The sequence below is a fragment of the Lycium barbarum genome, chromosome 12, assembly GCF_019175385.1.
Source record: "Lycium barbarum isolate Lr01 chromosome 12, ASM1917538v2, whole genome shotgun sequence".
Taxonomy (NCBI): domain Eukaryota; kingdom Viridiplantae; phylum Streptophyta; class Magnoliopsida; order Solanales; family Solanaceae; genus Lycium; species Lycium barbarum.
This window is the reverse complement of record NC_083348.1, coordinates 8,268,900-8,329,847: the sequence shown is the minus strand read 5'-3', so window position 1 is coordinate 8,329,847 and position 60,948 is coordinate 8,268,900. Positions and strand designations below refer to the sequence as shown.

At 36.1% G+C, this 60,948-nt stretch overlaps 1 protein-coding gene across 2 annotated transcripts; it reads right to left on the bottom strand.

Moving 5' to 3' along the window:
* Positions 1 to 7,553: 7,553 nt before the first annotated feature.
* Positions 7,554 to 18,436, bottom strand: LOC132621718 (photosystem II stability/assembly factor HCF136, chloroplastic). Of its 2 annotated transcripts, XM_060336077.1 has the most exons (9): positions 17,865 to 18,371; positions 14,883 to 15,118; positions 12,462 to 12,592; positions 10,963 to 11,095; positions 10,679 to 10,801; positions 9,214 to 9,288; positions 8,359 to 8,474; positions 7,900 to 7,984; positions 7,554 to 7,813 (listed from the first exon to the last, which is right to left on the bottom strand). In XM_060336077.1, exons 1-8 carry the CDS (start codon positions 18,184 to 18,186, stop codon positions 7,918 to 7,920), a joined length of 1,203 nt encoding a protein of 400 aa, XP_060192060.1. In that variant the 5' UTR covers positions 18,187 to 18,371; the 3' UTR covers positions 7,554 to 7,813; positions 7,900 to 7,917. The 2 variants fall into 2 exon arrangements, with proteins under 2 accessions (XP_060192060.1, XP_060192061.1); XM_060336078.1 differs by lacking the exons at positions 7,554 to 7,813; positions 7,900 to 7,984; positions 8,359 to 8,474; ... (2 more) ...; positions 10,963 to 11,095; positions 12,462 to 12,592 and adding an exon at positions 12,716 to 13,428 and having other exon boundaries at positions 17,865 to 18,436.
* Positions 18,437 to 60,948: the final 42,512 nt, after the last annotated feature.

Sequence of the window (60,948 nt, the reverse complement as noted above, 5' to 3'; positions counted from 1 at the left end):
ATTTTCAAAACATGCAGAGTGTGTACAGAAACATATGTCACATCAAATCCGGCCCCTGCCAAGGGACTCGGCAGACAGAACGTGGCCACCCTCCCGACGCTGGTGCCACAACACAGAAGAATCAGAACAGGGGCATAACCCCGTAACATAATATGTCATATCAGATGACCATAGCAAATCATATCAGAACAAGCGTACATGGCACAGCATACTCCACAAACCCATGTACGCGTATACCTGCCCCCTCACATCGAGGCACGGCGAACAATGCAAAGGATCACGCTTGACAACATATCCTGGCCCGAGCTCAGTGGGGGAAACATTGAGGCATCCACGAACGGAGTAGTGAGAAACTAAATGCACTAAAAATACCATATATATATTTCCAGAGACTCAATGAGGCATATCGAATGTCAAATCAAATCAATGAAATCGGACGGAAACATAGTAAGTAAATTTAGATGTCATAACGGGTTACGGAGGCATAATCTATCCGAGATCGTTTTCAAGATTCAAAACAATTTATAAGACTTAATGAAATATTTAAAATAGTTTTTATTTAGTAGATAAAGGAGTAGTTAGAGTATCTCTAACGAAAACGCTCGAAGACAAGTCATAGACACATAAAGGGTAAAATTGGAAATAGTGGGCCCACCTCGGAACCAATGAAGCGGTGGGCTCAAATTACGTTTTTTTAAGCTTATGGGGTCACCTACAAGGGTTCTAGGACATTCCATAACTTCCTAAGCAATTTGGGAAAAAATTTCATAATTTTTCATCAAAGCATACTTAAGGAATTCAATTCTATTGAATGAAAAAGCGACGATTTCAAACGCGGATTCCGATGGACAGAATATTCCCCGAGGCGTAAATCCAAGCCTAGTACATCTAGGTCATGCCAAGAGAAGAATCGGGATAACTTTACATACCTTTGTTGCCCTTTACGCTTGCCAAAACTCAAATCCCGTTTCGTCCAAAACCTACAAATGGTCACATTTACCAATTTACTATTCATAAGACTTAAAATTTCAACCTTAATCAATTCTTGTCTATAAAAATTTGAGCAGCATCTCCCCTATATATATATCATCCCCGAGGTTAAAACTCGGCTAAAACAACAACAACCATACCAACAACAATATATACAACATCAATAATCGACTAGGAACGCATTCTAGCGTAAATAGTCTTATTTTCCAAATAATGTGACAATTCCAAATCCAACTTTGCACTTACAACCCGATATCAATATTTTCATATTCACATACTAATATAAGACCATTCAAACATAAACCAAAAGTATTCCAAGCTATATATTCAATATTCAACAATTCCATCAACTTCCATATTCAATCCAAAATTCTTATATATGCAACAAAACCATTCCAACACATTTTCTACTTACTAATTCATCTCCAACAACAATCTACACTTTAACAACTTCATTATCTTAATATCATAAAATCACATTAATGTGTCATAATTCTCTACATTCCATTTTCATGTCAACTTCACTCATATAATCTTCCTTTGCATTGTGAGGATCACAATAACACAACTAACATGTTAAACAAAATAAATCCAACATTATCTCAACAACATATACCACACGGCCAACATGGCTTCTTTCCAATTTCATCCAATTTTCATTCAACTTCCATAATTTCATAAAAACTACATTAAAATCACATAATTTCCTATAACCATTTTCAACAATTTTCCATACCAACTTGAACCATTTCCTTCCATTTCCATTACAAGGCTTCAACAACACAATTAACATAACAAATAAAATTGGTTCATCCTTCTACACACATACATACCCACTTTGCAAACTTCCATATTTCCATAATTTCCACTCATTTCTACATACTACAACATAAACAAACCTTCATAACATAAGAAAAAGGAATTGATTCTTACCTTTTTCTACAAATTTCTTCACTTGAACAAGTTGTCAACTTGAAGAAATAAGTGCTCCTTCTTCCAAAACAACTACACCAAGTTGTAAAGGACCCTTAATTGAGTAGGAAAACCACAAGCTAATAATTTTTGGAGGAAGATTTTGAGGACCTAATTTTCCAAGGTCTTGGCCGTGTGGGCCTTCAAGTTTTTGCTCTTCTTTTTCTCTCAATTTTGTTCTTGAAGATTCTTGAAAATGAAAGAATTGTGGTCTAATGTCTCATTTAATACATGGATTAATGAATTACCATGGGCTTGGGCCATATGGCCGGCCACCCCTCTTTTGGGCCTAAATTTTCTCCCCTTTTATCTTTTTTTGGGCCAACCTGGTTGGTCACGAGTTGGGCCTAGCCCACTGACCTTTCGACTTTAAAACGTCCATATCTCCTTGTACTGACGTCACTTGGGAACCCACGACCTATGGTTGGAAAGATAATTCAATTATCTACAACTTCTATTTCTTGGTATTTTTCCAAATTCCAAACATATAATACCGTTTTTGCCCCCCAAAGTCAGGTCACCCGAAAACGTTTTCTTAAAAATATTCGTTTGGAGGACTTCCACTTTGATTTGGCCCAAGGGTCCTTCTTGAGTTGTGTTTAACTTCACATATGTGATTCATATAATTTGTCACATGTCCCAAAAAAAAAAAAAAAATCTTGACGTGTGGGCCCCACCTCAGCTTACAAATAATCCGACGTTCAAAAATACGGGATGTAACAATATATCTCACTGACCAGGTGGCCAGACAACTGTAAAATCTCACTGGCCAAGTAGCCAGGCAATATGTCTCACTGACCCCTAGGCCAAGCAATCTGTTTCACTGACCCGTAGGCCAAGCATATCTGTCTCACTGACCCGTAGGTCAGGCATATCTGTCTCACTGTCCCGTAGGTCAGGCAAAAGAAAATGTCTCACTGACCAAGTGGCCAAGCTAAAGAAAATATAAGTATATCACGCATATGCTGAAAATACTAATATTGTAACATGCCTCTTATGTCTCTCTATAAATTCAAGGACATAGGGAGTGGATATGGCCCCTCGGAAAGAACAACATAACACTCGGAAACTATGCAATAATATGACAAGCTTAACATATCTAGTCATAAGGTTCATTACATTCTTACCATATATGGAATCATGCCAAGAAAAGAAGGAAAAACCTTAACATACCTTTTGGGTCTCCTTAACTACTCAATGCTTATCCTTCCGAGCACTAAGGGTAAGTCATTGAAACGCTTACAAGGTCAAATTAGATTAATTGGTAAGCTAAAGAAAATCGGACAACATTTCCCTTATATCTTCTACCTCCTCCAATCTTCAAAACAACTCCCAAAGCACAATAGAACATCAACAATTCCATAATCAAAATATTACATTCAAGCTATACTCAATTCAATCCCAAAACTTCTTTTCATAATCAATCCATAACAACTACTTCATACAACCCCTTATACACTTGTATACGACAATTCCTTAACATCATTATTATCCCTCATAACAAGATTAGGCTCAAAACATGCTAATAGTTATAACTCAAGTTAAATCACAACTCAAAATATCATCAAATGCATATTTGAACTTTTCCTCCCATTTCTTCTCCGTAAATCTTAACATAATTACCAAACAAACTCATAAACATTCAAAATTCAAGAACACTTCAATTCCATGGTTGATCCACCTTAAAAATACTCACCCAAACATCTTTAAGAAGAGGAGACAAGTGTAGACCTCACTTGGAATCCTTAGCCTCTTTAATCTTCACTTTGATCCTTGGTTTAGACTTGGAAATATATTAGAATATGTTTGGAGAGGTTTCTAGACTTGTAGGAATATATGTGCATGTTGTGGAAGGGTCTAGAGTTGGGAAATGACCCAAAAATGACTGGCGCGTCGCTGCTCACTGTAGCTGGCGCGTTCGCGCACTGTAGCTGCGTGTCTCTGCTCCGCCGGCCTAACTTGTAACATCCATAACTCTCTACTCCGATGTCATATCGATGAGCAGTTTGTTGTGTTGGAAACTAGACTTCATGAACTTCATTTTAGGCTTTTACTTTACCTCAAAACTCTTCATATACTAAAAGATATACTTCTCTAAAGTTGACCCAAAATTTCTGTCCAAAATTCTGTCAAAGTTTTCCAAATTTTTGACAAACTTATTTTTGTTCGATTTAGTTGATCCTAGAACCTTTGGACACTTGATTAACACTTGTTAAGAGTATTCCTTAATCTTATAAGGGTTCCATGACCTCTCCAAGCTTACGTTAGTTCACTCACGACGCAAACGACGCGAAATTTTCGAGGTGTAACATTCTCCCCCCCTTTAAAAACATTCGTCCTCGAATGTTGAAGTAGAACTCATTTTGACATTGATGTCAATATTCTCACCTGCATCTGCTGGCATTTACCTTACTTACTGGTAGTCTTACTCACGTATTCGAAACCGAACTCTATTCGACTTACGCAACTTGTGATCCTCCTCGCGGTTCCCTGGAGGCGATACACCTTAAGTTAATAAATCGTAACCATAATTTGCAGACTTGTGACGCTACATTGATTTGTTGAAGCGACAATCCCCTCCTGTTCATTTTGGGGTTTAAACTTTTATACTTATGGCCCATTCAATCTCTCCTTATATTCTGCTGGCGATTTCTGAGAACTTATCTAGTAACCTCATCATTCATATGATTAGTGATCAACTTGATGTTTAGCTTCTCTTTCCTTTTTATCTCTATGAGCCTTACGCTCTATTTCTCAGTTGATTAACAGTTGTACATGGAGCTCTTCTGCTGAAATGTTACTCCATTTCTTGTCTGCATACCGTTCAATTGTGTCAGTACTGATTGATTCTGCTCAACTAGTTAGTATTCTCCTTAACTCTCTTGGGTTGCCTTACACTGTTTCTTTGTCATTCCCCAGTCTTACTGCAGTAGTATTCGATAATTCCTTACACTGGAGCACCTCAATTTCTGACGATTAATCTTTCTTGGATTCCTTGGTTTCTTTATATGAGCCGTAACATGGTTTCTTCTTACCATATACAGTCCTTCCTCGTGCAATTACTAGCTAATCATCCCTACGTACATGTAGATTCTATATTCATGGTTTCCCGATTCCTTTGGTATTTCTTGATTACTGTTATTTTACTACCAATGGGTGTATTCTCGAGTTTGCTGAATTTCTTGCCCAAGTAATTCTTGAATATCATCATCCTTTTCTTATGGTTAAAATTTATGCACGTACTCACAATTATCCCTTTTTCCTTATCACCTGTCTGTCTACTGGTTCACGCCTTATCATCCTCGTTATCCCTTTGACCTCTGTCGTTTACACCCTTGTATGCTCGCTTACCCAGTACTTACCATATACCTTTATTCTCTTTTAGTCTCATCTTCTTTATCCCCTTTTTATATGTCAGAAACTTTGACTCCTTTGACCTTTATGTATCCTTCATATGTTTCACTAATACTCTATACCTTCATCTTCTTAGAGTTTAACTTATTCTTTTCCCCCTTAAGGATAACCTCAGAAACTGGTAATATCGTATCCCTTACTTTCCTGTAGCAACTGAATTGATCCTTGCGGTATTTTATCCTCCAGCTAATTTAACATCGAGACTTCCTTCCACCCACACACTTTACTTGATTATCTCTTTCTTCTATATTCTCTTATAAGGCTTTTTATACTCGGTCTGGGCTATTGGTAATTCTTGTACTTGCATCAAGAATATCTCGAATCTCTTCTTCAATGATCCTCTTCTTTCAATTTACCCTTGAAGTTGCTAATCCTTAGTCCGGCTGATAAATTAGGGATAAATTTGGAAATTTTCCGAAATGTGAACCAGGCTCCTTACCATGCAGTGAAGTCAAATCATTTCACTCTTCCCTTTGTCTGCAGTTTCCAATCATAGATGTCTAGCAAAATCATTATCTTGCTCATGCTATGCGGTCTCATTGCCACCAGCTTTGTTCCAATCAGGCGCATCATCCCTTTATTACTTCCTTTGAGATTCTTCTTAGACTCTTGGCCTTCGCTTGATTCTTACCTGATAAATCTTCCTTATAGTCTGGCATCCTCTATTTGTTGTTTGAGTTTACCAGTCGCACATATACTCATTTCCTCTATTTACCTTTTTTCGATTAAAGATTTTTGTTTGTTCCTTCTTCTATACTGACCTTATCTTTTCGTCAACCTAATCTGGTTTCTCCTTTTAATACCATCGTAAGTCGATGCACTATGGCATCTATTTTCCACGACTCGTTCTTTTATTTGCCCAGCTCATACCGTTCTGTAGTTCTTCTTTACTAAGTGGCTATACCATAGTCTGGCGTCATAGTTATTCCAATATCTTGTCGATCCTTGTCCCTTTCTTATCTTCCCTTTCGATACCATAGCTTGTTCCTATTTATACATATTCCTTGTACACTCATCCTATTTCCTTTATGATCGAATTTCTGTACTCCTTATCAAGACTCTCGTTCCATGCTATTAATGTTTTGCCTCTTGGCCAGACTCATTAGCTTATGAACCTTCCTCTTGTCCTTGATGGTTATTCAACTTCCTTTAACCAATTCATTAGTGCACTTCTCTTACTTTCGCTCTTAGGATCTTTCTTGACTTCCCTTGCTCATAAAGTGCTCTTCCCCCATCCGCCATTATATAGCATTGGCCCTGGAATTTGTAGAATATTCCATTAGAAGTACGAATCCTTTCTACTCCTAAAATCGTCTCATGGGTGGGGGAGGGGGGAGGGGGGGGGGGGGGGGGGCTTTTCCGCTTTCAAGGTGAACGTATCAATATGGCTTCATAATTATCCTTTCGGATGTGCCTTAAGAGTCAGAAATCCCTTGACATCTTTCATACAACCTGCTTATCCTTTCTCAGGTTATATCCATACCCATCGTTATTATACTCCAATCCTGCTTATCAAGATCTGTTTCTGGGATCTTCGCATTCGTCCTGTATCACATATTGCCATACTCTATCCTTCCTGCTTACATACTTTAAAAATTTATCCAAATGGCTCTTCGCCTCTACCGCCGCCTTAACCCTTTTCTCGAAAACTTTAGTTGACCCTTACTAGCAACATACTTCCCTTGCTTATACTTCTCTTCTTTCTTATGATATCATAGTCTTCTTCTTACTCTTATGTACACATATTCTTCTTCTCCCTGATATTGTTGCATCGTGATTACCCAATTTTAAAATTTGGAGAAAACAATATCAATCTTCCCTGTAGCACCTGCTATCTTAACTTCAATACCCAGCTCAATCAATACCTTTAGCATATCGCAAGATCGATCTACGCACAATATTTAATGTGGCCACACATGCATTATCGTTTACATCGCTTATTAGTACCTCACTTACGAAATATCCCAATGTTGTATCAGAACATTTCCTCGATTACAACCAATAAAGCCGGTGGATCTGCAGTGCACCCTCATATATGTAATCTTGCACAACATTCTTCTTAGCAAATAAGTATGAAGAGTGCACATTGTTTGTCAAGAATTACGTTACATTTTACAGCCTACATCCTGTTGGAATAGTAATTGAGAAAGCATTCTTTGGGAGATAATCTAAACAAATGCAAAGCCAAGATACGTCTCATCTTATCAAAGTTTAATTTGTTTGAAAGTATAGTATATCTTAACACAATTCAAAACGTCATCTTCATGATAACGTGCGAGTCTAATATATTTTCAGTAGATAATTTAAAACCTCAAGCCCTATGAACACTTCCCTTTGATATTGTGATAATCAGCAATTAAATTGAACAAGTGTATATAGATTAAATTACAGTTGTTCAGCTTCAAGTATTTGCTTCCAAAACTGCTTCTTCACTAGCCTGCACAAACACAACGACCATCAGATGAATAATAAGTTTGAACTTATTAGTAAAGAAAATTGCTAGTGAGTTGAACCCCAACCTACCTTGTTTTATGACTGTATCTATCCAAGATACTTTAGTAAGACACCATCATTGCCCAGTACAAACCCCTGGTTGTCATTGATAAACCTGCATCACATTGTTTCACAAAGATTGACTCAAAGCAAATCAGACCTTTCTCCTCAAATTTCATTGTGCCGTCTAACTTTGGTTTTCATGTGAAATCAAATAACAGGAAATCAAGGCGCATGCTTTATAATACAAGGAGTGGGACAGTATGGAGTTATCTATAATAGTTTACTCACATTAGCATTACACTGTTTCTTCATTATAGACAGCAAACTAAGTATGTCAGCTTAAAGAATGACGGTTGGCATATATAGGTTAGAAAGGGATAGAAAATTATGAGGACCTAGCAGAAAGGAGGAGGACGATGCAGAATTCAAAATGCTAGCAGAATTGAAAAGGTAAAAATTAAGTAGATCTAAATCTTGTGAGCTTACTTCACTGAATAAAGATTTGCAGCAATATTATCAGCTGCTTTGTCACGAATCCATGTCTTGCCACCATTGGTGGTCTTCAATAAAATCCCACTGCCACCAGCAGCCCAGGCCTCATCCTGAATAGCAAACACATTTGGATCGTCCAATACATTAACAGCAGAAAAATGATCCAATATAAAATGTAGGAACTAATTTAAGTCCCAATTGAGGAAATGTAGTTCATTGAAAATCTTTTCTCTTGGCTAGTATGTATCTTATGATAACCATTAACCAGTAACAAAATCAGGTAAGTCAATCAGAAATCATAATCTGACTTATTATAAAAATGATTCTGAAATTACTAGTTTTTCACTTAACTTAGTATCTGTTGGAATGGCAAATTATCCTTTGTCTTATCCCTGCTGCAACAATAAATTTCCAGCTTAATCATCTCTTACCAAGTACTATCAACATGATACCCCCCTTTGGCGCTAATATCCTTCCTCTTCTTCAAGTTAGAACTTTATTTTTGCATATCAGTAACCCATACATATTTTACACATCCAAGAGTAACTTACATTTGGAACAAAGTATACTGGATGAGATACAGTGATCATAGTCATTACATGCATAACAACATTGCTTAAAAAGTCAGCTCAGCTCGTGTAAGTGATCATAATGAGTAACAGCATCATGCTCCACAACCATTCCCCAAACGAACAGGAGAAAATAATAAAACTGATGATTCAAGATATATCAGGGGAATGGTTCTTTTTGGGGCATTTAAATGTCAGCATCATTAAGCGATACATCACAATTCCCCAAAACTCACTCATGTAGTACACAATGTTTGATTCAGGGAAACCATGCATATACCTGTGAGCGGTAGCCAACATCTAGAATGCCAAAACCACGGCTTTGTACTGAAACTTCTTCAAAGTCCTCTGTTATCTGGAGATCAAGGACAACGTTGAGTTTCACTACCAGAATAGCTATAGATGACAAAAGCTCATACTCTAGAACCAAGTAAAAGGACCTTAACCTGTATAATCTAAAAACTGGTAAGTTTATGATGTGCCAAGAGATAAGTGTGTGCACCGATTTTGGGTTGATTTAATATCTCAAGCAACCTGGTCTACTCTATTCTGCCATTATAGACTTTGAGCCCTGGTGTTCATTCAACCCATTAGGCTACTTTATTGCTTAGGAACCAGCATTTTAATTCTAGCCTCAAGAAAACCAGTCAACCTCAGATCATGTGCCAGGGTTATTCATATATGATATGCCCTCATTAATAAATAGAAGAATATAGTACCTTAAATGAGGTAGTTGGTTGTATGTATCTTAAATCAGCTGTAGTCTGCTAAGGCACACCAGCTTTGTGTCATTGGGTTTTTGGATTTTACCAGTTTACAAGAACCGTCTCCATCTTATTTTTTATTGTTTTTGGATAAAAGAACCGTCTTCATCTTGAATATGAAACACTCAAAATCTTTTCTAAGTACATATTTTTTTTTTTTTTTTGAAACTGGTAACTTTCTAAGTACATATTAAACTGTCCTAAGATCAGCTGAAAGAGTGGAAAACCTAGTACTCGATATATGTAGAAGAACCAAAATGTCTTCCATCATTAGATGGTTATCTATATCTATTAATTTGCTTAACAAAGATACTTGACCAGTCTCCCAAAATGCATGTAATCTGTAATTTTTAATAAAGATATTACAAACTCCAGGAGTCCTGCTCCAGGCAACTAATTCAATGGAGATACCATGACAAGTTTGATACATAGGGAAAAGGAATAGCTTGCGCTACTCAATAGATTTGAATCTGACATTCATGTTGACTTGGGAATACCTTCAAGTACTTTGTTCAAAAATAAGAGAAAATTACTATCAAGGATCAATCGTGGTAGCGTAAGATAATGGGTTCTTTCATTATTTTAAAATGAGAATAAGTTTAAGAACATGTAGGTAATGTACAGGATTTGATACCAACATAAACTTATGAGAAATCAGAAGATCCTAAATATAGTCTTTTTACAGAAACCCGATATTGCATCTTCAGAAAGGATTTTTTTTTTTTTTTGGCAAGTTTGAAGAAAGGATTCTATCTAAGGAAGTTGATTACTTCAATTGAGATATCAAGGCAATTGAAAACGCAAATAATGTGTAACAAGATATGCTACATTTCATCCAGTCCCAACAAGAAAGATTTATTTCATGCTAGTTTTGATTTACATACTACGTTTTTTTTTTTTTTCTTCCAGTTAATGCCATAATATGTACTTGTATTTCCAGACAGTCTGTACCACTTGAAAGTATGATTGTAATTTACTAACCCCCGTGCCCTTGCTAAGGTATAGCCCTCCACCACGCACAAGTAGCCAAAGACCACCATCAGACCTCCAGCCCATGCTTTGGATTCTTCTAGCCACGGCTCTGTTATGTGGTTGCCAGTATGCCTGTAATGTATTGTGCATAAAACTACATGAATATAAATATACAATTATTTGTTTTAAAGTAAAAAGGACAAAAATTCAGCACCACCGTTGATGCTAAATACGGCAAATGGACTTGTTAATTAACACAAACGTGAAAAAAATATGTGCTAAAGAAACAGTACCTGCCCTGGCTCCCAGGTCAGGTAGAAGTTGCCACGGCTTGAAACTGCTACATAACGTCCATCAGGAGAGCGATTAACAGTACTGAAAGTGCCTGTATAGTAACTAGCACCACTAATGCCACTAGAAACTGTTCTGCAATTTCATTAAGGATGGCTGTCATTTCTCCATATAAAGAAAAAAAAAAAAAAAAAAGCTTTGCAATACTTCACTCAAGCAGGGTATACAATAGCTGACATTATGAATATGAATACATTCTCTACCAAGCTCTTCTATACAAAGCTTAGAGGTCAATATGAGAAGGTGTCTTGGAGGAAGCTGGTTTGCAACAATATGGGGCTACCAAGATGGATTTTTATCATGCAACTAGCTGCTCATACGAGGCATACCACTAGGGACAGACTGTAAAAATGGGGAATTACTACAGAACAGGTGTGCCCTTTGTGTAAACAGAAGGATGAAAGTATTGATCATCTGTTTTTTGAATGTGAGGTATCAGCCTATGTGTGGAAAAAGCTACTGCAAAGGCTCAATATACACAGATGTCCAATGCAATGGGGTGAAGAGTTAGATTGGGCAGAAAAGATGGCTACAGGGAGAAGTCAACAGGCTCAGGTATATAGAAGGATGTTAGCTGGAGCTGTTTATCCCATTTGGAAAGTGAGAAACCTGAGGGTATTCAGAAGCAGCACCTCAAGATCCTGATTAAATGCATTATCCAGGAAATCCATTTCAAGACTAGTACTAAAACAAGAGTTGCTAAGTGGGTGAGAAACTGAATTCTTATCCTGTGTAAACAATCAAATAGCATGCATTAGATGTGTTTCTGTGGTTTTAAGCTAGAACTGACTACTGGGACAGTTGTCCAGTAGCATGTTCACCCCTGTACTTTTAACGTTCACTTTTGGCATAATACAATTATTTTCCAAAAGAAAAAAAAAGAAAAAAAAAGCTTTGCAAGTAAATTGATCATGAACCCTGGTCTTAACAACTTTTAGCAATCACGTATGACCTAAGCCAGCATCAAAATCGATTAGGTGCTAAAGCCAAGAGCATAAAACTTTGTCCCAAAATGTAGATTTTGTCGTCAAAAACAATTTGGCTAGCATCATCTTGTTTAGTAAACTGTCAGTAGTTAAAGCACCACTAGTAAACTATCAGTAGTTAAGCAATTTTCCTGAAAAAGTAGAAAGCATAACTTGAGAGTAGAGCACATTCAAGAGTGACCCAGATAATAGGTTTTACCAAGTACAAATTACCTTAACAAAGAGTGGAAATCCAGCTTTTCGGTTACTTAGCGTTTGGGTTTTCTTTTTCCTTTCATTAATGAAACTCAAACCAAAATATATCCGTTCATTAGTTTCTCTCATTTTATTGCAGAAGTAGCACGCCAACCTCAAATCAAGATTCGACATTCCATCCTTGTGCATCATAGCTAACCAGTGAAACATGTCAACAAATAGCATTTCACACTTCTGAAGTGCACCTTCTCAGAGATTACCTATTAAGGGTAGCGGAGACAGTTTCTTGTATAGCAGCTCTCCAGTTGTATCCTTTGTTTGATGTAACATATATTGCACCTTCGTCAGTTACCATTTCTGCACTTTCTTCTCCAGTTGCCTTGATATAAACCTGTATATCAAGATGATTTTCTTTCCTTAAGATTAGTAGCAAGAACAGATAGAAGAGATATAGTTAGACAGTGTGCCTTGGGATATGGTAGAGTTAAATTGCCATTATTGAAACAAAGGTATAGACGAACACGAATTAATTACCAAAACTAAAGGGGACAGAGGATTTAGAATGCCGCACAATCAACATAGCATGAAGACCAAAACACATTGATAATTCTCTTTCTTTAAGCTCAATGTCAAATTAACATAAGCAGAAATCGGAGATTTCACTGCAATCACTATTAATCGTAGTTGCTATCTTGCTTAACGGCTAATGTCTCAGATCCTAAAAGGCAAGCTTTATATTTATTGGGAGTTGCAGCTAGCAATGCGGTTCTTGGACTTGTATTTCCCCATTATTTCATCTATTGTTGGAACATGACATTGATTGTCTGACCGCTTAATATCCCCATAAATGGCCATCTCAATCTTGTCAAGGTCTTTGTCGCTGAAGCTGATGTCACAAGAATATCCTTTCAAATGTCTTGTGCCCACTGCAACCTTGTCTGCTTTAGATCTATTCACCCTTGTTTGAAGAATTTGACAGTTCTCTAACACTGAATCACCACCTTTAGAGAAGGGAACAATGTGATCATACTCAAAGCAGAGGCAACCTTGGCAGCTGTGGAATCGCTTGCCAACAATATTGCCAGCTGCATCTTTTCTCCACCTCTCGGGATCTCGACCTGGAACCTTCTCGGCTTTGGACCAGCATTTCTTTCTAGCCTCCAAGTCAAAACTTCTAGGCCTTCCATCCTTGTTGCCACTTGTAACACCGCCATTATTAATGCTGATCTGATGCAAAATTGAAGGTTATCTCTTTCTTGCTTCTTGACTTCCACTCTCCCAGCCCAGGGGGAGGGAGTTGAGAGGAAGAAGTGATAGTTCTCTATTCTAATGGAGAACAGGCATGTTTAAATAGGATCCTATATTTTCCTGTGTTACTTCAACTTTGCAACCTTGTTCTGTATTTCAAAAATGCTTTACTAAACAACCATATTAAGAGATCAGTGTGAAGGATATTTATGTTAGCAAACAAGAATGTCTTCTGGGGCATGCTTCAATTTTGATGGTAGAAGTTAAGAAAGGAACTGCTCTAGTTTTTGGAAATTTATTCTGAATCATTTACAAGACAAACTATAAAAAATGAGAAGTCACATCAACACCAGTCCTTTCTAAATCCAGCATTTTTGGGTAACATTGACCTCAGGACAAAGCATCATACCTCAGTTTTGGTAGTCTTTCAAGGAAATAGTAGCAACAGTTGACTGTTATGAAGGAAAGTGATAGTATTCTGCCACAGTTGAAGTGCGCTAGCAAAGGAGTTCTTAAGCAACAAGCAGAGGAAGAGGGTGGGAGAGGAGGGAGAGAGAGAGACGGAGGATAAAAAGACAGAAACGCTCAGCTAAACTTAATAAAGGATATAAGGTGCAGATGAATGCAAATTGTCTTCAATTTTACCTTATAATTCATTTCACTAAGAGTAAACATTGAACTTGCTAACAGATGCCAAAGCAGCAGTTAAGAGGGGATTTTTAACCCACAGAAACAACTTGCTAGGGTGGTCTATTCTGTGGAAATGCTTCAGCACAATATAAGGCACCACTCGACATCTATCCTGCTAGTCAGATTTGTCTTAATTCTAATATTTGATAAATTATCCACTCAGCCTAAATTTGACTTTTTGAACCTGCTTCCATTATTAGATTAAGTTTACATCCTGCAATGTAGGTATTTTGTTTACTGAGCATGTACGAGTTACTACATGAAAGATAACCGGTGACTGTCAACAACTCCAAATGGCTAGTAATTGTCATGTGTGCTACCTCAAACAGTACTTACTCTCCAAGCTTTACATAGAATAGTATTTTGAGAAAAAGTTTTTGCAAAACAAAAAAGTGTATATAGTCGTACTTTTTTGTAGAAGTTTCTGAGTGTTCCCAAAAAGTTCTTTTAAAAATTGTGCCTTGAGGAAGTTTTCAAGCAAAGTTTGTAAGAGAGAATTTTTTGAGAAAAAACTTTCTAGAAAAGCTTAATCACCCATATTTAATCGAAAAACTTTCCACAAACATCAAAATATTTATATGAAGCGCTAAATCATGTGTGCACAGTGACTCATCCAAAACAAAGTTTTCTACTAAGGTTTTAAACTTCGGAGGTATCAATTTACCCACAAAGTATAAGGGGCTGTAAGATCCGAGCTCAAATTCAGAAACGTACCAAGAAAAATTGAAGAATATTATGCTTACCATGTCACCGGGAAGTTGAGAACTCAAAGGTATCCGCTTCCAGTTTTCACCAGCATCGGAAGTATGCAACAAGATTGCTGGTTTTCCAATAATCCACCCTTCCTTGCCTTTAAAACTGATAGAATTAAACCGATAATTGAAATCTTCCTCTTCGGCAGAGGCTATAGATCTTGGTGCCCAAGTGGTTCCTCCATCCTTTGTTTCCAAAATAGTTTGCCTGGTCCCCAGTAGAAAACCTGCCAACCATTGTTCCACTAATAAGCACAAATCTTAAACTCAAGGCGCAAAACACACGGCAGTGCAGTAAACAAATATCTTCAAAGAACTATTTCACGTCATAATTCAACTGAATTAAGAAAAAAATCTTAAACATAAAGCACAACACCACGAGGTTGTGCTTGATGATATCTTATCACTTTTAACCAAACTAAGTACAAACCTGACACCCAGCACACAGCACCATAAGGCTATCAACGATGCTTAGATTATTTGCCATCAATGTTTGACTGAATTAGTACAATTTTCAAACATAACGCATCAGATCCTAAGGCTTTTAAGTATTCTTCTATCTTCAAAGGGATGTTTTAAACTTCAGCATTCTTCTATCCTAAAAAGGATTACTTAAACTCTCACGATCAGTTAGCTAAATTAAGCCTGACTCTTTAACGTACATCCACAGCATTCTAGGGCTTTCAGCATACTTAGGTCAAACTTAATGCAACTTTTAAAGAAGAACCCTCATCCAGTTGTTGTTATAAAATATAATGTATAACCCATAAGGATTTGAGTAACGCTTATTTATCTTCAGAGATGAATATTTTAGCCCATCATTCTTCAACAAAATTAAGCAGAATTCTTAAACGCATCACGACATCATAAGCTGTGAAGTATAATCACATCCTCCTTTTTCTAATTGGTGCAAGCTCACATCTTTGTTTTATTAAGCACAATTCTAAAATTAATGCATCATTCATAAGGTGTTGATTGTACTCTTATCTTCAAGGAATAATTATATTAGTCATCCCTTCAAATTGAGTGCATAAGTCTCATCAATGTTTGACTTAAGGGTGCATCTGTTGGGAAACATTGTCCTAGTGTATTCGGTTCCAATGAACTGTGGGACCAAGGGAAACATTTCCTCAAAAAGGAAAAAATTACTTTTAGACACCTAGGAATAAAGTAATTCTCCTCCACAAATATCCCGATGGTTACTACAGATGACTTGCTTCAATTAATCCTTAGACATTATTTTGTCAACCTTAAAACACAATCGCTGTACGCTTTACTACTCTTGTACGAGTACCCTACTTCACGATGGTTACTACATATGACTTGCTTCAATTAATCCTTAGACATTATTTTGTCAACCTTAAAACACAATGGCTGTACCCTTTACTACTCTTGTACGAGTACCCTACTTCACCTATGTTAGGCTAACCCAACCCAAAGACACTCTTAACAGGGGTTATACTGTCTGATTTGACCAAACACGCATGCTTTTTTCCCCAAAAGGCACATACCACTAAGAGTGTCCCTAACTTTTCCCTTTGTTCTCACACCTAATAATCTCCCTCTAAACTTATACTACATGATTCATCACCAAGATTGATGGGTTTATGTGGAGACTCACTATATATCACCCACATCATCCAAGTATTTATGGCCACCAAAGCCCACATGCTTCTTCTTATGTGTGCGTCTCCAAATTACAAGCAAAGGCTGTGAACGGATTATAGACAAGTAATTACAGGTAGTTAATCGTGTTGGGTGTGCGAATAAAATAACACATTGGTAGCTAAAAAGAAAAATGAGCAACTTATAAGGTGTTGGATATATGTAAGGCCTTTTGGGGAAAACCGTGCGGGCTTGACCCAAAGCGGACAATATCACATCATGTTAAGAGTATCTTTGAGCCAATTAGCCCAACAGCTAGTATCAGAGCCAATGGTTTGGCGGGATGAGTATGAAGATGGCGGAGTGTGGCGTGGGGCCTGGCTTAGTGCCTTTGCCCATCTATTGGCTGATTTACAACAGTTACCCATAGCTTTGAAGACGTATACATAGCCTTTGGGCTTCGATGACCGTAAATACTTTGACGATGTGGGTGGCACAAAGACAAATTGAATCTCTAACCCGTGATGAGTCATGTGGAACTTGGTTCGAGGAGAGATTGTTGGGTGTGCGAACAAAATACCACATTGGTAGCTGAAAAGAAAAAAGAGTTACTTATAAGGTGTTGGATACTCTTAATAATGTGAGGCCTTTTGGGGAAAACCGTGCGGGTTTGGCCCAAAGAAGACAATATCACATCATGTTAAGAATATCTTTGGCCGTTTTGGCCCAACAAATCGGTCATTCCATGTCATCATTCCATTGGACTTGTTGGATCTTCATGGGGTGCAACATTAGATTTACTTTCCGTCATCTAGATACTCATCTAGTCGAACCATCATCTCCGATATCAACTTAAAGATACTCTAGATAACTCGTAGAATTTTTCCCGAAGAACTCAGATTTTTAAGAGTTTCCCTACAAGGTATACATAGTTTTCTTTATTATTAACCTCCAATGCCGAATGTTGTTTACCCACCCAACATCCTAATTTTATACTCCCTCCTTTTGAATTTGTTTGTCTGGTTTTGACTTAGTATGGAGTTTAGAAAAGTAAAAAAGACATTTGAATCTTGTGGTCTTAATTAAATTAAAGATATGTAGAATGTACCAAAATGCCCTTTAATCCTGTGATATTAAACATGTCATATGGAAAGTTGAAATTAACGAGTTGGCAAAAAAGAAAAGAGACATTTTTTTTTAAATAGACTAAAAATGAAAGTAGGGAGTATCCAACTAAACATTGAATAATGTTTGCAAGGTAAAGCATTTTGTGGTTTCCTCCATACTAAACACAATCTAATCAATTAAGCAAAATACTTAAAGTTAATGAAGCTTGTAAAGTAGTCATATGTTGAAGGAATAACATACCGTGCGTGGGGTCGTCGGGAACGAAGGCGATGTCGAGAAGGACAACACCAGGGTCAATAGGAAGATAAACTCTTTCCCATTCAGAGAGAGGGACGTCGTCAGCTTTAGCAGGGAGAGGAGGAGAGAGTAATGTTGTTACTGCAATGGCAGCAGCAGTGTCAGCTATTAACTGCCTGCGGTTAATATTAGCTGCTTTGCAGGGAGCCAAACGAGAAGGTGGAAAGTTGTGGGGAAGAAGAAGGCGGGGAGGAGTGGCAGTAGTTGTTGTAGGCTTGAAAATGGAGTTGGAGAAATCAGCAAGAGGCTGCAGAGATGGTGCCATTGTGTGTGTTTGTTGGAATGTTGCACCACTCCCTTAACTCTCTTCTTATCTCAATGGGAATTGAATGGAATGAAAGAAAGAGAGTTTCGGTTGCCTTCGCGGGATGTTAATACTACGAGTGGTCATAAATTCGTTATCTAAGGCCCCACCTTCTCTTCAAGAACATTCTCCATCTTCTATATTAAGACCGAATAATAATAGTGAATAAACACGAACAGCTAGGGGTGTGGCTCAGATGGTAGAGCGCTCGCTTAGCGTGCGAGAGGTACGGGGATCGATATCCGCATCTCCATTATGCTTTTGTCGTACTGAACTCTACTTTATCTTATTAATTATTTATTTTGACACTCACTAAATATTTTTTAATTAGATAAAATTCAAAATGAGCTTCATTGGTAATAAATCATTAACCATCTGTGATTTAGAAGTATATGCTCTAAATATACCAAATTCGCATTTGCTAGTTCAATTGTTGTTTTTTTAGGTTAATCTGGTTTACGATTTAATCCAAACTCATGTTATCTTTTCAACGTTTACTTTCTCATATCAATGGAAGACAATATCTAAATCCATTATTAGCCTATTGGCCTTTTTAAAAAATTTCTAATATTTTAATTACCGCGCGAAGCGCGGAAAATTTTACTAGTTATTAATAAGAGACGGATTTTTTTCTCATTGAAAGATAGCGGGTGACTAAATATGTGTCGAGCAAAAATACAATCAACTTATCAAAAGAAAATGAAAACATTTTGGGAAGGTGCTCAAAATGAAACCAAATGATTAAAAGCTGAACAAAGACTAGTATAAGCTTTTGAAACTTTTTTATGTGAAGAATAATTAAGAGGCCACAAGCCCAATTTAGGCAAAAAAAAAAAGGTGCGGCAATTGGCGCGAATGCCCCTCTTTTGGGCTGGTCTTTAGATTTTGCCCCTCAAAATGGTGGTCTTTAATTATTGTCCTTCCGAGCAAAAACAACATAGTAAAAAGACATTACTATCCCTAATCGTTACATATAAAACACAAATATCGTTATTTTCAAATCCTTCCCTTCTTTCATATCGTTAACCCAGCCCAACTTCGTTTCCAATTTTTCACATTATTCAAATCGTTGTTTCAAGCCAAATTCTCTCAATTGATTTTTGCTGCTACAACATCCGTAAAAGGTACAAATCTTAATTCAACTCAATTTAACGATTTTATTGAGTTTAGATTGTTAATATTTGAAAAAGATCACCTTCTACGACCTGATTATTAAGAAACAGATGACATATAGCTCATATTGAACATTGCGCATGATAAAATTAATCAGCAAAATAGAATTGATTGGATTTAATGCTTTGTTCTGATTTTAATTACTTTATACCTTAATTAAATTAGTATACATGCTTATTTACTTGAAATTGTAATTATAGTATATTCAATTTAAATCAGGCAATGCTTATCGATTTAAACTTGAATTAAGGCAAACTGTGTACAAATTTAGAACAAGTATGCCGGAGGAGGCAAAAGTTCAATTTACAAAAGAGTAGAGTATGCCGTTACCGGCAATGTTCTGAACCAATTTCATAACAAGTATGCCGGAGAAGGCAAAAGTTCTGATTTATATAGCAGTATAAATTAGTCCAGTTGGGTCAATCCTCTAATTGGAATAACTGTTGCAGGCATTTGATTTAAATTGGATGAAGGTAGAGGAGGTTTTCATTTTTTTTTTATTCTTTTTAACCAAAAACAGTCACTTCATTATCATCAGCAAAACAAAAAGTGCTTATGCCGGATGAGGCAAAAGTTCAATTCACAAAAGAGTAGAGTATGTCGTTACCGGCAATGTTCTGAACCAATCTCATAACAAGTATGCCGGAGAAGGCAAAAGTTCTGGTTTATATAGAAGTATAAATTAGTCCAGTTGGGTCAATCCTCTAATTGAAATAACTGTTGCAGGCATTTGATTTAAAATGGATGAAGGTAGAGGAGGTTTTCATTTTTTTTTATTTTTTTAACCAAAACCAGTTACTGCATTATCATCAGCAAAACAAAAAGTGCTTATGCCGGATGAGGCAAAAATTCAATTTACAAAAGAGTAGAGTATGCCGTTACCGGCAATGTTCTGAACCAATTTCATAACAAGTATGCCGGAGAAGGCAAAAGTTCTGGTTTATATAGAAGTATAAATTAGTCCAGTTGCGACAATACTCTAATTGGAATAACTGTTGCAGGCATTTGATTTAAATTGGATGAAGGTAGAAGAGGTTTTCATTTTTTTTTAAACCAAAAACAGTTACTGCATTATGTTAAGCAAAACAAAAAGTACTTATACCGGAGGAGGCAAAAGTACAATTTACAAAATAGTAGAGTATGCCGTTACAGGCAAAGTTCTGAACAAACTTCTGAACAAGTATGCCGGAGAAGGCAATACTTCTGTTTAGAAGCCATTAAAGTAAAATTCTACAAACCTAAAGAAACTTACACTTCATTAACATACATTTAAATATATATATGTCCACAAAACATAAAATCCTAACTTCATAAGTACCAAACTACCATCATCAGTTCTAATTTCATGTGTACCCATTCCAAATTGCCCCATCGTCAATTTGGCCAGTGTGCTGGAATAACCTCTGCCTTACAAATCATAATTCTCTTCGCAGATCATCATTTTCTCTACTTAGAGCACCGTAAAGAGCCCTCAGAAAATCTATGTCTCTTTTGATATCAGCAATTTCATGAGTAATTTGCAAATTTGCAATATTAGGATGGATTTGGTTATGAAGATGGGCATGTTCATGTGCTTGCCCGTGGCCACCATTAACATGTACAATATGTTGATTTTGGTTCATTTTGTATGTGATTATATCTGGTTTTCAGAAGTAAAGTGTTTTTTTTCCTTCTTCCAAAAGTTTTGTTGGTTTATATAGAAGTATAAATTAGTCCATTTTAAATTGGAATAACTGTTGCATGGATTTGATTTAAATTGGATAAAGACAGAGGAGGTTTTTCAGTTTCATGAAAATAACTATTGCAATTTCATTGGAATAACTGTTGCAGAAACAGTTACTCCGTTTTTTAAGAATGCTGGTAGCGGCAGAACTTTTGTTTACAAAATGGTAGAGTATGTCGTTTCAGGCATACTTCATGACTTTACATACAAAGCCTGCTGGGAAGGGCAGAACTTAAATTTTCAAAACTAACAACTTAAATACATTTCATTTTGTTTTTTTCTCAAGTGAATCTCTCTTTATGCAGGAAGTTTAACAAAATAATGACACCAAGATGCATCTACGTAGCCTTCAACGGCAAATGGGATGCCGCCTACAATTATGTTAATCATGAAACCAAGCTAATACTTGTCAATGATGGTGTAAATTTTCAACAATTCACTCAACAGATATTTGCGGGGCATACACAAGATACTCAGCAAAAAGAGGCCAACATATGGTTTGACACCAGTGAGAAAACATCCAAAGGGATGCGTGTAACAAATGACATTGATCTTCACACTTGCTTGTACCAGCTCAACAACAATGACAACTTCAGAAATTCCCGTTTCATATTAGAGTTCAATTCAGCTGATGCGGAGAACAACCCATTACAAGAACATCATAATGACTCCATCCTAATGACAGAAGGACAAACCATAGAGGAAATTGACAGACAACTCTGCATTGCTTATGAAGAAGACATCTCTGAAGTTGGATTGGATGACGAACAACACAACCCTATTGGACATAACCTTGGGATTCCACATGAGCAGAGCGAGATAGTAACTCCTAACCAGACACCTCAGCAGCTACAATGGCCACCGCCAAACATTGAGCAAATTGTAAACAATGACCTTTCTCAGCATCCAACTTCAATGAATGTTGTATCACTTACTCCGAGCATGACAGTTGAAGAGACACAAACACAGCCATGCAACAAAACAAAAACACTAAAGAGGAAGAGGATACAAAATGATACACAAATTTTGACACCTAGTGCATCGATTGATCAAATAGAAGTTGGCATTTTATTCAAAGACAAAGATACTGTGAAAAAGTGCATGAATAACATTGCAATTACTCGTCATCAACAGTACAAGGTAGAAAAGTCATGCACGCAATAGTATTACATCAGATGTGTTGACCCAACCTGCATTTGGCGTTTCCACAGTTCAAGGTTCAGCGGATCAGAACTTTTCAAAGTAGTTAACTTTGAAAAGAGACATAGTTGTTCAATAAATTTCATCACCTCTGACATGAGGAATGCAACTTCAAAAGTCATAGCGGAATACATTATAGACTTAGTACGCCATACACTACAAGAGATAACACCCAAATTTGTCATTGAAGAAATGAGAAGCAGATATGGCTTGCACATTGGTTACCACAAAGCATGGCGTTCCCTCTAACACGCTTATAATGTCATAAGAGGAAGCCCAGAAAATAACTACACACTTCTACCGCAATATCTTCACATGATGAAATTAAGAAATCCTGGAACAGTTGCTAACATCAAATGGACCGCTGAAAATAAGTTTAAGTATGCTTTTTTCGCTTATGGAGCATCAATTGAGGGTTGGAAACACTGCAGACCAGTAATGATGGTGGATGCAACCTTCTTGAAATCAAAATACTGCGGTGTGCTCATGATAGCAGTAGCAAAAGACGGAAACAACAACATATTTCCTCTCGCATTTGGTATTGCAGACTTTGAGAATAATGAATCCTACAGGTGGTTCTTCAGACACGTGAAAAAGGTGTTTGGCACGCGCAAAGACCTATCAATTCTTTCCGATCGCCACTCATCAATTGCAACTGCAATCAAAGAAATGTATCCAGATACCCAGCATGGAATATGCATCTACCACATGGAGAAGAACTTGCAGAATTATTTCCCATCCGAAGTGATCCTATCACTGTTCTACAATGCAGCAACTACCTACAAACAAGCAGAGTTTCGTACCTATATGTCACAGATACAACAAATCGACCCAAAAGCTGCAAAATACATAGAAGAATAACCACCGGAAAGATGGGCACGTTCATTGCACACCAACAGGCGTTACAACATGCTCACAACAAACAATGTCGAGACAATGAATTCTGTATTGAGGAAAGCAAGGGAGTTTCCAATAATGGCATGTATTGATTACATCCAGAACAAGCTGCAAAATTGGTTTTACCAGAGAAAATTGGACGCAACAGGACCGTCCCATGACCTGACATATTGGGCTGAAAAGATTCTGCTGGAAAAGATAAGTAGAGGCTTCACAATGAAAGTAAGTACATTTTACCAACACACACTTCAATATTAGTTTGGTGAGCAATGCATAGTTTAATTTTAACCAAACACAAAAGTTATGCTGGATAAAGGAAGAACTATGACCCTATTTTTATACTTCGTTCTGCCGGAAGGGGCAGACTCCTATTTTAACTAGCATGGAATTATGCCGGTAAGGGCATAACTATGACACTGTTTTTATGCTCACAATGAAAGTAAGTAGATTTTATCAACACACACTTCAATCTTAGTTTTATGAGAAATGTATAGTTTAAAATTAACCAAACACAAAAGTTATGTTGGACAAAGGAACAACTATGACCCTATTTTATACTAAGTTCTGCCGGAAGGGGCAAACTCTTATTTTCACTGTACAGGAAGTATGCCGGAAAGGGCATAACTCTCACATAATCTGAAAATTGCCACAAAAAATATCACTCATTTATATTGTCAATTTCCACAGGTAGAAAACATAACTCCCGTCAAATTTGTTGTGAAAGATGAAGGATATCAATACAATGTAGACCTGAAGAATATGACTTGTGAGTGCTTGGAGTTTCAAACTGATGAGTTACCGTGCACACATGCCATGGCAGTTATAGACAAAAAGAAGTTTGCCAAAATTTACATACTGTGCGGACTGGTTCAAGAAACAAGCCTGCCAAGAGACATACAAAAGTGAAATACTATCAGTTGGAAATCAAGACTCATGGATTATTCCACAAAACATTATGGATATTAAAATAACGCCGCCTGATGTTAAAATAAGACCTGGAAGAAAACAAACAAAAAGATATTGCCCAAGAAGAGAATCGACAAAGTACACATACAGATGTGGTAGATGCAAGTTCTTTGGACACACTAGGGCAACCTGTAACCACAGTCCAGCTCTCAATCCATATTCAAGAACATACAGGAAGAGGAAATTGCCATCCTAACATCACACTCTTATGCATGGTTTATATGAATTTATCTTATGATTCTTGACGCATAATGCACACTCTGCCTGAAAGAAATGGCAAAACTTTGGTATTACTAAGACTATGACTTCAAGCATCTTATCACACATTTATTCTTCTGTCCATTCTTTCTTTTATTATTTTCTTTTATTAAGTTGTTATCTTCTTGTTGCCAATAATAAAAGACTACATAATAGCAAGAGATAAATGTCCCTACATGAAATCTACAATTCTCTACCATAAAACATTGAGGAAAAAGAAAAAAAATCATCAACTTTAATTATCCAATTTTATAATTTATGCCTCCTGTGGCAGGTATAACAGTTTTTGCCGGGAAAACAAAATTGGTATCTCAAAGACTACATCCTGGTAAGTTTAATAGATGTATGCCTTGGGACATAACAATATTGTTTCTGTCTGATGTTTTCAAATTTTACATTTATGCCGGAACCGACAGGTCTTCCGCTTACAAAATAAATAAGTATGCCGTTAGGGGTATACTTTTGTGCTTTGTTATTTATACAATATTTTAAAATGCTGAAAAATTGGATAAAACATTCAACACAATACAATTAACACTAAGTAAAATATTTCATTCATTAATACTAAAATTTCATTCATACAAATTTTGGAGTGGAAAAAAAAAAAAACAACAACAACATAGACTAAAAATAAAAATTCATTCATACTAAAATAACAATTATGGGGTCTCAACTAATCCTAATAAAATGCGTTCTGACTGGTGAAAAATTTAAAAGGTTTTGTCTTTGTTGCTGGTTGTGGCACGTTTTCTGAACTTAATTTCTGCCGGAAAGTGTAGAACTTCTGTTCATAAAATGACAAACTATGCCAACCCCGGCAAACTCCTATTACATAACCACCATAAAGTTGTGATGCAAAGGGCATAACTTTGGTTTTGAACAAAATAACAGCTTTCCGTCACAAATAATCCCCAATAAATGCATTTTGGCTGGTCAATAACTTCAAAGGGTTTGTCTTTGTTGCTGGTTTTGGCAAGTTTTCTAAACTTAAATTATGCAGGAATGGGCAGAACTTCTATTTACATAATGAGAAACTATGCCGACCCCGGCAAAATTCTATTACATAACAACCATGAAGTTGTGATGGAAAGGGCATAACTTGGATTTTCAACAAAATAACAGCTTTTATGAACAGAGAAGTTGAGATTAAAAATGAACACCATCAAATTACAAAGGGACTTAAAGTTGAAATTTATAACACAAACAAACTATACAATCTTATAACATTTACAAAAAACACAAGGACGCACGAAAAAAAATTACATAGTGCAAAAATAACTAAAACAAACTATTTTTTTTCCTTTCTTCACAGATCTAGCTCAACTAAAACAAACTATTTTTTTGCTTTCTTCACAGATCTTGCTCTCTTTTTCATCTCATACTCACACTCCATATCGTTATGCTCATGATAATCACTTCCAGCTGTATCTGGTGGCGTGTCATAACCCTTTTTCAGCTTATCTTTGCCATGACAAACCAAATTGATTGACCACTCTTTCATGTAGTTCATCAAACCAGAACCATCCCAATCAACATGATTTTGACCATTAATCAGCATATCAGCAAACTTGATCAAAAAACGACCACAATTATAATCTCTGAAAGTCATAAAAGAGAGATGTTTTAGAACAACAGAAAAGTAAAAACAATAAAAAAAATAAAAATCAACAAAAAACAATGGAAAAAGCTAAAAAAGATAAGAATGAAACGTACGATCCTTGCTTTGGACAGGCAGCCCAGGTATATGTCAGATTACTGAAGTTATTGTATGATGGCCTGAATAATTGAAAATCATTGACCATCAACAACTTAGGGATCATACCACAGGAGGCCTCGACAATGCGAACCAAACGATCATCATTATGATTGAGTGAGTTATAAACTACCAATTTACGCTCATCAATCATGAAAACAGCAAGTACATAGTGAAAATTGCTTTAGGATCATCATATCCTGGGCGAATAGGAATTAATACTCTGTCGACATTCTCCCATGATATACCACATTTTCCTCTTTGCCCATACACAATATTACTCAGCAAAAATGCATCATCACTGCCGCTAGCAAACCGTGGTAATTAACCGGGTCTTCGTAGTATCTATTGATGTCAAATTGCACAAGCTGATCAAACATCATATCTACGGTTGTGTACTTAACAGCATTGGCAGCTAGAGGATGATACATCATTTTCTTCCTCAAATAATATAGCATCACATCAATATGTTGTGTTAAGGAAAAAAAAATAGCGACTCAGCAATAAAGAAAAAAAAGAAGAAGCAAGAAGCAATAACTAATAGAAAAATAAGAAAAGAAAAAGTAAAAGACAATCACGAACCTCATCATTAAGCGCATAGAGATCATGGTACAGCTCCAAAAAAAACATCCTATATTTTGGCTCAACATCACCCAACTTATAAACTTCACTGAGTTGGTTCAACTTTCCAGGATACATTACCTCATCTTCTGCCCTGATTAAAGAAAAGGGAACAAAAATTACAAAAATACAAGCAGAAGTTTGGTTCACAGAAAGGAAATTTTATGAATAAGGTTTGCCGGAAGAGGCAAACCTTATGCTTGGAAAAGGAAAAAGTATGCCGGAAGGGGCAAGATTTAGGTTTCAAAAAGTAAAATTATGCCAGAGTGGGCAGAAAATAACTTTCCAAAAGAGATGAGTATGCCGGAGGAGGCAGAACATGAGTTTGCAATAAAATGTGAAAGTATGCTGGAAGGAGCAAGAGCTAAGTTTCAAAAAGTAAAAGTATACCGGTTTAGGCAGAAATATAACTTTGCGAAAAAAGGTAGTATGCCGGAGTAGGCAGAACAAGAGTTTGCAATAAAAGGGGGGATTATGCCAGGAGGGGCAAAAATACAGAGATTGTACTTAAAAGACTGAAAAAGAAAAAAACATAAACCCAAAATAAGGAAGAAAAATGCAAGAAAGCACACAATAACTAAAAACTTACCCAGTAGGTCGAAAGCTACTTGGTGGAAGACTTCGAGGATTGATAAATTTTTTCCAAAAGGTCACGACAAGTTTGCTTTTGAAGTAATGGAATGGGCACATCCTTCTGTACAGTTCATTCCAGTCACTTTCGTCCTTCCGTGACCCAAAAGGAAGATTGTTTCGTCCAGAATATAGCATCCATCGGGGTGCCGGGGTATCACCCACTACTTTCCTTTTCCTCTGGCGCCTTGTCTTCAAGGAAGATAGCACTTCCGCCACTTCAATAACAGGTTCTTCTTCAGCAATAGGAGGGGTTTGACTAACAGTACTCTCTTTGACAGCGGAAGAAGCGACATTTACAATATCTTCAAAGGACACATATCGAAAATTGTCCTCCATTCCTTGAGAGTTCTCACCCTTTCCATCAACAACAGCAGACTCCCTTGGAGTACCTACTTGAACCGGGTCTGCATTGGCTGGTTCACTCCTTAATGGCTCAACCGCTTTAATAGGCTCGGACATAACACCAATATGAGGAACAACAACGCGTTCATCACCCTCGTTAGAAACTTGAGCTTCAGGTGTTTCACGTCTTATTTGCTCAAGATTTTCAAGTGTTGTTTGCTCAAGATTTTGAGCCATATCTCCTTTTGGTGGAGATACGATGGATTCTTCGCAATTGGCATCACGAAACTGTTCACCACCCAATTGTTCCTCCACAACAACCTACATAAAGTAACAAATTAAGAAACACAACATCTATCATCAAAGCAAAAATATTAAAATAAAAAATTAACAAATTCTGTAAGTGGTAAAAGATTGAAAATTATGTCGAAACAAGCAGAAGTTAGGTTCACAAAAAGGAAAACTTATGAACAAGTTTTGAAAAATATGCCGGAAGGGGCAAACCTTATGCTTGAAAAAGGGAAACGTATGCCGGAAGGGGCAAGATTTAAGTTTCAAAAAGCAAAAGTATGCCGGAGTGGGCAGAAAATAACTTTCCAAAAGAGATGAGTATGCCGGAGGAGGCAGAACATGAGTTTGCATAGAAAATGTGAAAGTATGCCGGAAGGGGCAAGAGCTAAGTTAAAAAACTAAAAGTATGCAAGTGTAGGCAGAAATATAACTTTGCAAAAAAGGTAGTATGCCGGAGTAGGCAGAACATGAGTTTGCAATAAAAAGGGGGATTATGCCAGGAGGGGCAAAACTATCATTTGCATAAGCAAAACAAAAAAGAGCACACAAAGTGTCAACTACCAAAAAAGTGTGCCAGGAAACTTAGGTTTAGAAAACAACAAAGTATAAATGTAAATTTACCGAAGGCAATTCAGCCTCAACATTTTTGGTTGCATTTCCTTCAGCTTGAGATACAATGGATTCATCATGATGAGGCGACACCAACATATCGCCCTCTTCTATCCTATCATCTCTGGCAGGAGATAAATCTCGTTCAAGATGATTAGAAACCACCACAGCGTCATCTTGAATTTGCTCAAGATTTTCAGGCATATGTCCTTTCGGTGGAGATACGTTGGATTCTTCACGATTGGCGTCACGAAACTGTTCACCGCCCAATTGTTACTCCACAACAACCTACATAAAGTAACAAATTAAGAAACACAACATCCATCATCGAAGCAAAAATATTAAAATAAAAAATTAACAAATTCTGCAAGTGGTAAAAGATTGAAAATTATGTCGAAACAAGCAGAAGTTAAGTTCATAAAAAGGAAAACTTATGAACAAGTTTTGAAAAATATGCCGGAAGGGGCAAACCTTATGCTTGAAAAAGGGAAAAGTATACCGGAAGGTGCAAGATTTAAGTTTCAAAAAGTAAAAGTATGCCGGAGTGGGCAGAAAATAACTTTCCAAAAGAGATGAGTATGCCGGAGGAGGCAGAACATGAGTTTGCATATAAAATGTGAAAGTATGCCGAAAGGGGCAAGAACTAAGTTCAAAAACTAAAAGTATGCCAGTGTAGGCAGAAATATAACTTTGCAAAAAAGGTAGTATGCCGGAGTAGGCAGAACATGAGTTTGCAATAAAAAGGGGGATTATGCCAGGAGGGGCAAAACTATCATTTGCATAAGCAAAACAAAAAAGAGCACACAAAGTGTCAACTACCAAAAAAGTGTGCCAGGCAACTTAGGTTTAGAAAACAACAAAGTATAAATGTAAATTTACCGAAGGCAATTCAGCCTCAACATTTTCGGTTGCATTTAGAGATTCAACTTGTTCAACATCTGTCTCCATGGGACATGTCACATTTGCTTGGCATTCTCCAAAAACATCTTCAAATGCCACATTTAGAGAAGCATTTGCATCTTGTAATGTTTTGCGTAATTTTCTTCTTTTGTAAAACTGGATTTTGCCTCCCAACTCTGTCTCATCAACAGTTCTTTCACTAGAAACGGCTTGCACATCTTCCATCTGAATTTCTTGATTACTTTCAGCCTCAACATTAGACAAATCAACACCGTTGCCCCCCTCGTCTTTGGTGGCAGTTTCAGCATCCCAAAATGCCTGTTCAATATCAGAAATATCTTCACCAACATGAGACTGCACCGATCTTCTTCGTTGCCCAACGGAAGATTGCTCAACATTTTTACGAGACCTGGCTTGTTTAGTTTTCCTTTTAGCAGCAGCACTTTTACGAACAGATCTTGTGCTCTTGTGCCTACCCTTTTCAACATGACGAGGAGAATCAACATGTCGACGAACATTTTCAGCATCAGAAGCAGTTTGGGATTCAAAATTTAACCCTGCTTTTTGCAAAGCAGAAATCAGCTGATCCATCCGGGCCTTCTCCTTCTATTGATTATTCAAAATCCTATCCAATTTAACATCACAAACATTTTCCAGGAACTGTGAAAATAAACAAATACAGCAAAGTGTTAAACTCAAGAGAAAAAAAAAGAACAAAACTTTTAGAGGAAAAACAGAGAGGACCCATGAGAAATACCTCAATGCGACGCTCTAGAGAAGAGCTTTCAGTGGATTTGCCAGCAATATTGGCATCTTCAGATTCATTTCCATCACCACTTGAATTGTCCGGAGATTCATCAACCACCCCTTTACCTCGCTATTGAAATAAAATCCATACAACAATAAATAATAATTACATCAAAATAGAAAAAGAAAACCACATTAAAAGTTGACACGAAAAGTAAAGGGCAATAAACGCCATTACCTTTCCTCTCATGTAATCTTCGGATACAAGCAATTTCTTGACATCATTGAAATGTGGAGATTTATTACTGACATACGACAACATCAGAGGTTCACAACAATCGCCAATAATTTTAACATATTGTCTGCGATAGTCATTGAACCTAGACCAAACCCAAACGCTAAAGCCATAAACAAAACCAACAACACCATAATCAATGTTATGTTTGTTTATCCCTTGCTTATATGTTGATTTGAAACACCTCAGGAGTTCAGCAAAACACAAAGACCCCCAATTAAACTGCTCAAACAATTCACTGTCCTCTATGTATACAATATGCTGCCACAATACATTCTTATCAATTCTACCGCCCAATAAAACACGACCAAGAATGTATACCTCTGCTAGCATCACCGCATCAAGGTCATCTTCAAAATCTACATTTTCAGCACTCATCACATTCTTCAAATCCCTCATTTCCAAATTCCTTTTACCATCTTCAACACCAAAATATCTTCTCAAAAGACGTCTGCCATTGGTTTTGTTATATTTAGCATAGAAAAATCTAGGAGGTTCAGTAATTGATAACCCAGTGACTCTCTTAAATGATTGGTCTGTAAATGTCACAAGTTTAACTTGTATATTAAAATGCATTTCATTTGTTTCAGAACACTGAACTTCCGACAACAACATAAAATTCACCAAGATACCCGACATTTTTATATTATGTAATTCCATAAATTTCCCAAAAGGACGATTCTTCAAAATTACCAACTGTTCTTTTGTAAGAAATTTCTCAACAAATTTAACAAACTTTTCATCTCCTCGCCATACAGCACTGATGCGTATGTCTGTCCATTCTTCCGGAGGAATATAATAGTCAACAACTTGTCCAAATTGACGTCTCATGATTTAGCACACTGACATGAGCAAAACATAAAATTCAATCATGAAAAAAAAGTAAAAAAAACACATAAAAAACATTACCAACAAAAATACATTACCACAATGCATTACCAAAAACGTAAAAGAAAAAAAAACAGAAAACCCTATTCAAATAAAATACAGACACAAACAATTGAAAGAAATAACTTATCAACAAGTAATAAAATAGTAACTAATAACTTACAGATGAAATTGAAACCCCACTAAGATAAATCAATGAAAAAACTGATAAAGATGATATAGAAAACGTGACAAAGCAACTGCCTTCTTCAGCTTTAAAGTGAACAAATGAAAATAAAAAGTAAATTACAGGAAGAGCGGGCAAATATATATTGAACAAAAAAAAAAAAACTGCACACGTGCTAACCACGTGACAAAACTTATGCCGAAAGCGGCATAATGTAAGTGTGTTAGGAATAAAAGTTTGTCGTTGTAGGCATAACTGTGTGGCTTTATATAGAAGTTCAAATTAGTTGATTTTAAATTGGAATAACTGTTGAAACGATTGGATTTCAATTGAATGAGGATACAGGAAGTTTTGCAGTTTTTTCTAAAAAAAAGAAAAACCAAAATAGTTAGTGAAATTTGAATTGAAGTAACTGTTGCAATTATTGACAAAAATACAAAGAGTTTTTCAGTTTTTTTTTTTTTTAAAAAAGAATTAATACATTTTCAATTGGAAGTAAATGTAACAATACCTATTAGAGATATTGGGAATAAAAGTCACTTTTTCATTATCTTTTTTTATTTCTAGTGAAAAAAAAAAACTTTTACTACGAATTTAGAAGTATGCCGGAAGGGGCAGAACTTCTGTTCCCAACGGGCAAACTTATGCCGGAGGCGGCAAGATTATTTGGCTTGACTTTTGCAAATTAAGCTCTTTGGATTTCAATCGAATGAGGATACAACAAGTTTTGCAGTTTTTTTTTAAACCAAAAACAGTTACTCAAAATTTAAATTGGAGTAACTGTCGCAACTATTGACAAAAATACAAAGAATTTTTCAGTTTTTCTTTCCATTTTTATTTTTTTAAAAAAACAAAACAATTAATACATTAATTGGAAGTAACTGTCGCACTTATTCGAGATGTTTTGGAACAAGAGTCACTTTTTAATTATCTTTTTTATTTTTAGGAAAAACAGTTACTTCCAACTTAGAAGTATGCCGGAAGGGGCAGAACATCTGTTCACAAAAATGGCAAAAGTATGCCGGTTAAGGCAGACTATAATAGAGCACAGTTTGAAAAAGTGAAACTTCATTATATGTACAGAAATGAAAGACCAATTTACATATACATCATTTGAAAAAGGGGGAAACACAATAACATAACACTTGCCGTAAATAACAACAAAAAAATCAATTCACTTTCCTAACTCTTCTGCAGTACAGTATATATCTTCAACAACAGAACTCAACCGTTTCTCAACTGGAGTACTGCTTGGTGTAAGCAAATACCAATTAGGATAACCATCATCTTCTTTGTTTCTATCTTCGCATCTCGGACGTTTTCTACTATCTTCAACAGCAGCTGCTACTTCATTTACATTTTGTGATGCTTCATTAGAAGAAAACACATAATCTCTGCATTGAAAAGCATTATTAATTGCAGCAATTTCTTTAACGTGGTCTTCATTTTCTTTCACAAATTCCTTTTCAAACTGAGAAAGAGTTTGAGTTTTATCAGACAGTTGACTTGATGAAGAAACAACAGCATCACAGAGCATATCGAGCATGGGAGACGTCTCATTTTTTGTAGACCTTGCTTTACAAAGCATATTCTCCATACATTCCTGCAAATTTTTTTCAAGATGTGCATCTAACTTCACCTCATCATTCACTGAATAACCCAAATCAGGTTGTCTTTTACCAGATGCACAAGCTTTACAAGATTTGTTTTCGCTATGCAGTCGAACTAAACTTTCAACACAATGCATCACATAATCAAATTTACTTTCCAAATTGTCAAGTCTACTTTCTAAACAAGTTCTTTTAGCACTTTCAGAAGCTGCTATACATGACTTTGTTTCATCATGTACACGAACTAAGCTATCCACAACATTAATCGCACCAACAAATTTTTTATCCAATTCTTCGAAACGGCTATCCAAAGACTACAAAACAACGAAAAAAAAATTTAAACAAAGAAGAAAAGAAAATGAGAATAAACAAAAACAACGAATGCAGCATGCAAAGTATACATATCATATTAACAAACTCAAAAATAAAAAATAAAAAGCCATACCTTTACTTGATTGACAATTGTAGATCGTTCATCATCAAGTTGCTTCTTCACACTAGACAAAACACCCTGTATAACAGATCAATAAAACAACACATTACTTTTGATGTCACTAAATTAATGTTGAACAAGTATGCCGGACCCGGCAGAACTGAAGTCTGAAAATGAAAACAGTTTGCCGGTAGGGGCAAAATTCAAATATGAAAGGAGAAATGTATGCTGGAAGGGGCAGATTTTAAGTTTGCAAAACCAAAAAATATGCCTCAACGGGCATAAACTTTCATTTCCAAAACCAAAACAGAGAAGACTGCAAAATGTGTTACCTACTAAAATTAGTCTCAAAATGAGAACAGTATGTCGGTAGGGGCAGAACTGAAATATGAAAGGAGAAATGTATGCCGGAAGGGGCAGATTCTACGTTTGCAAAACCAAAAAGTATGCCTCAAGGGGCATAAACTTTAATTTCCATAACCAAAATAGAAAAGACTACAAAAATGTCTCCTACTAAAATACTCTACCACAAGGCCTCTAACTCAGAATTCAGTTGAACAACCAAAAACACAAAAGGCAAAGTACAACTTACATCAACTATCTGAGAAGTAACTTGAGATGGCAAAACCGCACGGGAAGAACAAGGGCCTGAATCATCAGGAAATTTAAGTGCAACTGGATAATCCAGCATCTCTTGTTCCGTACCAACAACAACAACATGGACAATAAATTTCTTGAATCTCTATAACACAATATAAACACATCAATTAGACAAAAACACAAAAAATAACAAGAGGGAAAAAGAACCAAGAAAAAGAAACATCAACAAAAGGGAAACACATACTTTTTCAGCATGGAAGCAATTATCAGTAATAACTTTATAATCAACTTGCTTTGAAGGACCCCAAGACAACATACGAGGAGACTTCAGACCATGAAAACTTGAAAACCCTCGAAAGATAGGGAAAACCTCCAACAGTCACACATTTAAAGCGTAAGGGAAACCACTAATCATATAACGTGTAGATGGCATGCTCTTGAAAGTCTTCACATAACCATGAATCGACCGTACCAACCAATTAAAACTAAGAGAACCCCAAGGATAAGACACTCGAAGACTGTCATCATCAATTATCTTCATTAGATGACCTTTAACAACACATTTCTCGTTACGACCCAACAAAACCCTCTCCATTATATAGACCACAGCAAGTCTAACAGGATCACTAGATCTTTCCCAAAAACCACCAGTACGATTACTTGACTTGATTTGTAAGAAACTCTTGAGATCACACAACCTTATTCTATCCTGATCTGGAAAATAAAGTCTCAACAATCTATTTGGTCTGCTAGACACAACACTAAAATCACCAACACAAGAATCCAAACCAGTAATAAAACGGAAAGACTCGGAATCAAATACACAAACGCGATCAAATATCTTAAACTTTAACGCACTATCATTACTAGATGAAAGTTGTGATAAGATCAAGCAATGGAAAATACTATCACTCAGGTGGACATCAACCAAATCCATAAACTGTCCAAACACACCATTTTTTAACAAGTCCAATTGAGAGATACTCAAAAAGGACAAAATCAAACTCCGAAAATGAAAATCACCACTCCACATGCCACCTCCTTCAACCCAGTGTTCAAACTTAACTAAGGGATGTTCCTCCTATAAAAGAAAAATTAATGTCAACAGAAACCAAGAATTTACATAAGAATAAACAAAAAATGAAAATGAAAATAATTAAAATATACCATAATAAAAAATCAGCCCTTAGACTGGTACACAAATACCTGCATAATAGAAGAAAGAACCAAAACACATAAGATTGCATAAAAAGCCAACATTATTAACAAAACAACACCAAAAACACATAAGATTGCATAAAAATCAAAATTATTAACAAGACAATACCAAAAAACCAAGACACACAAAAATTAACTTAATTCATGAAGTTATGCCGGAACAGACATAACTTTATGCCGGAACCGGCATAACTTCAGTTTCAAAAACCAAGAACTCTGTCGGACTCGATATATGTTGCCTCAGACAAACACATTCTTCACAAAAACCAGATTATTAAACAAAAACAACAGCAACAATATAAAACAGCTATTCACAGGCAAAACTTCAAAGATTCAACAAAGAGAAAACCAAAACGCATATCAAAATCAACTAAAACATATTACGACATTCAAAAAACCAAAATATATACATGGGGAACGAAACTAAAGTTCAAAAAATCATACAGACACTTTAACAAAACACTATAATTTTAAATAAAAAAGGATCAATTAAATATAAAAAACGACGAAGACAAAGATATCAATTCAACAAACAACAATTTAACATAAAAACAAATATTGAAACGAGCAAAAGATCCAAATTCGTACCTAAATTTTAGAACAGATAAGACAGACATAAAACAGAGGAGGAACGAAGAAGCAAAAAAAGAAAACAAAAAGGGCAAATGACGAAATAGAAAGGGTTTAAATGGGGTAAGGGTAATTTCGTCAAAAAACTTTCATTAAATAGGCGACAGTGGCAAAAATTAAAGAAGGCATAAATGAGGGGCAAAATATAAAGACCAGCCCAAAAGAAGGGCACTCCGCTAAAAAAGAAGCCCATCAGGCATTACTGGACTCAATAGGCACCGACCCATTATCCTTCCACTGCAAAGAGCCGCAACTATTCATTGCTCTGTGACCATTTTTTTGCGCGGATTGCCATTCTTTTGGGGTGGTCTTTAAATTTTTCCCCTCAAATTTGTGGTCTTTAAATTTTGCCCCTCATATTTGTGGTCTTTAAGTTTTGCCCTTTGCTTGGAAAGGTGGGCGAATACATGAAGTTCTGAGTTCGAACCCCCGCTCAGGCATTAAATAAAAAAATAATTTCGCAAGGCAGGATTGGGAGAGTGTATGCCGGATCCAGCATACAATCTTTAAGGAAAAGCTAAAGTTATGCCGGATCCGGCATAACTAAAAGTCTGCACCATAAGGCAGAATTTTTCCTAAGACATAGTTTAGTTATGTCTTATGGGGCAGAATTTTAGTTAAGGCATAACAAAATTATGCCCCATAAGGCAAGAACTTTTCTTAAGGCATAGACTTTGCCTTATAAGGCAAAGTTTAAGTTATGCCTTAAGGAAAAGTTCCGCCTTATGGGCATACTTTTAGTTATGTCCTTGGGGCACACTTTTTAGTTAAGGCATAACTAAAAGTTTACCTTGAAAATTAAAAAATAAATTGAGGAATATATATATATATATATATATATATATATTCCTCAAGGCAAAGTCTGGCCCCTCCGGCAGACTTTTAGTTAAACATAACTAAAAGTCTGCCGGAGGGGGCATAGCAAAATTTAAATTTTGCTTTATAAGGCAAACTTTTAGTTATGCCTTAAGGAAAACTTACGCCTTATGGGGCATACTTTTAGTTATGTTTTATGGGGCACACTTTTAGTTAAGGCATTACTAAAAGTTTACCTTAAAAAGTTTAAAAAAAAAAATACATATATATGCTTCAAGGCAAAGTTTGCCCCCTCCGGCAGACTTTTCGTTAAACATAACTAAAAGTCTGCCGGAGGGGGCATAGTGAAATTTAAACTCTGCTTTGCAATTTTTTTTTAAAATTTTTGACTGAGCGGGGGTTTGAACCCGAAATCGATGGATTTTAGCCGAAGGGCAAAATTTAAAGACCACAAATATGAGGGAAAAAATTTAAATACCACCCCAAAAGAAGGGCAATTCGCAGTGAAATCAGCCTCATGCGGTCCACCCCACTTTAGGAATCAAGAAGCCCATGTTTTCACTTGGGCCACATGATCCAACTCTTTGCTTGGATAGGGCAAGCCAGAAATTTGCCAATCAAGCCCAACCTTTTTTGGTACAGCTCAATATCCCACAACCTTGAGTAGAGCGCTCGCTTAGCATGTGAGAGGTACGGGGATCGATACCCCGCATCTCCATTATGCTTTTGTCGCTTTAATGGAATTTTTTAAAATCTTATGATCTTAAATCAAGATGTTATTGTGATCTTAAATATCCTTTCATGGGAATTTTTTAAATCTTATGATCTTAAACCAAGATGTTATTGTGATCTTAAATATGCTCTATATGATGTTGGGTGTAAATAGTTACTAAATATGGAAATTGACATTTTTTTTAGATAGACCAGAAAAAAGAGTAAGACAAACAAATTGAAATTGAGAGATTCGTGCGTGTGTATATGTATTTATGTACACAAATTACTCCAAATTTCAAACAATTTAATTTGTGTATGTGTGTATAAAAGTCATATTTATACAAAGACCTGGCGTCGAGCCGAACCTGACTGTATCTAGTCGAGTCGAGCTCAATTGAGCTTTTCACAATGCCGACCCAGACTATGTTAAATATAATTGAGCTCGAGTCAAGCCCAAGTTAGCTATTTAATATTTAGTTTCACATAGTGCTACGTAATTATAAATAATTAAATTCATAACAAATTATTGGATTAAGAAAAAAATAAATATAACATTACTAGTTTAAATTAGTAATCGTAGTCAAGTATGATTGAATTATATACATTATTAATTAGTTTAAATTAGAAACTAAATTTCCAAGTGGCTTGTTATTAGCTTGCCACATGGCTTAACCATGTTGCTTGCACCTCTCCTATTTTATATATAATAATAATAATAATAATAATAATAATAATAATATAAAGCTAGCATAATTATCTAAGAAATCTTTATCATTAGCATCATAATTTTAGGACTTTTCAAATTCAAACTATCTCTTTAAAAAAAATTATTTGTTAAGCAATGAAATTCTCTTTTTTTTTTTCTCTCTGTAAAGTAGAATACGTAAATATATGTTTTCACGGCTTTGGAGACAAATATGATCGAAATAAGTACCAATTTTATGGCTTTTACGTTTATAAAAAATTTCATATATGCTTTTGCTTACGTGATTAATTGAAAATTTAATCTTAAACAATTCAAAAATATTTACAGTAAGCATCAAATGTATTTCAATAAGCCAATTAATGATATTTTATAAATGAAGAAAAAAGATAAAGACAAAATAAATAGACTTGAGAAAATCCACTACTTCATAGTTAAGTTGGTCTTCAACGGAAATAGCTAAGTTATCGTTATCGGACACGTGAGATATCCCGGCTAGAGAGCATTGATTTCTCCTTTCGTTCTTCTGTGCGAAGGCGAAGCAAGAAGAACAATGAAAATAGATGGCGAGTGCCTGATCGAATTGATCAGGTCATGTAGGAACAAGGTTCAAGTCTACCGGTCTGTTAGGATGCCTCAGCTGCATGGAGTTGGAGGAGGCTGAATAGAAACTTATTCTTGCCCCCTTCCCTTATGTTGTTGAAAGACATAATTAATATAACGGACAAAATTCATAAATATTTAGTGATAAGTTGTGTTATTTAAAATATTAATTTAACATCATCTCTTTAATGTAATAACAGAAAGATAGAGTATTACTTTATCACGGTTTTTTTTTATTTTTTATTTGGAGTTATATCTTTAATGTCTATCCATATTTATGTATATTTATATAAAGTTGGCTATCATTTGATGATTTGCACTTTCATTTTTTGCTTTTTTCCTTCTGATTCTTTTTATTTAAAATATATTAAAAGTACAGCTTTTGTAGAGTTGTTTTTTATTTCAAAAATCTCTAATTTGTTATTGATTGACGTTGCAGAAATTGAAGAAGACTTCTTCAAGAAATCGGTTTGCCCATACAACCGTAGAAATGGAGAATAAGATCCTTATGGAAGAAGAAAATGTGGAGGACTAGAGCAAGAAATTCAACGGGGTAAGTCTACAACACCTACAGATGAAAGCAACAAATTTTTAAATAATTTACTCTGATTTCTACTATCAATTCCTTTTTACTAGAAAGTTTATAGTTTTCTTGCCACCTTTGAAGGTACTTTACCTTTTGAGCAAGAATGGAATATGCAAGCATGATCAGTGTGAGAGTGTAATTCTTTTATTTCTCTATACATGAGGTCTACTTTTAGATTGAATTATTATTTTTAATTATATGCGACAACTTTTTTTTATTTCCTTATCTTTGAAAATACTCAACAAACATATATTTCGAGCACATTATTACATGAATAGATGAAACTTGAATTAGATGGAGGAGGTATGAAATAATTTGAGAATTTTGTCTCTATCAAAGCTTAGGAGAAGAAGCCAAGTAGATCAGGTTAACTTTTAACTTTTTATATATACAATCTTTTTGCAATGTTATTAATTTTTCAAAGCCTTTGAATATATGAATATTTGCAACATCAAAATTTTCCGTCTTGGATCATGACGTTTTATTCATTACAATGAGTTTTTAGTTATTATTTGTGATGACTAAAAGTCCATTGTTGTTGTTCAGTTTTCATTCATTACTTTAACTCGTTAATTCAATATCATGGTAAGATATTAATATGTAAGTTGGACTACCTATATTGTAGCCGATTAAAATGATAAAGATAAGAGTAAGAATAAATTTTAAAATTAATGAAACCTTATATCTCTTATAAGACTAAGAATATATTTAAAAATATTAAAAAAATACAATTTATTTTTCTGGATTTATGCAATCTTTGTTAATCTTATCCGATATATAGATCATTTCGAAATTTGGCACACATTTCAGTTTATATTAAATTATATTTACAACATATTAAATACTTAGTTTTGTTAAATTCAGACAAAAAATAATGAATGGTTAATGAATGAATAACAAAAAATAACGTGCACGAAATCTTTCAATTTCTTATTTTAGCTCTACTTAAAACTTATGCGCAATTTGAGTTGAAAAATTAATCTTTTAAGTCTTTAAGTTGAAGATAAACATATTTTTAATTATCTCTCATTGTCATATTTATCTGCAATTTGAATTTGAATTTGAATTTAAAACGGACCTTTTATGAACTTAAGTTGAATATAAACATTTTTTTTTATCATTATTTTACTTATTTGCGATTTGAATTGAGTAAAAATAATTTCTTTATAAATTTAAATTGAAGATAAGTTCTTTTTATTTCCTATCATTATCGTACTTATCAACAATTTAAATTTGTGTTGAAAAATAAATCCTTTATGAATTTAAAGATATGATAAATATCTTTTTGAATTCTGTACCATTATCCTACTTATCTGTAAATTAATTTTTCTTTAAAAAAAATTATTGATTTAAATCGAAGATAAGTATCCTTTCTACTTCTTTATCATTGTCCTGCTCTTTTGTGGTTTCCCTAATTAGATGACAGTTTTTATAAGAAATTAATTAATACCAGCACTTAAGATCTTTTATGTTTGGGTTTTATTTTTGGTAATTTTTCTTATTACCAAGTAAACAATCTAATATTTTAAATAGTAATTATTTTATTAAAGAAAAATATGAAACATAAAAGTTATTTGATAATTATATGATTTGTTATCTTTATTTTTATACAGATTTGGTTATTGGGATAGGGGTACATTTTCTTTAGAAACAACATGATAGCTGAACCTATTAAGCCAATTTGATCTGACATGCTCACACAAAACATATCGCAATCTAAAATAATTAGGAATAATATTTTTTGAACATATAGTTCTTTATGAGAAACAATATTAAAAATAAATATATTTATTGCTATTAAAAGAGTTGTAGTTTAACCATTACACATACAATATGTTACGAAAATCTCGCCAATGAGTTGACAAATCAATAAAAAGTTACATTAAAATAAGCCTTGAATACTTATGGTTTTATGTTATTGATGGGTGAAGGTAGACATTTTTCTATTATTGTGTTTATATGACGTTATACAAGGAAAAAATAGATGCTAATAACATATAATACAAAGAACTAAATAATAAAAATATTAAGAGACTTTACGAAAAAAATTCAAAGACTTGTCTATTTATATAATTAAATATTACAATTTAGCATAAAATATGAAATTATTTGAATTATAGGTAAAATATTTAATTTAAAAACTATATTAAAATAATAGAGTGGAGAAAATGTATAAAGAGGATAATATATAGAGGTTGTGAGGGTATTATACTTTTAATTAGTTTAAAAATAAAATAAAATAAGTAATTTAATACCACAAATATTAAACCCCGAACAAACATAAAAGTGTAAAAATAAACTAACATGTAAAAATAGACTAACTTTCCGGAGTGAAAAATCTATATTTTATATTAGAAAAGGAGCAATAACTACATATAATGTAACCATACTAAATGATGTATAACGCAATAGTGAAATACAAAGAACAAAAAAGAGGGGAAAAGATTTAATCAATTTTTAATGTAGAAAAGTAAAAAGAAAAAAAATTGGACTTGAGATGACAAAGTCTTTATACAATTATAGAATTCCAATCAATTTTTTTTTTAAAAAAGAAAAATTAAAGAAAAATTTAGATAAATTTATCAACTAAATTAAAGTTCAAAACTTTCTATTAAACGAAAAAGAGAACAAAACTTTATTGCTTATCGTACATAATATTAAATAATTTTGATTAAACATATTGATAGATCTTATGACAAAATATTGACATTTCAAATATCGCAACTTAATATCAAATATTACATTATCTTGATATTTAACAAATTTAAAATACTAAATGAAAAAATTAATTAAAATATCATAGTAAAAAATGTACAAGATGGGTGTACTGAATATGTGAGAGTATTATACTTTGGATTAATTTTTTTAAAACTAAAGTAAATAATACTCAAAAATATTATTGTAGAATCGTTAAAAATGTGGACAATAGAATAAAACTTATAAATATAAAAACATTTCATGCGTAAAAAAAACATATATATTTTTACACTAAAAGGAGAGTGGATAATGATATCGTCCGGTGACAACCTAATAACAAGTCATAATTTAACATGACTAATGCTTTTAACGTCGTCTGCGCATCGCATGGGTACAGATACTAGTTGTCTATAAATACCACTTATGTTTCTTTTGGGACTAAAATATAACCCAACTATCACTATTTTTCTTAGAAAATATAAAACACACAAAACTCTCCTTCTCTCCTAGTTGGCATGCCATGGTTAAATGCATATCAGATATCCGATATACAATAGAACAATGCATCCAAAAAGACTACTAGTGTTACTGGCTTACTGTGTTTCAATTTCTATTATATTTTACTTGTGGAATTACTAAGCTTCCTTTTGAAGATATGCTTGTATCTCTAGATAGAAACTCTCCAAATTTTACTACACATCTACATTGAGCTGTTAAAAAAGCTCTATACTAATTAATTTGAGTAATATATATATGAAGTAAGGTAATTTTACTGTTGTGGCATTCTTGTTTATTGAGCAATAATCTTCCATACAACTTCATATACCTGTGAAGTGAAACGTTCTTCTTTCTTGGGTCACATTTCATTAATGTGGTCAACTGATTTTTGGTGCGGTATAGTTGATTCGTCTTATTTCCTACTTTTAGCATTTCTATTTGATGTTTTCTAACCGGGTTAAATGGATATATGACATTAGTTGATTGGTTAAACGGTTTGAATTGGGTTAGTTAAATAAATTTATTACTAAGAAAATAGAATTTTATGTAACATGGCATGCCAATTAGAAGAGAAGGAGAGTTTTGTGTGTTAAGTATATTCTGAAGAAAATAGTAATAGTTGGGTGATATTCTAGTCCTATAAGAAACAAAAGTGATATTTATAGACAATTCACAATATATGGGTGACCTTCTAGGGAATTTACTCATTGAACATACCACTCGATACCCTGGTTCGGAGCCACGTGCTTTAATCCTCTGAGCAATAGGGCCCACCTCATCCCCACTGAATCTATTTCGGAGTACCCTCAACAAAAGGAATCTTTCCTTTCCGAAGATGTGAAAGCGTGTTTGTCTCTATAAGAAGGATGCATTCTTAGATGTGCAGTGGAAGAGAAGAGATGTCACAATTGGGATTTTGAATAAAACGACCATTTTTTTTTTGTTTTCATACTAAATAGAACTTTTCAGGAAAAAAATAAAAATCAATCAACAATGAATTTACAAAAATGTATGTTAATTCCTAAATTTAAAGTTTCAATTACATTTTGTATCACTCATAAAGTAGTCTTAAACAATGATGTTAATAGAAAAATTAATTACATCAAATTAATTAAAGAAATACAATAACTACAAATTTATTGTAATAATTGATAAATTATTAAATTGACATATTTCTAATTCAATCAAGGTTAATAGATGAACTTTAATTTTAGAGTAATCATTACATGATAAAACCGAGCTAAACAGAGCCGAGCTTTATCGAGTCGAACCTAGGCCGACCTTCAATCGAGCTTTAAGGTGTGTTCGGTATGGAGGAAAACATTTTCCAGAAAACATTTTTCAGAAAATATTTTTCAATTTTCTCATGTTGGTTTGGTCAAATATTTTGGAAAATATTTTCCTTAAAATTGAGGAAAATGACTTCCCTAATAAAAGTAGGGAAAACAAGTTCACAAGTTCACAAGTTCATTCCACCAACTACGCTACCACCACCCAACCCAATCCCAACCACCAAACACCAACCACTCCCAACCCCCAGCCACCCCACACCCCACCCCCTAAAAAATAATTTTTTTTGGAAAAAAGGTTTTGACATTATTTTTGGTTTTTTGAACCCCGCACCCTACCCCCCCCTGCAATTTTTTTTTTTTTTAAAAAAAAGTTTTGACTTTTTTTTGCACCCCACCCCACCCCGCACCCTACCCCTTCCCCACGCCGGCACCCCTACCCCCCCCCCCCCTCCAAAAAAAAATTAATATTTTTGAAAAAAAAGTTTTGACGTTTTTTTTTTGTTTTTTGCACCCCCACCCAAACCCCCGCACCCCACCCCCAGCACAAAAATTATTTTTTCCACCCCCACCTCACCTGGCACCCTACCCCTTCCCCACGCTAGCACCCCTACCCCCTCCAAAAAATATTTGACATTTTTTTTGGTTTTTTGCACCCCCCCACCCCCCCCCCCCCCTTCCAAAAAACATTGAAAAAAAGTTGACAATTATAAAAATTGAATGTTTGCGTGGTTAAAAATTAAAACTTTTGGAATGGGTGATGGGGGTATTGGGGGGGGGGGGAGTAGGGGTGTGTGGTGAAATGATTTTTTTGGGGTAGGGGGTGTTTGGGGGTGTAGAAACCTACAAAAGACAATAAAAAAACTTCAAAACAAAAATTGGGTTGGGGAAGGGGGTGTTGGTGTGTTATGGGTTCCACGCAAGGGGGGAGGGGGGGGGGGTGATTGGGGATGTGGTAGTGTAGAAAATTTAGAAAATAAATTTAAAACTTCAAAAAAATGTTGTGGAAGGGGGTGGGTGGGTGGGGGGTAGGGTGCGGGGGGAGGGGTGGTGTATGGGTTACGGGAGTGGTTGGGGGTTGGGGTGCAAAAAAAAAAAATGGAGGGGGGTGGGGGCGTAGGGGTGGGTGAGGGGGAGTGGGGTGTGGGTGGGGGTGGGGGTATGGGGTTGGGTTGGAGTTGGTGAGGGTTGGGGTGGGGGTGCAAAAAACAAAAAAAAAAATCAAAAGAAATTTTTTTTTGGAGGGGGGGCGGGGGCGTAGGTGGGTGGGTGGGAGTGGGGTGTGGGTGGGTTGGGGGTCTGGGGTTGGTGAGGCTTTGATGAGTATTTTCCGGAAAACGTTTTCTATCAACCAAACGAACATGAAAAAATAAGTAAGAAATTCACTAATTTCCACTACCCAAACGAACATGAGAAAATTAGTGAAAATTCACTTATTTTCTAGGAAAACATTTTCCAGAAAAACATTTTTCTTGAAAAATAGTTTCCTCCATACCGAACACACCCTTAATCGATCCACTTCGAGTTAGATTTTAACCGAAACCAAACTAACCCAAGCTGATCTAAATACACCAGCCCTGAGCAGATTCGTTTTCTGGTCCTAATTGTAGATGAATCATTAGTAACTTGAGATTAATTCAGTGACTAAGCAAGATTTTTAAACAAAATAAGAGGCTTGTAGTAAAGTTGAAGTTATGATGAGGCCTTATCCAAATGGCAAAAGGAGAATCAAATTATTGGAACTAATTTACAATGATGTTTATGAATATTAGAAATAGATATTTGACATATTTTAATGAGCAAATCTCTAACTACATTATTTTAAAAAAAATACATTTAATTCTTGCTTTATGACAAATATGGGTGATGTTGCTTAAAAAAATACGTGAGGCCGATATCAATTAATGCATGGGATGTTAATTAAAAGAATGGAAGTGAGTCAAAAATACCCTTAAAACTATCGAGAATGGATCATTTTTACCATTCGTTAAGTTCTGGTAGCAATTTTACCCCTTCTATCTAAGTTTAGGACCACATATACCCTTACTACTAATGACCCTCCACACAAGCTGTCTGTCACAACCCAAATCGGAGGGCCATGACGGGCACCCAGGCCCTACCTACCGAGCATTGCTAATCATACTTCCATATCATAATCATAAACAAAGAGTGGACCTCGAGGGTCATCAGATTGAAATCTGCTAAATCATAAGAGAAGTATGTTGAATAGGGGATGAGGCCGAAAAGACATACTATATGACTATGCTGGACCAAGCTGTGCAAGCCGACAAGGCCATCATCAAATAGTATATAGCAAAAATGTAGGCTGAGGGGGCCATACAACGTCTAACTATACCATGATTGTCTACAAGCCTCTACTGGAGTATATGACATAATAAGGTCGGGATATGGCCCCATCATACCCATATGCACACAAAAGTATAACGTACTAAAAACACAACAGCAACTCTGGAACAAGAAGAGTGCTCCAATATCAGCTGAACAACAATCTACTGGGGCGGATCGTCAGCCTGCCTACCTGAACCTGCGGGCATGAAACGCAGCACCCCCAGAAAAGGGACGTCAGAATGGACAAAGTAATGAGTATGTAAGGCATGAGAGTAACATGAAAGAGACATAAAAGTACATAGGATGAAATGAATGCAATCTGTATGTCTGAACTGCCTCTGTGGGCCAATGATATGCATAAAAACTGTGCATGCATGCATATATATATATATATATATATATATATATATATATATATATATATATATATATATATATATATATATATATATATATATATATATAAAGCCTGTCAATCCTCTGTAGGCATTCCATCGTATCATATTGACCTCTGTGGGCATCATCATCATGTGACCAGCTGATCAACTGGTAGTGCGTATATAACGCCGTCACCTTCCCCATACCCTACCTGAGGGGTCATAGTTATGTACACACACACACACACACACACACACACACACACACACACATATATATATATATATGATAACAGTACATCCTGAAGCTATCGAAGTGACGTAAGGTCATTACACCTCCGAACATTATTATGAGATAACATTTTCATCAATAAGTGACTCTATGAATCATACTGAATCTGAAGAAAGACGTGCAGAACAACATTACTAGAACATGAATCAACATGGAACATCCCTAGATACTAAAAATGGAATCATTATGGATTAGCGTTATGTTTATGTTTCGTTCATAAGGATCACGCCAAAAGAAAGAAAGTTAGCCTTAACATACCTCAAGTCCTCAACTAAAATCCCACAATGAAACTGTCGGGCTAGTATTCCAATCTCCTTAGTCACTATAGCACACCTCAAAACTCAAGAACACCTCAATTCCAAGAGTTCTCCACCTTGAAGTATCCTCCAAAACCACTACCAAGAGGAGAAACAAGCTTTTATACTCACTTTAGAACCGTTAAACACTTAATCTTCTCTTTTGATCCTTGAATTTTCTTAGGAATTGATTAGTTAGTATTGGAGAGTATTTTCTAGAATGTTGGAGGCCAGGGGAATGGAGAAAATGAAATAAAATAAGGGTATATGAATTATATATATATATATATATATATATATAAACAACTGCTGCCGACTTAAAAATACAGCCAAAAAGTACGGATCATATTTTTAAACAGGGTCCGTATTTCTTAGCCGTAATTCTCAGTATGAGAGTTTTTCTTTCTGCCAAGGGAAATACGGTCCGTACTTGAAATCGCAGTTTTTTTGTACGGGCCATACTTTGCACCGTAATTCTCTGTAATGATCCTCCCGGTCATTATGGAAAATCTAGGATCACCTGACCAAATGGAACCCTTCCAAGGGTAGGACGAGCTAATAGAAACTCAAATGTAGAAGTTTAAGAATTGAAAACTCGGCATATTTGTGATTATTGTTTGGTTGTGTTGAGTCCATTGGGGGGTGACGTAGGAAATTAGAGCCCCGTTAGGGATTCTGAGGCCACGAGTGAGTCTGTATGGTGTTTTTATGTTAATGTACATGTTTTGTTTTTGTTTGTGAGGCTTCAGATAAAGTGTTGGGTGATAGAGTGAAAAACTATGGAAATTAGCGAGCTTACTGGCTCAAAGGTACCACTGCGGCGGGACCGCTGTAGCGGCAGGCCGCTCGCAGCTGCGGTCGGATGAAAATCGGGTGTCCGCTATGGCGGGCACTGGACCGCTGTAGCACTTGCGCTGTAGCAGAACAGGCTCGCCACATCGGGGGGAACCATTTTGTTGGTTCTGCTACAGCGGGCACTTGCCCACTATAGCGAGACTGCTGCAGCAGAGTAATGACTGCCGCAGCGGTCGACGGGGACAAAATCCCGGGTTCGAACACTTAGTTCCGAATTCTTTATTCATAAAACTCCAAAACAGTTCCCAAAGAGTACCTAGGGCGAAATTCTAAAGCTAGGGCAAGAATATTCTTGAGAGGTAAGGCTCAACCATCCCTTCCTTAATTACGCATTCATCCCTAAGATTTTCATCATTCTAATGGGTCTACAATGGTGAATTGAGAATAGTAACCCTAGAACTTAATAGACCTTTAATAGTTGGTGGGTTATGATTATTATTGTGTGATTATCACCTAAAGGCTTGGGTTATCACTTTCTAATCAAGAATTGAACCGTTAGAGACATGAACTAAGTGAATTGAGACTTAGGGATTCATAAAGATGGCAGCTTGACCATAGAAACTATTTATAAGAGATAATATGATTTAACAACCTTATAAATTGATAGTTTATGATTGCCAAGGCCAATGATAGGATGATTTACACCTAATAAGCACTCACCCATTAGAAAAGGGTGAGGTGGAAGGGTGTTCATTGTATTGATATTGTTGACTAGAGTGTTTGTGACTTATTTAGCATTTTAATTGTTAGACTTTGAGCGCATCGAGGAATTACGGAAGGGAAAGGCTATAACGGAGTGATTCGCATTGTTCTAACTCTGCATTTGAGGTAGGTTACGGTCTACTTGACTTAAACTTTGGTTAGTTGATTGTATGTGTTATGAGATTTATAGAAGAAAGCATGTCTAGTTTTCCGGCATAATGTGTGGTTAGAATTCCTATATGCTATTGATTGAGTGATAATGTGGGCTTATTGCCATTACTCGATGTGCTGTGATCTATATTTTGATGACAATTGTGGTAAGAACTCAATATGATCTTCTTGATGAAATTGAGATAATACTTGATAATCGATCATGGAAAGTGATGTGACAATAAAAATATATACATGAAAAGGCACATTTGACCGGGGGTGAGGATGTGACCTAGTTATAAAAAGGCACATTTGACCGGAGGTGAGGATGTGACCTAGTTATAAAAAGGCACATTTGATAGAGGGTGAGGATGTGGCCTAGTTTTGAGCTCGTGCTCCGAGGATCGTTCCAAAATGAGTGGTACATGGACACCATGGGTCCCCTGCAGGTCATGGCTATTGGGCAAAGACACTAATTAGCGTGTATGTATATGAATTATCAGTGGCTGAGTAATTGAAAATGTTGTTGGGAGGTTTATTCCATTACTTGTTTCTGTTGACTTGATTGTTAATATCATTGGTTGATTTGATTAATAATATCATTGATTGACTTGGTGTTGGTTATCTGATTATGTGCTGTTGACTGGTATGTCTATTTTATTGATTTTGTGATTCATGCATGATACTAATCTTAGTCGGCCTATGATATCTACCGGTATATAGTGTTTGTATTGATACTACCTTGCTACATTCTTTTGAGTGCAGATTGTGATCCAGAGACTGCTACCCGACCTCACATTTAGCGTTGAGGCCATTTGCTGACAGATTGAGGGTGAGCTTCTATCCATGTCAGGCCGCTCAAAGATCTTCCTTATCTAATGTCTAATTCCATTCCAGACATTGATGTTTATTTATTTCAGACAATATATATATTCCCTGGACATGTTTTGGATTAGAGTCCTTGTACGGTGACTTTCCGATTTTGGGATTGTAATAGTTTGGACTTTCGCATTTACGTTATTATTTTATGGCATGACTACTTTTGATTAATCTTGTGTTTATTTTGTTATGAATTAGCTAAATAAAAATGTACTTGAATGAGTAGATGGTTAGCGTATTGGTTCACCCACTAGGAGTTAGTGTGGGTGCCAGTCATGGCAGGTTGGGTCGTGACAGAGTGATAACGTCCAAATCCACTCCTCAAAGAGAAAGTGTACACGGTCGCATGCAATATATTTTACCTAACTATGAGCCGGGGTCGATCCCACTGGGAACAATATGCTAGACGACTAAGAAAGTAAGGAACTTTCACCAACTAAGCTAAAGCCAAACAATGGATAATATTTTGATTTTTGGAGAAAATTATAACTAATGCAAAAATATAAACTAACCTAGAAAGCGAGTAAAATGATCAATGGCCACAAGCATGGATACAAAGGAAATTACACTCAAGTAACGATCCAATGTATTTCACGATTTTACAACTAAGAGCGGGTTTATGTTAATAGATAATGATTTCTAAAATCTCATTGAAAGTCTTCCAACCAAATCAATGAATTTCACTCTAAGCTTTTCCAAGCCTTAGAGTGTGATATTAGGCACAATCAATTTAACCTCAAGTAACTATCCCCTTCCGAGCTCAAGTTATTAGATGAGTTTAATGACCAAAATTATTGTTAATTAATCTTTTCCAACCTAGATTTCCTCTTCCGAGCTCAATCAAAGTAAATGGGCGAGTCTTAGGATTAGCTAATCCCTTAAGAAACATGAAAGAACAAGATTAATTAAATCAACAAAGACCCACTTCAATAGCAATAAATATCATTCAATACATAAGCAAAACAAGAGTTTCATCCAACACTTTAATCCTAGAATATTTCCATAAACAAGATTCAAGTGAAGAAAATAAATACTACACACTTAGATATACAATACAAAACAAGGAATTGAAGAAAGGATTAAGAAATATCTCATTAAAGTGCTTCCAATCTTCTCCTCCAATGGTGTAGGTGAAACCCTAGCCTCCAAGCTTGAATGAAAACTGCCAAAGATGATCTGTTTTCCCCCCAAGTCTTCCTTTTATGTTTCCCAATTTTTCCAAGTCCAAACAGTGACAAAATAAACCCCAAAGTTTCAGTTTTGCAAATCTGTCCCGTTTTTGCAAAACTGTCCAGTTTTGACAGTTTTGCAAAAATGTCCAGTTTGGCCTCTTTTTGGCTTTCATTTCACTTGGTTTCTTCCGATCACTTCTAAATCACATAAAACTGGATAGAGCATCAATATCTCATAAATTAGCCGAGGTGCAGCATTTGCGACACAGGATGCGACTCGCGGGTTCCACATGCGAGTCGCATGTGGTGTCGCATGTGTTGCATCATTGTCTTATTTTATTTGGCCATTCTCTATCAACAGATGCTGCACCACCTGCGACTCGCATGCAGTACCTGCGATTCGCAGGTGGTGCTCTGGTTCATTTCAGCTATCTTGGCTTGTTTTGCTCTATTTTGTTCCATTTTGGTCCATTTTGATCCATTTTGCTCTTTTATGCTCTCCGGGCATCTTTTCCTACAAAACAACAAAAATACACATAAAGTAACAACAAAAGTGCTTAAAGAGTCACAAAAACTTAAGGAATTAGCATCGAATATCGCGTAATTTCACGACTCATCAACACCCCCAACTTAAAGTCTTTGCTTGTCCTCAAGCAAATCAAAACAAAAATCTCAATGAGGAACCACCTTAAGCACAAAAACATGACTTTGGTTGGTACCAACAATTAGGCTACAAGCATGTGAAGCTTCAACCAAATAACTCCCTCATTTCAAAATACAATTTCAAGAATGCAATAGAGATTTAAAACTATCAAGCAACAACACTCAAGTCTCAATAAGTGACTCAAAACCACTAGTTTACTAGATATGCTCAATTGACTCAACTTGGAATTTTTGAACATCACCACTCTATCGTAATCCATATGCCCTCACAAGAAAGAAAGTCCCAAAATCACTATATTCACAACAATAACGCAAGGGACAAATACACAAAGTCACTCACACTCAACAAAGAAATTCTAGTGCTTACAAATATCACACCATAAGCTTGCCCTTATTTTCAATCATCACTAACTCAAGAACATTCACTTGGAGATCACATAGGGACTTTTTAAGCTTGTAATGTAGGCTTAGGGAAGGTTAGGATAAGTATTTGAGATACAAATGACTACGCCCTCCTTGAACACTACACAAACTTTCCTCTTCATTTCAAAACATCGCTCCTTCCTTTGCATACTAGTTTCCCCAACTATTCAAACTTTTTTTTTTTTGCTCTCTGTCACAATGTGCGACCCGACCTGCGAATCGCAGGTTATGACACCAGAAAAAAAAAATTCGCAGCTTTTACTGGTTTTGGGGGCTGTCCGGATATCCGACATGCTCAAAACAACTCCAAAAATTCTGAAACATTGCAGATTAGTCAAAAACCATAAACTAAACTATTCTAAAAAATAAAATTTCAAAAACGATTTAAAACTTTTAAAACGATGGGTTACCTCCCACCAAGCACTTGATTTAACGTCGCGGCACGGCGATTACCTTTACCACTTTTCCTTTCATTTGGAAGATATGAATTTGCGCCCCAACTTTGAATCAAGATCATGATGACGCTCATGTGGCGGTGGTAGAAAAACAAGGAGGCCAACTTTCGGGTATCGCATTTTGTACTTCTTGGCCCTTAAGTGAGACATGCCATTTTGTTTTCTTGGCATAGCAAACTTCAAAATGAAAACGCTTTCTTCTTCATCTCCAAAATTCTCCATAGGCTCGGTTAGTTCAACTTCCCTTTCACTAACCAAGCATAATGTTGAAAAATGGTTGGAATGTGGTCTAAGACGCTCCATTTTCAAATTCGCTTCATTTTTGACATCCTCACCCAAAAAAGAACTAGAGTCTTCAAAAACCATTTCATGAACTTTTTTATGCAACTCTAGTACCATTTCTTCAATCTCGGCATCTTGCATTATTTTTGGATTGGTCGGTTGGCAATTCATCATTAGCTCTTGAAAATCAATGTTGACCACTCTTTCATTGGAAACTAACTTAAAACTACTATCCATGACTATTTGATGTTGAGTATTGCATACCTCAACTTTTGTATTCAATTCGACATTCAAGTCACGGATAGCAATTTCAAGTTCCTTCAACTCTTGACTTTGCTCAACATGGATTTTTAAAATTTTTTCCATCATCCTTGAAATGCCTTCACGATGATCTCCATAGGCTCCAAGTTGTTGAGCTTGAGTCATAAGCCAATCTTGGCTCACAACTTCCACTTTGTCAAGAATTTCTTCAAGTTGAGGGTCATTCAAAGCTTGTAAAAATCAACCGTTGGAGACATTCATGTTTCGGTCCATTTCTTGCCTACTTTCCACACCCTCAAGTTGTTGAGCATTATGAGCATGAACCAATGATTTCATTTGATCCTCCAAGGTGTGAATAGCTTTGTCATTGCAATTAATTGCTTGCCTCAAGTCATCAAGTGGTTGCCTCAAGACCTTAACCGCTAAGTCCTGTTTTTCAATTTTTTCAAGGATGGTCTCCAACATGAGCATTATCCTCTCATTTTGAGCATTTGAGGCTTCTTCCATTTCCATATCCCTACTATCATCAAAATAAAAACTAGAATAATCATAGTGGGAGTTCGGAGAAGGAAAGGACAAATAATCACAATTATCCCAATGATCATTTTGACCACCACACCTATCACAAATACTCCACTCATAGGTTTGGGATTGTGCGCACAATCCGCCCCCTGGAGAATTCAAGCAATTTTGCCATGAGTGTGGTCCTCCACAGTAAAGAAAAGGGTCATCAAAGTATGAACAACTACCATCCGACCAATTTTCATTATATGATGCCATTTTTTTTATATATATAAAAAAAATCAAATAAAGCAACGAAACAACAACACAAATATTCACAAGTTTGGACCAAAGCCAGCAAGCTTAAATCCCAAACTAACTCAAATACGCTAAATTGTTCCCCGACAATGGCGCCATTTTTTATAACGTCCAAATCCACTCATCAAAGAGAAAGTGTACACGGTCGTATGCAATATATTTTACCCAACTATGAGTCGGGGTAGATCCCACAGGGAACAATATGCTAGGCGATTAAGAAAGTAAGGAACTTTCACCAACTAAGCTAAAGCCAAACAATGGATAATATTTTGGTTTTTGGAGAAAACTATAACTAATGCAAAAATATAAACTAACCTAGAAAGCGAGTAAAATGATCAATGGCCACAAGCATGGATACAAATGAAATTACACTCAAGTAACGATCCAATGTATTTCACGATTTTAAAACTAAGAGCGGGTTTATGTTAATAGATAATGATTTCTAAAATCTCATTGAAAGTCTTCCAACCAAATCAATGAATTTCACTCTAAGCTTTTCCAAGCCTTAGAGTGTGATATTAGGCACAATCAATTTAACCTCAAGTAACTATCCCCTTCCGAGCTCAAGTTATTAGATGAGTTTAATGACCCAAATTCTTGTTAATTAATCTTTCCCAACCTAGATTTCCTCTTCCGAGCTCAATCAAAGTAAATGGGCGAGTCTTAGGGTTAGCTAATCCCTTAAGAAACATGAAAGAACAAGATTAATTAAATCAACAAAGACCCACTTCAATAGCAATAAAAATCATTCAATACATAAGCAAAACAAGAGTTTCATCCAACACTTTAATCCTAGAATATTTCCATAAACAAGATTCAAGTGAAGAAAATAAATACTACACACTTAGATATACAATACAAAACAAGGAATTGAAGAAAGGATTAAGAATTATCTCATTAAAGTGCTTCCAATCTTCTCCTCCAATGGTGTAGGTGAAACCCTAGCCTCCAAGCTTGAATGAAAACTGCCAAAGATGATCTGTTTTCCCCCCAAGTCTTCCTTTTATGTTTCCCAATTTTTTCAAGTCCAAACAGTGACAAAATAAACCCCAAAGTTTCAGTTTTGCAAATCTGTCCCGTTTTTGCAAAACTGTCCAGTTTTGACAGTTTTGCAAAAACGTCCAGTTTGGCCTCTTTTTGGCTTTCATATCACTTGGTTTCTTCCGATCACTTCTAAATCACATAAAACTGGATAGAACACCAATATCTCATAAATCAGCCGAGGTGCAGCATCTGCGACACAGGATACGACTCGCGGGTTCCACATGCGAGTCGCATGTGGTGTCGCATGTGTTGCATCATTGTCTTATTTTATTTGGTCATTCTCTGTCAACAGATGCTGCACCACCTGCGACTCGCATGCAGTACCTGCGATTCGCAGGTGGTGCTCTGGTTTATTTCAGCTATCTTGGCTTGTTTTGCTCTATGTTGTTCCATTTTGGTCCATTTTGATCCATTTTGCTCTTTTATGCTCTCCGGGCATCTTTTCCTACAAAACAACAAAAATACACATAAAGTAATAACAAAAGTGCTTAAAGAGTCACAAAAGCTTAAGGAATTAGCATCGAATATCGCGTAATTTCACGACTCATCAACACCCCCAACTTAAAGTCTTTGCTTGTCCTCAAGCAAATCAAAACAAAAATCTCAATGAGGAACCACCTTAAGCACAAAAACATGACTTTGGTTGGTACCAACAATTAGGCTACAAGCATGTGAAGCTTCAACCAAATAACTCCCTCATTTCAAAATGCAATTTCAAGAATGCAATAGAGATTTAAAACTATCAAGCAACAACACTCAAGTCTCAATAAGTGACTCAAAACCACTAGTTTACTAGATATGCTCAATTGACTCAACTTGGAATTTTTGAATATCACCACTCTATCGTAATCCATATGCCCTCACAAGAAAGAAAGTCCCAAAATCACTATATTCACAACAATAACGCAAGGGACAAATACACAAAGTCACTCACACTCAACAAAGAAATTCTAGTGCTTACAAATATCACACCATAAGCTTGCCCTTATTTTCAATCATCACTAACTCAAGAACATTCAGTTGGAGATCACATAGGGAATTTTTAAGCTCGTAATGTAGGCTTAGGGAAGGTTAGGATAAGTATTTGAGATGCAAGTGACTACGCCCTCCTTGAACACTACACAAACTTTCCTCTTCATTTCAAAACATCGCTCCTTCCTTTGCATACTAGTTTCCCCAACTATTCAAACTTTTTTTTTTTTTTGCTCTCTGTCACAATGTGTGACCCGACCTGCGATTCGAAGGTATGACACCAGAAAAAAAAAATTCGCAGCTTTCACTGGTTTTGGGGGCTGTCCGGATATCCGACATGCTCAAAACAACTCCAAAAATTCTGAAACTTTGAAGATTAGTCAAAAACCATAAACTAAACTATTCTAAAAAATAAAATTTCAAAAAATATTTAAAACTTTTAAAACGACGGGTTACCTCCCACCAAACGCTTGATTTAACGTCGCGGCACGACGATTACCTTTTCCACTTTTCCTTCCATTTGGAAGATATGAATTTGCGCCCCAACTTTGAATCAAGATCATGATGATGCTCATGGGGCGGTGGTAGAAAAACAAGGAGGCCAACTTTCGGGTATCGCATTTTGCACTTCTTGGCCCTTAAGTGAGACATGCCATTTTGTCTTCTTGTAACAGTCCAGTATTTTTCCAAGTGTCTTGAATTACTTCCTTATTCATAGTTTATTTAATTTTAGCGGTCTTGTACCAAAGCAGATAATTATGAAATATATTCATATAATATATATGTAGATATACTAGTTGTATATATAATTTATAGGATATATTTTATGAAAAGGCAGTTAAGTGAATAAGTGGGTTAAGCCATTACTTTGGTTGCTGGCCACGTTAATAATAGTGAAGATAAGAAAAGTTTAGATGTGAGTTAATAATTCCCCAATGGTTAGAGGGACCCACGGTTATGATTATTGGCAGATTGATTAATAGTGGGATTTTAAATAAGACAAAATATGTTTAAGTGGGAAAAGAAGTGGACAGGTCCACTCTCATTTTTGCTGCCATTGTTTATATATGTATGCGTGTGAGTGCAAATTGGTGAATTCAATTAATGATAAAATATGTTTAAGTGGGAAAAGAAGTGGGGCAGGTCCACACTCATTTTGCTGCCATTGTTATATATGTATACGTATGAGTGCAAATTGGTGAATTTGATTAATGATAAAATATGTTTAAGTGGGAAAAAAAGTGGGGCAAGCCCACTCCCTTTTTCTTCTACCAAGGCATTATAACTTTGGGGCTCTTTCTTGGTTTCAGACGAGAGAAAGTGCCAAAGTGGCGTGGTGAGTTGGAAAGAGTGGAAATTTCATTTGCTGTATCCAGGTATTGTACTTAATTCCATTCCTTAGTTATGCTTGATGAACTGTAATAGGATGACTAGCATAAGTAATTCATACCGAATAATGCCAATAACCTATCTTTGAGGGACAAATTAATTATGGAGTCATGATTGTGTTTCTTAGGCCTTGGCAATTGAAATGGTATTTATTAAGAGGCAATACCTGTCTGGATTACAATTTTTCTTTGCAGGGAATTCATGTGGCTTAGGGGGAAATAACATTAAATATTATTTTAATATAAAAAGCAATTATTATGCAAACCTTGGAGGGACCAAATAGCAGTAGATTGAAAGTGCGTTTTCAAAGTGTTGAATTTGTGAAATTCTCGTGCACTGTGAATTGGCTTAGGGGGGAAATAGCATTAAATATTATTTTAACATAGGAAGCAATTATTATGCAAACCTTGGAGGGACCAAATAGTATTAGATTGAAAGTGGGTTTTCAAAGTGATGAATTTGTGAAATTCTCGTGCACTGTGTTCAGTGCCAAATTTTTATTTCAATTATTTCCTTCTTTATGTATTACAGTTATGACTATTTGGAGACTATATCATATTTTGAAATTTGTTTATTAGAAGTATTATTAAGATACAGTTTGATCATTCTATGGAAATTATGAAATTTAGTATAAAATATTGACATTGAACCTGTAGTTTACGAATTAGGAACATGAGATTTGACCCATTAACTTGGACCCGTTATTTATGATATTGAATAGATTGAGGCTATCGGACATCGTTCGAAGAGAATTTGGCATTTCGAGAGAGACTGCGTTCCGGTTATAAGGCAAGTGAGGCTTAAACTCTTAGTTTACTTGCTTTTCATAAAAAGCATATGGTTGTGTTGTATGTATGCATTTAAATCGTTTAGTTCGTGTGAGTGGGCAAGCATGATCTAAATTGGATAATTTCCAAGTTTCTAAAGTAATGACCGTATGAGTCCTTTAGCGTAAATTCGCTTAAATAGATACTATTTAAATAAATGTAAAGTTTGGAAATGGTATTGATTGGATGTATGTTCCACTTATCGTATTATTAGAGGGGCATACTTCCATAGGTCCCATTGATGTTCAGTGAGAGATTAATGCTAGAAATTTAAGTGACCCGTGTAAGATGGGAGTAAATAATACCCTCTCCGGAATACGGGATAAGACATAGACAAATACGTACTATGTCCCGTAAGCATAGATTCAGATTCAATTTATTTCATCCATTACTTGTCCGGGTAAGATGGGAGCAAATAATGCCTCTCCGACAAACGGGGTAAGACATAGATAAATACGTACTATGTCCCGTGAGCATAGATTCAGATTTAGAGTACTTCATGTTTTGGCTGGTTGTACTCTATGATTTTAGCTTTAGCTTCAGTGTTTGTATATATTTAATATACTTGTACTGTGTAATTGCTTTTATGCATTATCAGGGATTTCAAAGACTTGCCCCAGGGGTAAGCTGAGAGTGTCGATGATCTTGCTGGGTCTTTTAGACTCACACTTGTTGATGTTGTATGTGTGCAGGTGTGGTTAACGGTGACCAGGTAGCCGATACTTGATTCATTCCAGCTTTGTTCAGTCCAGTTCAGCGGAGGTGAGCCACCATTAGATCATGGAGGCCTCTTCTTCTTTAGCCGACTTAGTAGTGTTCCGAGCTTCGTCTCGTACTTTTCTATTCAGACTAGTAGTTCCATGACTTAGACATTTTATGGGGTTATGGGCAAGACTCCGTATTTGTATTTCGCTTCCGCACTTTTCGTTATATTATGAGACTTTGCGTATTATTCATTTTATTCGTTAATTTTCGCATGATTAGCTTAGAGGGTTCGCCTTATGGGTAGAAGCTCGAAAGGTGCCCGGTCACGGCCTAAGTGTCAGATTTGGGTCATGACAAACTCGGTATCAGACCCACTAGGTTTCAATTTCCTTGAAGTCGTGGAACGATGCCTGGTAGATCCTTGTAGATCGGTACGGAGACGTCCGTACTTATCTTCGAGGGGCTGCTCGGGTTTTTTAGGAAAAATTTCCCTTCTTTCTAATTCTTATTGTGCCATTAAGTTGAATAAGGAATTAACCCTGTTCTTGTTCTGGAACAGATGGCTAGGATTCGATCTTCTGCATCTGCGGGGCGAGGGGGTGCACCAGTAGCACGGGGAGAGCCGGGTCACGAGGGTGGGCCCCAGCAAGACAGGCTGCTAGGCCTAGAGGTAGACCTCCAGCCGCTAGACAGGCACCACCCGAGCTTCCGGCAGAGGAGGATGTTATGGACATACCAGCAGCAGCCCCAGTTGAGGGAGCTATAGTTTCAGTGCCACCAGAGTTGTTGGTCAGGATGGTTTCAGTTTTAGAGGCTATTGTTCCTCGTCTAGGTGAAGTTATGCCTCCAACTACTTCTCAGACTCAGGAGGGTGTGGGTGGTCAGACACCAACCACTCTTATCACAGAGCAGGGGGTCGCACAGGATTTTCAGACACCACCACCTGGTTGGGCTCCATCACCAGCCGAGGTGGTAACACATCCAGCAGTTCATCCAGGGGGTACAACTTCGGTTACTGGTAGGAGGACAAGTGCTACAGATGAGCTTAAAGCTTTCATGAGTTTTAGACCACCGAACTTCGATGCTACCCCTACGTCGGTGGGTCCCCAGAGGTTCATAGACAGGTGTGAAAAGATTTTGATGACTCAGGGTATCTTACACACTCACGGGGTTGACTTCACAGTTTTCCAGCTTTCTGGATTGGCAGAGTCATGGTGGACTACTTTGAGTGGTAATAGGCGTGCAAATTTGCCCCCACTTACTTGGGCCTAGTTTGTGACACTTTTTATGGATAGGTTTCTACCTCCTAGTCAGCGTGATGCTTTGCGCGATCAGTTTGAAAAGCTTCGTCAGACCGACATGACTGTGGCACAGTATGATGCAGAATTCACCAGATTGTCTCGTTATGGCTTTGAGATCATTCCTACTGAGGAGGATCGGGTCAGGAGATTTGTGAATGGGTTGATAAAGTCCCACCGTACCGCCTTGGCTACTGAGGTGCGGAGGTCTACCTATGATCAAGTTCTAGATAGTGCTATGCGTCGAGAGGGATACTATTTAGAGGACAAAACTGAGCGAGAAGGGAAGAAGTCGCGCACATCAGTGGTATCCAGTTTGGCTCCATCTGGGAGCAGAGGTGTTCAGGGTAAGGGGTCATCTAGACCTCCTCAGGTAGCTTCACATAATCATTCTCAGTACTCACCTAGTTCTCAGTCAGCCCGGTAGGGGCAGGGGCAGGGGCAACAACAACACCAGGGACGTAGTTCTTTTCAGAACAGGGCTTATCGTTGTTCTTCTTGTGGGAAGAACCATTCAGGCAGGTGTATGAAGGGTTTCACTGGATGTTATACTTGCGGGGAGTAGGGTCATTTGTCTTTTGCATGTCCTAGAGTTGTGGGCGCAGTCCAGTCGGCAGCCCAGCAACAGGGTGCCATTGCGGCGCCACCTATAGC

What these genes read in the sequence shown, in the direction of transcription:
- LOC132621718 (XM_060336077.1), bottom strand. Translation starts at nt 18,186, where the DNA reads ATGGCACCATCTCTGCAGCCTCTTGCTGATTTCTCCAACTCCATTTTC. An exon ending in CTCAACTTCCCGGTGACATG is followed by an intron (nt 12,593 to 14,882) that starts GTAAGCATAATA and finishes CTTGATATACAG; the next exon opens with GTTTATATCAAGGCAACTGG. An exon ending in ATGTTGGCTACCGCTCACAG is followed by an intron (nt 8,475 to 9,213) that starts GTATATGCATGG and finishes TTTGCTATTCAG; the next exon opens with GATGAGGCCTGGGCTGCTGG.